Genomic DNA, 69703 nt, shown 5'->3' with positions numbered 1-69703 from the left:
CTCCCAAGGGTTCTCTGGCGTGCGTTTTTACACTGCTCCCAGAAATTTCTGGCGTGTTCTATAGTGCTGCTCCCAGACTTAGTCTGGCGCACTAAGTGACTGCTCCCAAGAAAAAACTTGGCGTCTATAGCACTGCTCCCTAGCGTCACTCTTTTGCTTATACTCACTCCGAGTTCGGTGTCCTCTTCAGTCACGGATCCCGTCAATCCACTGCTGGCAGGATGAGCATGAAGTAAATCACCGGCCTGTTGGACAATTCAGTCGTCAGGTCTTTCCTCTCAGCCGTCCTGATGATGGCTGCCCGCGCGGGTTTCGGTGTTCAGGCCTCCTCCTGTCAACGAATGGGTATGTTGGGATCCGGGTCATGGCACCAAAAATGATGGGTATTTTTCCATCATAGAATAAGACACAAAGAACTCAGAGTGAAGTCAGCTTCATCGCGATGGGGAGAGACTGTGGTTCAGCACTCAGAGAGTGTCTGGTGTCAACTCCGAAGTCTCAACCCCAGTGCACCCTTTTTATTGAGCAGCTATCACACTTCAGTAGAGCAAGCAAAGTTCTCGCAAACTTCAAACAGGGAAACACATCAGCATACAACACTTTATGACCCTTATCACACAGAGTTGTGACCACCACATCCTGTCCTCTGCAGGGTGGGTGAGACCGCAAATCATTACCCATCCTTAAGGGAGAAACTTTAAACTGTTAACTTTAAACTGTCAACTTCTTACTCTAACACCTCCTTCACCTGTCAACTTCACATGTAATCAAGTTGAGGAACAACTGAGAAGACTACACTCAGGCAAGGCAGCAGGACCAGATGGGGTGAGTTTCCCGTGTCCTTAAAGCCTGTGCCTCCCATCTCTGTGGAGTCTTACACTACATCTTCATGATGAGTCCGAGTCTACAGAGGGTCCCAGTGTGGGGGAAGATGTCATGCCTTGTTCTTGTACTGAAGACCCCATGTCCCAGTGGCCCCCAGGATTACAGACCCGTGGCACTGACTTTGCATGTCATGAAGACCCTTGAGAGACTCATACTGGATCAGCTCCCACCCATGGTTAGACCACATATGGACTCCCTTCAGGTCGCATACCAGCCTTGTCTCAGAGTTGAGGATGCCGTTGTCTACCTGCTCAATCGTGTTTACATCCACCTGGACCAGCCGGCGAGCACTGTGAGGGTTATGTTTTCTTTATTTTTCCAGTGCATTCAGTACCATCAGGCCGACCTTCCAGGGTGAGAAGCTGACAGCGATGCAGGTGGAGGATTCTCTTGTGTCCTGGATTGTGGGCTACCGGACCAGAAGGAACTGTCCTCTCCCCCTTTTTTTCACCCTCTACACATCTGACTGCAGCTACTGCAGAGACCTGCCACCTTCAGAAGGTTTCTGATGACTCTGCTGTAGCTGGATGTATCAGGGAGGAGATGAGGTGGAATATCAAGCTGCTGTGGACTCTTTTGTCACATGGTGTGAGCAGAATCACCTGCAGCTTAATGTGACAAAGAATAAGAAACTGATTGTGGATTTTAGGAGATCCAAAACACCAGCGACACCTATTTCAGTACAGGGCGTCAGTGTGGAAGTGGTGAAGGATTACAAATACCTTGGATTGCATATTGACAATAAACTGGACTGGGTTAAGAACACTACTACATTTTACAAGAAGGGCCAGAGTGTCTCTATATTTTTTGAGGCGGCTAAGGTGGTTTAACATCTGCCAAACACTGCTCAGGATGTTTTATGAGTCTGTGGTGGCCAGTGCTATCCTCTATGCTGCTGCATGCTGGGGCAGCAGGCTGAGGGTTGCAGACACAAACAAACTGAACAAACTGATCTGCAAAGCCAGTAACAAGGTGGGGATGGAACTGGACTCTCTGACGGTGGTGTTGGAGAGGAGAACGTTGTCCATAATAAAGACAATACTACACAATACGTCCCACCCACTTCACAACCTGCTGATCAGTCACAGGAGTACGTTCAGTGAGAGACTGATACCACCTCATTGCTCCACTAAACCAACCAGGAAATCGTTCCTACCTGTGGCCATCCAACTGTACAACTCCTCCATATGGCAACAACATCCACTGTTATACATTTACACTCTGCACTACATTTACATTTTACTCTCTATCACATTAATACTGTACATAGTACTCACTGGCAGGATTGATCCTGTATCTGATATAGATTATTGTAATTTTTCTTGTAATTTTGTGATTTCTACATTCTTCTAGGAGATGGTGGCTATTCGTGTTTGGATACACCAATCTGCTTAATCACACCTTTCAAGGAGCCAGTTAATGGACCAATACAAGGGCGTTTCAATGATCATCATTCCAAGCAGCATAATCTAAAGGGCTTTTGGAATGATGGAGACCAGGTGGAGGTGTACCCTTTTCAAAGCCTTGGAGGTAAAGCCAACATTTGCCCCTCAAGTTATTGCATCCTGTGCCTCTCTTCACAATGTGTGTCTGGACAATGGGGACACGCTGGAGCCAGATGAAGATGTTTAACAGGACATGCTAGATCTCCGACCTCCCCGGGAGCCCCTGGCAGATAATGAGAGGTCTGGGAACTTGACAAGGAACAGACTGGCTGCCCTGGTCTCAGGCAACATGGAGGCCCCATAAAGACGCTGATTGTTATCCAGAAGTGGACAGTGTGAATAGTTTGTTAGTAAAAGATGTTGAAAATGTTTGGAACATTCTTTTCGTTTGAAAAAACACAGATGATGCTTATAGCTTACCTCAGGGGTGTGTGAAGTTATTTTTTTTTTCTAATAAATCTTTCTTCACACTGAAATCTGTTTCAGATGTTATTCATGTTTAGCTGGTGTGATATTCATGCTCACAAACTTGTAAAAACCAATATTGCACTTTATTAGGTCGCTGGCTTAACAATTACAATTTAACATTCTTTTTGTCTTAAATGTTAAAGAATTATAAAAAAGAAACAGCTGTGCTACTAAGGTAAACATTTAAATAGTGCAAAAATATAGAGCTGATCCAAAAGTGGGAAAACAGACAAACAAGTTATTGCTCTCTTTCTCACCTCCCTCTTTCACACCATCTGCTTGTTGAGCAGTTATTTTTCCCTCCAGGCCAAGCTCTTTCACCAACGTCTTGTATCATAACAAATATTAGTAATGGAAACACAATTAAAAGCAAGATTTAAAATAATAAATAAATAAATCGATGCAGTCTATCTGAAAAAAAAATTTCTTACACCCATAGTTGTTTAGCAGCAGCTTTTTAAGAAACGCTTCTCATTCTCAGCTCGGAACCGAATGAGCGTCTAGTTTCCTCTGAAGTCCCTGAATAGATAGCACATAGGGATAACTGTTGAGAACTTAAATAAACCAGTGACATTGCTGCAACTACTTTAGTTACAATATCCATATAACAAATGTGTAGCGTTGATGCGCACAATTCATTCACAACTTCAATTTCATGCATCAACCATACTCAAGTAACAAACACACTGCTTCATTAACGTTACAGGTTAACGTTACATCCGGTTTGTTCATGACATTCCTGCATGTTGTTTCCCACGACGCCCTCAATGTAACTGAAGAGCAGCAGTAAGGTTGTTGAAGTTGTTGATAATATTATGAGGGTAGATTATCAGGGCTGCCTACAGAGCACTGCTCAGCCTGGTACGTTACTGAAGCATCAACATATAGCCATTTTCTTCCCGTTTGCATTTTATTAAGAAAAAGACCATTACATATGGAAACAACATTAAAACAACGTTTGACTATGTTACGGGTCCCCAAAAGGGCTGAACCACGGCAACAGTAGATTTTTGGTCCACCCTCTTCAATCTGGAAAACAGGTCAAATGTGCGCAGGAATAAAGACACGAACCAAGTATTTCTCGTCCCGAATTTCCTCTCAATTTATTACAGTGTAAAAAAACAGAATAAACATCCACTATTTCCCTTGCATGAGTGTCTCCATTTCAATGTCCATAACTAAATGAGAAGTCCTTGTTTTGCTTTGAAGCACATAGTTCAGATTTCTTTTCTCACAAACCTTCATCACAGTCTAATCCAAAATAAAACAATTATCTCTGTGCAGTTATCTTTCTCAGCAGCTTTGCTGGTTCCTCCACAATAGCAATGTGGTTCGAGCTACAAGTTACAATTTACTTACAACTTCATGGCTTTGCAAACCCAAATAATGCAATTCTTGAACAGATCTGCCAGTGACTGACACTAAGAGGTTGGACGGGAGATACCAGTTTAGAACCAAACTAATTAATTCAAAGAGTCAAAACAGATTCACACACCTCTCAAACTCATTAATGACATAAAGAACAATAATTCACAATACATTGTCAAGTATTCAAGGGCCAAGCAGTTAAATCATGCTTATTATTGTAAACAGTAATACTAATGCTGTTCACAGAGGTTCACAGGAGCGTGATGCTGGCCACGTGAAAACTGCTACCATTTACAGCGGCCGTGACACGTGACTCTTTTCGTCCATAGTTTAAACTCATCCTTTAACGCTGCAATTTGCTATTAACACTGTAAATAATATTAATACATAAGGTCTAACTTCAAGAGACCGTTTCCTGTAGTTTTAACACAGTACTGACCTGGAAAACAGGCCAAATGTGTGCAGGAATAAAGATACGAACCACGTATTTCTCGTCCCGAATTTCCTCTGAGGTAGAGATGTGACGTTCATGAACAAATCGATTCTTTTGAACAACTCTTTTAAATGACCGATGGGAACCGATTCACAGCTGTGAGCCGTTCATTCGTGAGCCATTCTTTTTATATACAAATTTTTGACACTGCCTTCATCAAATCAAACTTTATTTGTAAAGCACTTTTCATGCCATAGGCAACATAAAGTTCTTTATATAATTAAAAACATAAGCATAAAAACACTCAATGAAATCTTTCACAAAGTCACATGCACACACGTATACACCCACCTAATTGTCAGTTAAACAGAAATCAGCTGGTAGAGCTACAGATTTGGAAGTAATTGTTATAGCCTACATAGATAATACAAATAGATTAAAAGAGGAATATAAGAATGATGGGAAACATTTGGGAGAAGGAGGACAGGATGATACAAGTTTTTGAGGATTTGTTGAAAGAATTTTTGTAATATTTTCTGCTGATTTTCTCTGTCAGTCTCACGAAGCCATGATTATTTTTTCTTTAACTTCCTTTGAGAATCAGATATAAATAATCAGAAATAATTTCCTTTCTCATACATCCGGTCTGGGTTTTAGATCTGCAGGACAAAACATCAACAGACTAAAGGAGCTTTTCACGTGTGATTCTGCAGCATTAAAAGGTAAATATGACTTCATTTACACACGCAAAGATCATTTATTGGGTGAAAACATGTTTTGTCTAAAAATGCCCTCTGTGTCTGTATTTTTCTTTCAACTATAAAAATGAAAAAGCAGATAACAGACCTGCAGTCATGAACATGAACATGCAAACTGAGACAAACTGTGACTGGAGGTGCAGAACTCTGCAGTTTTATCAGTAATGTTACATTTTATTAGATTTTTGTTCTAGAAGTATTTTTCTGAAATAAAGAACCCCAGGCTGCAGTTGTTTTTCCTAATTTAATCCTATCCCAAATAGTTTAACTGTGCAGTGGGATTGTAAATAGTGTGTGAGCCAGTACATCAGTTTTGAGACTCACCCATGCATTCATCTCCAGTGGACTGGATTACTGTAATGGTCTTTTAACAGGACTTCTTAGAAAGATAAACAAGAAAGATAAACACTTTGGAGATTTGAGTCACATAAGGAAACTCTGAGGATTTTGTCAGAAGCCTGGCAGCAGCATTTTGAACCACTTGCAACCTTTCTAGAGAGGTTTAGCTAAGAAAGGTGTATAGTCTATTCCAATAATCCAATCATGATGAAACAAAGGCATGAATAATTATTTCCAGTTTAGGACGTGACACAATTAGTTAAGTCAACATCTGCTTCATTGTCAATTCTGCAGCATACAGAACAAACAGAGATCATCAGATTCCTGTGTGTGTGTGTGTGTGTGTGTGTGTGTGTGTGTGCGTGTGTGTGTGTGTGTGTGTGTGTGTGTGTGTGTGTGTGTGTGTGTGTGTGTGTGTGTGAGGGGGCAGAGCAGGGAGGGAGTTTAGCATCCTGACAGACGCGAGGACGAGGCTGTCTCTAAGTCTGCTGGTCCTGGCCTGCAGGCTCTGCAGTTTCCTTCCTGATGGCAGCAGACTGAAGAAGCTGAGTGACGGGTGGGTGGGGTCTCCAATGTGCTGGAGTGTCTTCCTGCAGGATGTAGAGCAGGCGCCATGCCACATGGTGATGCCATCGGTCAGGACACTGTCAGTGATGCCTCTGTAGAAGGTGCACATGATGGGGGCTGGGGCTCTAGCTTTCCTCTTATTGCAGAGTAAGTAGAGGCGCTGGTTGGCTTTCTTGGCCAGTGATGTGATGTTGATGGTCCTCCGTAATGTGCACACCCAGGAAATTGGTGCTACTCACTCTCTCCACGGTAACACCATTGATGGTCAGAGGTGCACGCTGTAGTGGAATTTTATTATCAAAGATCACACACTAAGTGAGAATCAAACAAAGTATTTTTATTAAGAGCTGATCAGCAATGAGAATCACACAAACAGCTTTGGCTGAGCGAGTCCGCAGAGATACACATGAGCTTGGTTAATATAGACTCGCATGCTGTGATCACATCAAGGTCGCTGGTGCAAGCCCTCAGTACACCGTCTTCAGACCCTGCTCAAACTGGTACAGTTTAAAAAAATAGACTGGATAAGGGGTAGATCTGTACTTTGAAGTAGCTGTCAGATACGTACAAAGAGAACCAGTACAAGGCAGATCCTAATAAACCAACCCAGCACCTCAGCCTATGGAGCAGAATGTAATAGTCAACTGTATCAAAAGCTGAGGTAAGGTCCAACATAAGCAGCACAGAACAATTACCCTTGTCACTCTGCATCAAAATTTCATTTGACACTCTCAGAAGAGCAGTTTCAGTTGTATGAGATCTGCGAAACCCTGACTGAAAGTGGCCAAGAATGCTGTGCTGATCAAGGGTGGGGTTGAGAGAACGAGACAGAGTTGAGGAAGTGAAAGAAATATAAGAAGGCTCACCAGGTGATTAGAGGTTTAGCTTATTAATTTCATTTAAGAAACTTGTGCAGAAGTTGACTTTTATGTTCTTGATCTATCGATCTGCATTTCACACAGCAGCTCTTGGTACTTTTCAATGCTACCACATAGCAGGTTAACTTTATTCACACTCTCTTGCTCTGACAACTGGACAGAACAATTTCTTTCTTGATTACTGTGGACCACCTAGTGGTCACCGATTCACCACATAAATGTCTATATACACTGAACAAAAACATAAACACAATCCATGTTTTTGCTCCTGATTTTTAATGAGCTAAACTCAAAGATCCAAGACTTTATCTATCGACATGAAAGGCTCATTTATCTCAAATATGGCTCTTAAGTCTGTCTAAACCTGTGTTAGTTAGCGCTTCTCCTTTGCAGACATAATCCATCCACCTCACAGGTGTGAAGATACTGATTAGAAAGCATGATTATTGCACAGGTGTGCCTCATGTTGCACACAATAAAAGGATAAATAAAATGTGAAGTTTTATCACACAGCACAATGTCACTGATGCTGCAAGTTTTGAGGGATCGTGCAGTTGGCATGCTGACCGCAAGGAATTCAACCAGAGCTGCTGCCCGTGAATTGCATGTTATTTTTTTACCATAAGCCGTCTTCAAAGGCGTTTCAGAGACTCTGGCTGTACACCCAACTGGCTTCACAACCGCAGACCACATGCAACCACACCAGCCCAGGACCTCCACATCCATCATCTTCACCTCCAACATCGTCTGAGACCAGCCACCCAAACAGCTGCTGAAACAATCGTGTTACGTAACCAAGAATTTCTGCATAAACTGTCAGAAACTGTTTTGGGGAAGCTCATCTGCATTTCGTCATCCTCATTGAGACATCAACCTGACTGCAGTTTGTTGTCGTAACCGACTTCAGCGACAAATACCCACATTCAATGACGTCTGGCACTTTAGAGAGGTGTTCTCTCCTTGATTTATTAATCCCGATTTTCACTGTACAGGGCAGACGTACAACATTTTCATCCTTCTTCTGTGTTGGTTACTCACATGATTTGGGCTGTTTTCATAGAGCTTAGCTAGCCATCACTTGATGCAGAAGATGGAGCAGAAAAGCTGACATGCAACCAGGGAGAGAAACAAACCAGAGAAGAAGAGGATCAGGAAGGAAGTAAGAAAGCAGAAGAACAACGAAGACGAGCACAACTGTAGAAATTGTGCAAGCTTTTAAAGAAAGACTATATAGGAATGTTTAGGATGTGTTGGGCAGTTGGAAACAACTTTATAGCGACGCATTACTGCTGCTAAACGGTGTCTGAAACTGACGTCGGCTTGCAGGAGTGAACTCTGAACTCAGCACTGCCCACTAGTGGAGGAAATGACTTAACAACCATGGCAACGTAAAACGGGAATGGAAATGTGAGGATGACGACATATGAAAATGTTTGAAATTGATGTCACTATTTATGTTTGTAAGGGAACATAAATTAATATGTATGGTTTAATTAAGTCGTATATTCTCTTTACTAAATATGATTATATTGACATTCAGGTTTATGGGCCCATATTGGACATTCTTGTACATCAAATGTTGAACCGAAATCTTTCATTGGGCCTCATTCACCAATATCTTCTTAAATTTCTTCTTAAGTTGTAGTTGAGAATTGTTTTACAAAAACCCTCTGTCTGATTCATGAGCATGTTCATAGACCGCAGAATTGTTAGTATCTTTACTCTTAGATTGGTGAATACCAACCTCTTGTAAATGGAGAGGATGGACCAGCTGGTCCTACTTTGCATTAGTTAGCGCCCAAAATGCCCATAAAAGGTCGTGACTTACAGGCTGTGTGCAAACAGAAGAGGAAGAGAGGAGAGAAAATAATAAGCAGGATGACAAACTGATAAATGCAAACAAAAAAAAAACAATTAAAAAGTTGTGCAATGAAGCCCGATTTTCATATTCATATATGGAGGACGTAAAGTGACACAATGAATTAATTGAATATATCATTCAATAATTACTTAAATGTGTCATTAAATAATTAAAATGATAATGAAATACATAAATGTGTTATTAAATGTATCATTAATTAATTAACATATAAATGAATATATGTAAAAACATATATAATTGTTTCACTATTTAATTAATTATTTATCTATTTAATTAATTGTTTCACTATTTAATTAATCATTTATCTATTTAATGAATTATTTCAATATTTAATTAATTATTTATCTATTTAATTAATCATTTCACTATTTAATTAATTATGTATCTATTTAATTTATTATTTCTCTATTTCATTATTTCACTATTTAATTAATTATTTTACTATTTAATTAATTCTTTCACTGTTTAATTAATTATTTCATGGTCCGCCACTGCCATAATCATTAATTTATTTTATCTGTCAGCCTAGCCCATCAAACTCAGTGGGCGGGGCTAACCAGCGCATGTAGCGAGGAAAGCAGAGAGTCCAACAACTTCAACATATTCTCTGCTTTCCTCGCTACATGCGCTGGTTAGCCCCGCTGGTTAGATAAATGATTAATTAAATAGTGAAATAATTAATTAAATAGTAAAATAATTAATTAAATAGAGAAATAATGAAATGGAGAAATAATGAATTAAATAGATAAATAATTAATTAAATAGTGAAATAATTAATTAAATAGTGAAATAATGAAATAGAGAAATAATTAATTAAATAGATAAATAATTAATTAAATAGTGAAATAATTAATTAAATAGTGAAATAATGAAATAGAGAAATAATTAATTAAATAGATAAATAATTAATTAAATAGTGAAATAATGACAGAGAGATAATTAATTAAATAGATAAATAATTAATTAAATAGTGAAATAATTAAATAGAGAAATAATTAATTAAATAGATAAATACTTAATTAAATAGTGAAATAATGAAAGAGAGATAATTAATTAAATAGATAAATAATTAATTAAATAGTGAAATAATGAAATAGAGAAATAATTAATTAAATAGATAAATAATTAATTAAATAGATAAATACTTAATTAAATAGTGAAATAATGAAATAGAGAAATAATTAATTAAATAGATAAATAATTAATTAAATAGTGAAATAATGAAATAGAGAAATAATTAATTAAATAGTGAAATAATTAATTAAATAGTGAAATAATTATATATGTTTTTACATATATTAATTTGTATGTTAATTAATTAATGATACATTTAATAACACATTTATGTATTTAATTATCATTTTAATTATTTAAGTACACACTTAAGTAATTATTGAATGATATATTTAATTAATTCATTGTGTCACTTTAAGTCCTCCATAATCATAAATGATCACATGATGAGCTTCAAATAATATAAAAAAAAGCTTTACATACAAACCGATCATTAATTACTCCTGAACTTGGACAGAAGCCTGCAGTCACTCCTCCACCCTGCCTCTTGCCGGCTAATTTTTGGGACCCTGAAATGGAATACAAATAAATATAAACAGTGTTGTGGGACTGGATTGCCTCACCCAGACATCCCAGTTGGGGTTAGTCAAGCCTTAAATTGTGTCCCATCAGCATTTTATACTGGTGTTAAAATGAACACGGTTACTGATGGTGTTATTTTTTCAGAAACAGGTAATTTATCTACTCACTGCATCCTGTCACTAACGCCGGAAACTTGTGTAGAGCTCCTTTAAACTTTGAGATGTGAGAAATATTGGAAGATGATTTCTTGAAAGAATTTCTTCACAAGTACTTTCTGCTTATTTCCTTTTTCATTGTGATGAAGATTGCAGAATCATGTTAAGAAATCTTTTTTTTTTTACTTCCTTAAAAAAGCAGATAGAAACGAGCAGAAACCAGCTGCTATCTACCATATCTGTGAAGAACTTAAGACAGCGAAGGACTTTTTCTTCAGGGATTTGCACCATTCAAAGGTAAAAGACTTAATTTATACAGATAAAGATGATTTTTTTTTAGTCACAGCTTTACATCTTTCTGTGTTGGTGAACCCCAGCTTGCTGCTTTTCTTTTTCTTTCCTCTGGTTTTATCCAAATATTTGTAACATAAAGTCCATCAAGAGTGTGTTTTTTTTTGTGACATTAGAGTTTTAAACATTTTACTGAATAATGTTAAAGTAATAAACAACTTGCCATCACGTCTGTCCTACAGCCGTTTGCAAACTGGAAAATGGATGATTTCCATATCAACACCACCTTAAGAGACAAAAGCTACAACTACAGCAACGTCAGTCTCAACAATGATGATTCTATCAACAACACCGATTATAACTATGATTACAGTAGCATCAAAACCGCCCAACAGATCCTAAATGTGGTGGACTGGATCGTCATCTGTTCTGGACTTCCTTTGACTCTAGTGGCCATCGCTGCAGTTTATTCTCTGGTGTGTATCAGATTTACTTTTCTTCAGTATAATAAATGTGCTGTTTCTGATGTTTTCTGTTGTAAAGGATGGACTTTGTCTCAGATCAGTTCTGAATCCAGCCATACGTTAGATTACTAGATAGATAAATAGCTCAGATGCAATTTGTGGGCAGAACAAGTAAATATATTTAGATTTAAAGTTCAGAAAATATTTCAAGCTTATTTAATTACATTTATCGATGTTTTCCTGCAGGTACAAAAAGACCACGTTGCTCCAGTTTACATCATCAACCTTCTGGTTTCTGATCTCGCTCAGCTCTGCTGTCAGGCTGCATGGAAGGCTGGAGAGTTTGATGACTTCATTGACAACTTCCACACTTTCGGTCTTTTGGCCAGTGTTGGATTCATGATGTGCATCTCTCTGGAAAGGTAAATAATTGTTTATTCATGTACCCCACTGTTTGTGTCTGACCCTTAAACTGATATGTTCAACAGCTGTGTATCTGTGTCCATGTTTCATTGCAGGTATTTGATGATCACTCAGCCGCTGTGGTACAGATTCAGACAAAACATCAAGACCTCTGTGGCTGTTTGTGTCGTGGTCTGGATCCTTTCTTTCATTATTTCCTTCCCTTTCTATTTCCATGCTCTGTATCAGTCAAAAGATACCATATATGCAGTCTTCTTCCTCCTCCCCTTCCCCCTGTTCATCTTCTGCCTGGTTGGGACCATTAAAGCCCTGTCTGCAGCTCGCAGTGTCTCTGCTGATGAAAAACGAAGAATTGTGGCCATTCTGGTTGTGATGCTGCTGATTTACACACTGCTGTACCTGCCCAACATCATTTTTCTTTTGGCAGAAGAAGCCAGATATAACCGAACCTTCCACATCATATGTTTCATGTTAGTTAAGATCAGTCCTCTTGCAGACTTGATTCTGTATATCTTCATCAGGAAAGGGACCACAGACAAGCTTTCAGCCTTACTGTGTTGTTGTAAAATGTCAACCAATCAGCAGACGAGCAACAGGAGTAATGACATGTCAGCTTCATGTAGTCAGACTATATAGATTTTAATTTCAGACTGTTAACAGACGTTATGCTGCAGGTGTAATAGAGTTAAAGTCTGACATCATGTTTTGCAGAATGTTTTTATGAAAATGTTCTTTATATAAAATCTGCTTCTTTTGTTAAGGAATTACAATCATTACCTGAAGCGTTACGACGGAGCTTCGGCAGATTTTCTCACTTGGTCCCGTAACGAAGGTTAATTCGTTTGCATCGTGTCTCTTCTTTCACCGTCTCGTTTTCTTCTCCTTGCTCCCTCTGATAATGACTTCTCCCGTTTCTTGCACATTCAAAACAGCCGGTGTGTTGATATCCAGTTGCTGGCATGTGACGTGGTACTATAAAGTAAAACCAGATTCCACGTGATGCCCCGGGCTGGGGGGGTGGAGGGAAGAACGTTGTGAAGTGTGAAGTGTTGCATCAAAATGAAGCAGAACTGCAGAGTTTTAATGTGGAAAGTTATGTAATGTTTCTTTAAGACCAATTCCTCTTTTTTCTTGTCTTTCCTTTGAGCTGAAGAAATGTATTTCCTCAGCACATTTTTCTTTTGTTTAATTTTTTTTTAGATCAGATCAGATTAAAATGTATTGATCCCTTTGGGCAGGATTTCTTAGGCTCCAGCAGCAGCGCAGCACCATAAGAGTTAAAGAAAAACATGATATAGCAAAAATCTACCCAAAGAATAAACTTTAAAATTCACCCCGGAGAAACTCTTGTACTCAAGTAGTCATGGATAAGTGCAGCCAGTCCAGTTTTCCACTACTATTAACTACTTAGTCTGTAATAATGTTAACTGTTCCTCCTTATTGTCGGCTGTTCCTCTGTGTGGAGTTCTACAGGGTGATGGCATGAGGAGAGAAAGAGTTTCTTAGTCTTCTTGTTCTGGTCCTGGGGAGTAACAGTCTGTTACTGAACAGGCTTCTCTGTGCACCGATGACCTCGTGCAAAGGCTGACTGGCATCCATGATGGCCATGAATGATTTATGTCCAGAGTCCAGCTTCATACTAACCACAGAACCAACCCGCCTGACCAGCTTATCCAGCCAGCAGGACTTTTTTTTTAAGTATTTAGATTTGTTGGTATTGCTTCAGGAACTCTGATCCAAACTGTCTAGTTTTACTCCTTTAGTGCATTTCAACAAACAGCAGAAGTCAGAGTATCACTAAGAAGTTTAAAATGCAATGCTCTGAATGTAGTTTAACAAGTCTGAAAAGTTTGCTGCGTTCATTGTAATAATTTAGCATGAATGAGCTTTCTAGTCGCCTCCAGAGCAGTTCTGGTTGTGTTGCAGCTTCTGTGGTATTGGTTGGACTCTCACACCTTCCCTTGTGCTGAAGGAGCTAAATTCTGTACCAGAGGTCACTAACAAGTGGACTGAGGTCCGGATCTGGACCCAGAAACTGTCCCACATGGACCCAGACCTAGAACATAAAATCTGACTGGGTGCTTTTATTTTAACTGGTGCAACATTTTTGTGGTCTTCGGGGTAGTGGTCAGGAAACACGCAGACCAAGTGCATGTGAGTAAATCCATCCCACGTGATACACTCAGCCAAACAGGTCTGTGAGGCTCCCTGCGGTTAACATTGCAGCACTACAGCGCAGACAGACCAGAGTTTAAGAGACAAGTAACATTAACATTACATCATCATTAACTACCCCTTTTTAAAGCTCCTTAGAAAAGCAGATGTAGATGATGAGAAACCACTGGGCAGAGGGCCAGCTGCTACCAGGACATGGGACACTCTTCAATACAAGCACATTTCCCCTGTTTTAGCCTCTTTTCTCTGGCTGCAGGTTCCTTTTAGAGCTTTTTCATTTTCTTCCTTTCTGCCTTGCTCCATCCTGCCTTTCTGAGCTTCTGCAGCCTTATTCACCTACTGGCTCCCTCAGCTCAGAGACGATGGCACTTTCTCTGTTGCAGCACCTAAACTGTGGAATAATCTCCCTCCACATCAGGCCTCTACGTTGTCAGATTTTACATCGCTCCGTAAAACCCATCTTTTCCATCTGGCTTTTAACACCATTAAGATGTTGATCTGATTTATTTATTATTGTTTTAGTAGTTTTAATTGTTTTTATGTTGTTTTATTTTGTGATATTATGTTTTAACATGTTTTATCTTTGTACTTATTTTATGTGTCCGCTCTCATAACTGTTATTTGTGGCTTTTAATTTAAATTTTCTGTACAGCACTTTTGTCCAGTTTGCTTGTTTTTGAGGTGCCTTATAAATAAAGCTGGACTGATTTGGACAGGTTGCCATTTCATTACAGGGACGTCCCTCCTGTCGGCTAAGAACAGGAAACATATATTTAATTGTTGAGAACTGAATACAACCATATACAAGTAGGAGTGAAGTATCGGCCTTTGTCAGACACGTAACCTAACTAGCCGACAAGTCCCCCCTGTGCCATATTGGAGCTCCGATGCTACATTCCTACCTCCAACCTCATTGCTGGACATAACAAGCTACCTCATTTATGGTATCAGTGCGTACAAGTATGAACAGTTCAGAAACCACAAATCTCTGGAAGCTCACGGACACTTCAGGAAAGGCTGGGTGCAGGATCTGTTCACATTTCCACCACAGGACTGCACAACACAGTCTTACTGCAAAGGCAAAGGTAAGCTAACCTTGTAATGATTTCCAGGGGGAGGATGAGTGCGGACCCACATGTAGACAGTTTAGGACAGGAGGCAAAAATGAAACAGATAATGAGTGATTTATTCCAACACCAAAAACAAGACTTGACATAACAGCGTTCAACTTGGAGATGAAACCAAAAGGATCTGACAAGGAATGACACAAACCCAGGAGTATATACACACACAAACAGGTGAAAGGAATCAGTAATCAGCCCAGGCGTCCTAATGAACCTGGAGCCTGAACAGAAAAAAAAGCTCCATCTGCTGGCTGTGGGCGTCTGATGCATCAGAAGGACAGCGTTGACGCCTCACATCTGATGACGCAATGCGCTGATGACGTAACGAGACCTTGTTTGGTCTGTCACGTGACTTTTGGCATGCTGAATCCTGCTCAGAGACAATGCTTGCAACACTCCATGTCACATGCTCGAGACGTGATCGAGCAGATCGGCTCGAGCAGAACATCCCTACCCATGACCTACATACTAAGTGAAAACATAGTAACCCAAGTAACACAAATTCTTTTTTTTTTTTTTTTTTTACCCTGTCCTGTCCAGCATCCTAACATATAGAACGGTGGTCTGTGTGCCATATTTTGCTTGACAGATTTGCTCTACCAAGGGAGACATGTTATATACATGGCTACCCTTGATATTTTTATTATTTTTATTGTAATCTTATTTTCTTTAGTCTTATATGTCAGTGCCGAACCTGACAGGGAGATAGAGGAAGAGAGAGAGAAAAAAAAGGGAGAAAAGGACAGGATTAAAATGTGGAAATAACAGTTGTCTATGCTGCCCAGAACATATCACAAAAAAAAAAAAAACAATATAAACTACCACAGTACTACATGATACCGAAAGAAAGATAGGATGATGATGATATAAAAAATTACAATAGTCATCAAACGTACCTGCAGATGAACGTAGCAACACACAAACATCAGCTACATCTAGTGAGAAGCGGATGGAGAGACGAGCACATTTGTGAGCATGCACGTGTTAACATGCATGTGTGGCCATGCAACAAGGAGGAAATGTGTACCCGCAAGGGGGCCGCGATCACGCCGCACCCCGAAGCATTAGCGGGGGACGGGGGGAGCCCGAGGCCCCAAAGGCCAAGCAGATCCACAGAGTACCAAGCCCGGGACAGCCAAAGCAGACAGAGCAGCGGCCCACCCGGACCAGAGCAGAGGGGCCCCCAGACCGGAACCCCCGGCGCGACGGGGCAGGGGCACCGGGCAGCTCAGGGTCCGCGAGCAGGCCCAGCGGGCGCTGGGTGCTGCGGTGCGGGCCGCACGGAGGGCAGGCACCCCACAGGCCCAAGGGCCACCCATTCCCCCAAGCAAAGCCGCACCCAGGAACCCGACGGGGCCCGACCGCCCTAGGCAAAACCACCGTAGGCCACGCCAACCCAACACCAAGGCTAGGCACCCCAGGGACAAGAACATGTCCGCAGGCTTCAGTGAAGATGGTGAACTACACCGACTATGCTGACGACGGCTTTTATGATTAGATGGACTATGTGGACCCTCGTACATTTCACCATCACATCTCCCAACAAGGCTGCTGTTTAGGCAACGTTTTATTCACCTTCTTCGTGGTGACGTTGATCATTTCTTGATCATTTCTTCCATCATCAGTTTCCAGGTATTTGGTCATGACCAGGCCACTGTGGTACAGATTCAGATGAAACCTCAGGACATGGGTGGTGGTTTGTGTTGTAGTGTGGATCTTTCCTTCTCTTTACCTCTCTATCTTTTTCTTTGTAAATGGTAGGACAGTGGAGACCTGCATAGCGTTTTCCTCCTCCTTCCATCCCCCTGCTCGTATTATTTCTGGTTGGGAGAGTCAGAACCCTGTTTGCAGATGACGGGGTCCCTTTGGATGAAGAACGATGAGTTTTTTGGTAATTCAGGTTCTGCTGCTGCTTATTTACACTCTGCTCTGTTGTTTTCTCTCTGCTAGAAAACATGAGACACCATCAAACCTTTGACGTTGTGACTATAATTCCTGTCCACTTCAGTCCTCTGGCAGACTTGTTTCTCTATGTTTTCATGTGGAAAGGGAGGGTAGACCAGCTACTGGCATCTCTGTGTGACTGCAGGAAGGGCCGTGATGTTACCAGCATTTCAGCAGTAAATGATGACAACGTTTGCATCATCAGCTCTGTGGCAGCAGAGAGTTAGGAAGTGGAAAACAGAAGAAGCACAGGCTAATAGAAAGGATAACGAAGGGACAGATACTTTAACCAACATCGTTTCCAAACGTCTGTTAAAGAGGAAGGACTGGACTGCTTACAACTGTGGGAAGCAAGTTCAACACTCAGATAATATAAATGCAGGACTTGACAAGACTTTACTAAAACACTTTTGCCTCTTCCTGATTGGTCAAAAATAAATACAAAATCACTTAGAGTTAGAAACAATCATGTTTAGTCTAAAAGAAAACTCCTTTCTAACGTCTTCCATAGTCATGTTAATAAATAAACACTTCACTTAATCAGGCTGAAGAACAAAGCCCTTAATTAATTAATGTGATTGTTTTACTTTACTAAAAAAAAAAAAAAAAAAAAAAAAAATTACTACTACTACAATATTGAATTTCCCTTTGGGATTAATAAAGTATTTTTCATTCACATGTAGTTCCTCTTATGACCACTAGAGGTCCACATTCTGTAAACGTGATCATTGGTTGTTGTCGTCTGTGCAGATAAACGGCCCACTGGATCATTTTTGTTTCATTTCTAAACTTGTTCTAGTTCCTTTCAACAAATGAATATTATGTTTGTCTGTTTGTTGTTATTGTTCTTTCCTTTAGGTTAATATATATGAAGTTCAGACCTATTTAATGACTAAAGCAAACCATTATTACCTTGATCACATTATAATCACCAGCTGCTTCATTTTCATGTGAACTTGCAGAGAGCTTCTCTTTCTGTTTCTGATAATATGAGATGTTTTTTATTTGGTTATACTACTTTTCCTTATTGTACTGTATGCTTATTCAAAGCTGTATATTCTGTATAAATAATCCTTTTTCAGTGCAGGTAAATTTTCATGTAGTTGTGGCTTTTTCTGTCTTTTCTGTGGAAATAAATAAAATTTGTTTCTTGACAAAGATGAGAAAGTCTTTTGTTTTTGTAATCTATGAAATTAAACGGTCTAGATTAGGATGACATTCCGTGTGCTCTGATTAAAGTTTCCCAGTTTTCTTCTTCAGTAAAAACATGGACTGTTTGCTCTTTTCAGAGGTTTCAGAATGTCATGCCATCAGATCCAGTCACATTTGTTGGCATCTTTTATTGTTTTTGTAATAAGTAATTAAATACTTCAACGTACTTTTTTTTCCTTTTATTTAAACATTATGTATTAAATTAATTATTTATTTCTATTTTTAAATACTATTAGGAATAAATAATAGGAATATTCATATTATATTATATATTAATCAGAAATTAATCAACACAGATGAAAAGATAATATATTTGATTTCAAAATCAAAAGATGAAAATAATAAATATTTAAGTAACATTTTTTGTGTGATGGTGTAGTTGCAGTGTGACACTAGACACTTTTCTCTTAGACATGTTTTTAATAAAGTTTACAAGTGAGGAAGCTGAATGTGTAGATGGAAACAGAAGCAGGCCTCCCCCACGATGGCAGTTAAAGCCCCGGTGACATCAAATGTGTATTTTCTATTAAAAATTCTTGAGATTTTAAACTGTATTATGTTGAATTACTGCAGAGAACTTAGTTAAAAGAGATTGATAATGATTGTGTAGGGTGGGTTGTCTGCCACTAGGGGGCACTGTTTGCATGTGGTTTTCTAACCTGATTCCTTCTGATTCTGTTTGACATCCACATGAAGATGCTGGAAAAAGCAAAGAGCACCTGTAAGATAACACACCACCCAGTTCACATTTTGCTCAGACATGAAAACACAACATTGACTAGATCCTATTAAAAAAGCTTCAATTGCCAACAAAAAAAATAGAACAATAAGAGGAAAAATGTGAGAAAAAAGTTTGACAGCAGTGCACAACAATGAAAAGTACAATGTCTGAAACAACTTCATGATCAGACTCTCAGCTAATGGCTAACATTGGAGCTCCTCCAGTGTTTGCAACAGAATATTTTATCACCTAGCCCTAGCCTCAGCAAAGACTTTAGTAAAGATGGGCGTCACAATTCCTCACAACCACCTCACTCAGGTCAAGGGTCTGGACTGACACTGGACCATCATGAAACACTGCTAGTTTGTGCTACCACAGCTTCATAAATCAGCCCATGACCATCTTATTCCTTCACTGCTTATCCTTTATATTTTGCACTCACACTCCCTGACGTGGATACTTATGCAGTCATTGTGTTACCCTGCAGGATTAAACACCGTTAGCTAGTTATTTTTTTCATAAATTTGTGGCTGGTGTTTTTATTCATGTTTTTCCCAATTTGTCTTCTTATAGGTACTCATGATGATTGTCTGCTATGTTTTCTTACAGAGGTCTTAGGAGGTTTTCTATTAAGTTTCTTTACAGATGTAACAGCTGGTTTTCCGGTTTCTCTGTTTCGGTTGCACATGTTGTTCCTGTTGCTTTCTCACACATCTTTTTCTTCTCATCACTCTGCTTCTCTCTTCTCTTCATACTCCCTCTTTCTTTGCTTCCTCTTGTCAGGTCCAACATTAACATGTAAATCCACAAAGCTTTATTCCCATTATATCCACTAAGACCATCTCGGCACAACACAGCTGCCAGTCCATCGTTCTGCTTCCTATGATACCGAACATGGAAAAAAAATCAATAGATAATAGAGTCATAAAAGGGAAACAGTAGCGTGTTAAACACACGTTGCTATGTTACACAACTGTTGACACAATGCCAGCTGTGGTTATATATGTAAGTTTTAAGGAAATTTGCTTAACTAGAAGAACATAGAATGATGATTAGTCTCAGCAGTAAAACCAAACTGTTATGAACATAAAGAGCTTAATCTTGACCTGTAACCTAACTTTTTTTCTCTAACTGTAGATGTGAAAGAAGTCAAATATATTTTATCAAAATGCCGTAAAACCATTGTTTAAAAATAAAGATAAATATTCAGAGTTGGAGGGTAGAGTACGATTTATATATTTAGACATAGTAATAAATCATCTGGTTTTCAGCAGGTCTTAAAATGAGGTAAATACAGATGAACATCTGAAAATAAAATATGTCATTATTTACGAAAACTAAGATAAAATGAAGATGATCTGTGGACAAATCTATTTCCCCCTCATGACTCAACGTCTTATAGAACCACCTTTAACAACGATAACTTGAAGTAATCATTTTCTGTAAGACGATCGGGTTAAGGTCTGGATTCGACTGGATCATTGCTACATCTCGATTCAGTTATTCTGTTGTAGATTTGCTGCGAATGAGGTCATTTCAGCCAAGCTGTGCTGTCAGACAGATGGTCTCACATCTGACTCTTTGGTATACAGAGGAGTTCATGGCCCACTTAATGGCTGCAAGGTGTCCAGGACCTGTCGCTGCAAAACAAGCCCAGGACATGCTGAATGGACTACATCTCACAGCTGGCCTGGGAACGCCCCGGATGAGCTGGTGAATGTGGTCGGGGAGAGGGAAGCCTGGGTTTCCCTGCTTAGGCAGCTGCCACTGCGACCCGACTCTGGATAAGCAGAAGAAAATGGATGGATGGATGGATGGATGGATGGATGATGCAGTGACTGGATCAGCAGGTTAGTAAATGTGGGGGCAAAATAAAAGGCATGAATAGAGATCAGTAACTGTGCAAATAACAGATCCCTGCAAAAATCAAAGGCATAACAGGGGGCCCCCAGGACCCAGGAGACCAGCCACCCACAGCATGAATCCCAGCCAACCACCCCCCTGAAAAGACGATCATGCATTTGCACAGAAAGCAGCTTAAGACGGCCTTAGCAAGACCGTTGGCCCCCTAGAGGTGGACAGAACCCAAGGAGTCTAAGAGGAAACATTTTGTTCCTGCAATACACCATTTACATAAACACTTAAACACAAACTTTGAGTTAGCATAACACAAGAAATAGCTTTAACTAGACCCAACTTAAATTTACAGTATGTTTACTTTCAGTTGAATTCTGCAACACATTACCAGAACATTTCAACACACTGCATCAACACCCATATAAAGCAACTTCAGACAGGATGTGGTCATTCAGTGGTTTGTGTCAGACCACGTGGTGTTTGGGGACATTTGGTCACAAATATCTGATCTTTCTCTTACTGGCTTTGGCTAAGAACATTACACAATCATGTATGACAACATTTATTTCCTAAGACTGACAGACATAGGCTATGAAAAGCTTCATTTACCATTTGGTCTCAGTTTAATGAGGACGCAGAAACTGATTCAGGTCTCATCTGTCAAAAGGTAAATATTGGAACTTAACCTTTTTTAATACGTATAGACTGTAGAGAAGTAGAAAGTACTGTTATAAGATAGAAAGTGTGGTCCAACACCACAAAAAAAGGGAAGTTTGTAACTATGTAACGGGGAGAAAGTATTCAGATTTAGTAAGTAATTTATATATATATATATATAAATATTTAATATATACTTAATTGTCATTGTAGGAAATTTGTTATTACTGCTTTGAGTTAAAAAAAAAAAAAAAAAAAAGTCCAAAAAGGGTTCATTATAAAGCTCTGATCAGATTGATTTTAGAAGCACAGCAAACAAAGCTACCATCAAAATAAGTCTTTAACTTATGAGCTGTATTAACATTAACAACAACACAGACAGTAAATTAGAAATGACAGAATGCCTCAAACATTTCCTCTAAGTTATAGATATTGCAGCCTTGTAGGTGCAAAGACACGTTTAGCACATAAAGTCTTCAATTACGAGCCCACAACGGTCAGTGTGGTTCAGACATATGCCATTTATTACACATAACTAAAACCTAAAATATACACTGAAAGGCAGATGACAGACTCGTGCTACGGATGAGAACACATGTAATCACAGTGACGGTACCAGGGTTATACTACACATTCAAATAAAACATGAATCAAATTAATTCCAAATAAAAAACACCATGCTACAAACTACATGCAACCACAAACCACATCACCGTCTAAGTGAACTCCCAGTATCCGGACGGCACCACTGAAAGGACAACATCCACAGCACAAGAAAACAAGAGAAGACAGAGTATTAAAAACTAAACAACATAAATACTAACCTATGCTAAAATAAAAAGTAAAACCAAACCATATAAAACCAAAATAAGCAGCAGCCAGTGCTGTCCCTAAAAACAAAGCACATAAAACAGTAAGCTTCTTATCATTACAACTTACGGCAGACCCACATTTAAAATCATCAAAAAAACAACGCAAAAAAACACACACAAAAAAAAGGTCCATCTCACCAGCAGGCCAGGGAATCAAAACTCATAGTAGAGCTTGTCCACACTGGGTTTAAATAGTCACAGCCTTCAGTCACACCTGCCACCAATCAGTTCCTCCTGATTGACCTCCAGCCCTGTGGATTAATCCCCAGCCACTGCAGCCCCCTAGAGGTCTACTGCTATAATCGCTTATGCTGGTGACATCGTAGGTGCATGAACTGAGCCTGCATGCTAGCTAGCTAGCTGTTAACTAGCATGTCAGCTAGTAAACAGCTAGCTGGGTGACTATTCTCCAGAAATCAGCAAAAGTGAGCTCACAAAATAGTGGAATTGTCATCAGTCTATTTGTGAAAGAAAAAAAGGACCAAACAGTCACTGAAAAGTCTGAAAAGTAGTTCAGTCTTCCAACAGGTCTGTGTTATTTTGACCAAAACATGTCACAGAGGTTTCACAATGCCAGAAAGTTGTGTCACTTTCTCTAAAATCAACAAAAACACATCTCATCTAAAACTGGTGAAAAGCTGTTGGATCAAGTTAAATTCAATTCAGCTTTATTTGCACAGTGTCCATTTACAAAAAACATATTTTAAAATCCATTTAAAAATACAGTCCATCTCAGTACAATTCACTCCAGTTTATTGTAATATAAAAAAGGCATCTGAAACAGATCCATTATACGATCCACATTACTCCAATTTATAACATTTGTGTTAATGTAAAACTTATTCATGTGCTAAATAAAAAATCTATAATGCTATTTGTACATTCTTTGCACAAAGATTAAATAAAGAAAAAAAAGGATACAATTTATTTGGTTATAAATCTTTATTTCAAATATAGAAACAAAGCAAAAGAGAAACAGAAAACAACCATTAAAATAAAAGAAAAACCATCACATCTTATATTTAAATTGCAATGTAAAATTATTCATGTTTGAAAAAGTATTGTACTTTTTAGGCGGCGTTTAACATCCACTCATCTAATTAAAACAGGTTTCAGGCTGAAGCATGGACAATGACAACGGTAACCGGACCTCACTGGGGAGCCTCATAAGCTCCCATAAAACCAGTCATGGCTGCTATGATGGCGAAACTGGACTCACCTTCTATGTGGTGACATTAACCATCGCTTGCATCGGCCTTCCTTTGACCATCATGGCCATCATTGCTCTTTATTCACTGGTATGCACATTATCATATATACAATAAATAAATACAATTTATTTATTGTATTTATTGTACCTATTGTGTGCAGACTTTTCTTGAGCTCTAAATGGTAATTAATAATGATAAGTTTTGATGTTATTTGTGACCCTCAGAGGAGCCACAGGTTTTCCTTAAATGACATTGTGGTTATTTATAAGATCATTTTAATTAAGTAAAAAGTGAACACAACAAGTTAGGTGTCATAATTGTTGCCCCTGAAGGTATAATTTGATAAAAAAAAACATATGTGGCAATATTGTGCAGTTTCTGGGAAGAAAAACATGCCTGGGAAGAGATGACAACATGATTAACTCTTCAATTCCAAATGAATCATATTTGATACAGTTTGAGACCTATTGCATCACTTTATGGTAAAAACTGGTCAAAATCTGTTCAACACATTCTGATGCTTGTTGTCTGTCCCCTGGTGGATATAATGATATGACAATAAAATTCAATACAATCATTTTGACAAGGTAATAAACCATAAACATACCAACATTTTCTTTTTTCTATTTTGCCACTGTGCAAAAAACCTTGACTTTTCCTCATTTTTTTTCTTGGGTCGAGCTTTAAAAGGTTAAGTCTGATTCATTTACTTATTGCTTTTTGCTGTGCTGCTGCAGGTACAAAACGATCACGTGGTTCCCGTATACGTCATCAACCTTCTGGTGACCAACCTCATTCATCTCTGCTGCTTAACTGTTCGGGTGGCAGTCAGTGACGGGAGGATTTGTGAGGTTTTCGTTTACATTCTTCAAATTAGTATGATGGTCAGCATCTGCTTCATGGTGGTAATCTCCCTGGAAAGGTAACATCTGTTTATGGATGTGGTATCTGTGGATGTGCTGCTCCTTGGTAACTGTGTGTGTCTTCTATTACAGGTATTTGGTCGTCGCCTGGCCACTGTGGTACAGATTCAGACGAAACATCAAGACATCAGTGATAGTCTGTGTAGTGATCTGGCTCCTTCCTCTTTCATACATTCCCATCATTTTCTTTGCTCCTAACTACATAGAAAAAGTTCTAGCTTCCTTCCTGCTCCTTCCATTCCCGCTGTTCTGTTTCTTCCTGGCTGGGACAGTTAAAGCCCTGTCTGCTGCCATCAGCATCTCTGCAGATGAAAAACGACGAGTTGTGGCAGTTCTGGTCCTGGTGTTGCTGATTTACACTCTGCTGTTTCTGCCTCGTATCATTTATTCCCTAGCAAAGAAATACAGACATGACCCAACTTTTGAAACTGTGACTATAATTCCAGTTTACTTCGGTCCTCTGGCAGATCTGTTTCTGTATGTTTTCATGAGGAAAGGTGTCTGTGATAGACTTTTAACTGTTCTGTGTTGCTGCAAAATGGACCAAGACGATATGAGCAAATCAAACAAGAAAGGTGTCACGTGGGGAACAGACAATCCTGCATATGAAAAGGAAGCAGAGATAAAAGATGAAGTGTAGTTGATCAGCTTGAACAAGGGGGAGACAAACTCTCATTTACTCAATTCCCAGTTTAGCTGAATGGCAGTAAAAAAAAAAACAATATACTAACAGATGCCTTCAACTCATAACATTAAAGAAATCTATTCAGTAGACAAAATAAAAAAAATACAATTCCACTTACTGAATAGAATATTCTGGATTATAAACTTCTTGTTCAGATTTGCTATATGTGCTGAATAATATGATACTGCAAATAAATATTTATTATAAGTGCAAAAAAGTAAAACAGTCATCTTTCAAGTTTGTTTGTGGGCCCCTTTTACGTCTCTACCAATATCTAGATCAAACCTACACGTTTGCATATACCTGAACTACCAATTTTATGTGCACTGTAACATGCACACACACTCATTACAGTATTGTGTTGAATTATTAGACAATAGGATTATTTGATTATTATCACATCTGCATCAGGCTCCACCACAGACACACCCACATCAACTGAGCGTCACCGCAGTCTCTCTCTGTAATACTGAATGATGAAGGACACCTGTGATCAATCAGCCGCCTGGTTTCTTAAACCTCAGCTTCTTCCCCAATTCTCGTCGTACCTCATTACTAGCTAACTGGACTTCCCTCCTTCCCTGAACCCGGTCTTGACTCCCTGGATCTCTGACAATCACGGACTCCGATTTCTCCTAACTCCAGGTTCTAAGTGTGTTTACTTGTGAATCCACATATTAAACTCTGTTTAACGTCCTTCCTGTCTCCGTGCGATCTCTTTTGTAACAATTATGAAGAAATAAATCATTTATGTGCCAACAGAGGACACTGTTTGTGTTATTTTCCTTCCTTTTTGCTTCTCATTTTGTCTGACATCCTCAGCAACAGGTTCTTTTTGAAACACTGAGCCCATCATCTGCAGATGCTACTGAAACGAGCTCAGAGCACCTAAACGGACACACAGCACCCAGGTCACGTCCTGCTCAGGCATGGAAACACCTGAGGCACAGCAGACCAGGTAGTATTAATGCACACAAAACTAGTTTATAACAGCTTCTTTCCAGCAACCATCAGACTAAAGACAAAAAATATATAAATATACCATTATAGTTTTTATATAGTATATTACATGGTATACTGATGTACCATGTAATATACCACTGTATATACTAATACACCTCAATAACTATTTATTGAATGGCTACAGTGTGTTTTAATACATTCACAGCTTATATTCTATTGCCATTCATTGTTGTTTAAAGGGGCAATGAGCTAAATTGTTTCAGCGCAAGGTTTGCTGTTGTGCACTGCGTGTAGACCAAAACAAAGTGTGTAATGAGCCACACCTCCCTCTACCTCATCCACCCACTCGCCTTGTTCGCAAACAAAACTGCAAACACACTGAGCAAAACAATATCATCCTTTTGTGAAACATGTCGAACTTATGACATTTATGTTGTTACTTACCATCCAGGAGAAGAGCTAGCTTCCAGTCAAATTGTAACTTCATTAACTCTCGCAGTACTTTTCTCTTTGAAAATACCAGGCTAATGTTATTCTGGGTTATGTCCCTTTCTCTATCTGCAACTTCTTCGCAAACAACCGTTTTTTTTTTTTTTTGTTTTGTTTTTTTTTTGAGGTTATGTCGGTTCCTGGTCGACTTCTGGTCAATGTTTCATTCCGCTCTCCACCATTTTGCTTCGAAAATATGCGCTGCCATTGCTCACTGGCTGAAGCCTTTTATAGGGAGGGAGGGCCAAGGGCTCTGAGAGAAGGAAGGAGGCGGAGGTTCACATGAACGTATATGAACACGCGGCCGGACCGGCTGGTAAACACAGGGCTGGAGATCAACACAGAGAGACGGTGTGTGACGTTATGCTGTACTCTAAATTACACCTATAGTTCTTTACATCGCCATTTTTTCATTCCTCTAGTCTAGAAATGATGAATTTCCACTTATTGCCTCTTCAACATGTGTTATTGTGTGTGCTCATGTATATTTAAAAAAGCAAACTGAATGTCTGTTTCATATACATATGTAGTGAAACATGTATTAAATAAAACCGTGTTTTGTAGTTGAACTTTTTTAAATCATGTTGTTTTAGCATAACACTCCAATATAATATTAACTTTTCAGGTAAACATAATGAGGTTATGGAAATAATTTCCATCTAAGTAAAATTGTTTAATTTACTAAGAAATAATTTTGATTACTGAACAAATTATTAATATTCTGGTTCAACTTGATGTATTGAGCCACTTTTAGTTACTATGATACACTCCAACTAGATGTGGGTAAAAATAATTATTCCTGCAGTGGATCCTGTAGGATCCAGATGGAAAGAGCTCACGGATGCATTGTGTCGCATGTTTCTATGTAAGATATGAAGTCCTTTATATGGTGGAAAAGCTATGACATTATATGCTTATTTTTGCTGGCATTTATCTATATAAACACATAAATGTTTTTAACAAGTTTATGTTTTGTAAAAGAAAAGAAAAAAAATCGATTAAAATCGGAAATCTGATTTGGTCATAAAAAATCAGAGATTTTATTTTTAGGCCATATCGCCCAGCCGTAGTTACCACATACACAAGGTCTTCCCCAGCAAAAGCTCAAAGGAAAATGATTTGACATGCATGTCTGTTACTGTGTTGCATGTAAATCCTAAGTGGTCTCAGTCTTGTATCTTTAAATGTTTCTAAACCATTTTCCTGCAATACTCCATTTGCATAACACTTCTTTAATGATTTTAACTCGACCTAAGTTGAACTTTCAGCTGAACTCTGCACCACACCATCATTTCAGCTCCATGTCGCTGCAACACCATGTGATGCAATATCGGACAGGATGTTCTCATTTACCGGTTTTTATCAGACCTAGCTGTGTTTGGGGATGTTTGGTGACAACTACCGACTCTGTCCCGCTGACTTTAACTAATAAACCGTATATACTCACGTCTGACATCATTTATTTCCGAAGTCTTACAGATGTAGATCATAAAAAACACATCACTCACTATGTAGCTTTGGGCTGCTTGATGAGGATGCAGCATTGGTAAAGGTAAAAGGAGCTATTTCAGGTGTCATCTGTCAGAGGTAAATATAGGAACATAATGTTTTTATATGTGTGAGGATTTTAGAATGATAGAAAGTATGATTATAAGGCAGAGAGTGTAAGAATTGGAGCTGTGGACTTATGGGTGAGGAACCCTGCAGAAAAATTAAATTTTCTGACTCTTTGCATGTGGACGTATTCAGTTTTTCAATCATAACTACTGAAACATTAATGTAAAAATATTTCGCTAATACTGCATTTAAAATGAAATCAAGGTTTAATGATGGAGTTGGGGGGGCGGGCCACCCTGGATGGCTGGTGCCTGGCGGGGTCAGTGGCTGCCGATCCTGACCCGCCTGGGCCTGTGCCCCATGACCACGGGGGGCTTTGGGTCCGGGGTCGTCTTCATGATGGATTGGCTTGGGTTCGTACTCCGGGATTGTTGCTGATGGCCCAGGTCTCTGGGCCACCCTAGCCTGCCTCTAGCCGCTGTAAAGGCGGGGTCACATTTGCCTGATCACACTCACCACTCCTCATCACTGATCACTCCTCATACTCTGCATGTCCGTGATATGTTTTTTTATCTGGTTATTATTTAGGAACTCTTGATTACTGTCTGCTCTGTTTTTCAGTAAAAGCCACTGGAAACTTTCTGGTGTGTTGCTTGTACAAGGACAACCACATGCTACTTTTTCCTACAAAAGCTGCCACACAGCAGTTAAATAGATCCTCTGTTCAGCCTCTCTTATTGATTAAGCAGCTAAAGTTGGCCTTATAAAAGTCACTGTAATTATTGTATTGTAAATAATAAAAAAAAAAAGGTTGTTAAACGGATCTGAGAAGCAGCTAAATCTGGCAATAAATCCATTAAGTTGGCAGCATCAGGTACAACAGATAGAAAAGAACAGAGGAAGTTCTTGAGTTAGAGAGGAGTGAAGGGGCTCTCTGTACCCCCACAATCATACACTTGAACTGAGCTGGATCTAAAAGAAGGAGGAAAGCTGCTGTAGCATCTCTGCGTTGTTTTGACCAAAGTACGTCACACATTTATTTAAGAGCTCAGGAAGTTGCATCAGCTTGTAGCTTCCTTGCTGCTCCTTCCATTCCCGCTGCTCTGTTTCTTCCTGGTGGGGACAGTTAAAGCCTTGTCTGCTGCCATCAGTGTCCCTGCAGATGAAAAACCATGAGTTCTGGCAATTCTGGTCCTGGTGTTGCTGTTTTACACCCTGCTTTTTCTGCCTGGTATCATTTATTCCCTAGCAAAGAAATACAGATGTTAAAGAAGCTAAGCCTATTGCAGAGCACTGAGAAGCTTTGACTCGGGTGGTGGTTGACGCGCCTTGTCGCTGTCATTTAAAACAATAATAAATGTCCACTTCTAGTTGATGTGCAGACCTTTTCCATTTATTCTGCAGTCATCCATTTAAGACAAACAATATAGTTTTGTTAACTCGCGCACTGCGCCACTGCGCCACTGCGCCTCGCGCCACTGCGGTCAAAAACCTTTTTGCCCTTCCGGGTCAAAACACCTGGTGACATAATGACGTCTTCCTCTTATATACCCTTGTCTATTACATTTCAGGTAACAATACAGTGCCCCCTACTGGGTACATACAACATCTTCAATAATTGGCTCCTATACACCGGCCCCAAATTGTTAATGGCAGACTGACATAACAATTTAAACACATATCAATGAAAAGAAAGGAGCCAAAAAAAAAAAAAAAAAAATTATTGTTATCCATAAAGTACGTCATAGACCAGGTTACACTTCATGAACCAAACAAAGTTTTGTCACTGGCCTTTCAATAACATTGGCCTTAGTCTGCAACTTTACAGAACGTACAAGTCCTTGTTTGTCTGGAAAAACCTCCAGAACCTTTCCAAGTGGCCATGAACCACGTGGAGCTGAAGAATCCATGATCACTACAATATCTCCAGGTTTCAAACTCCTCTTCCTCTTGTTCCACTTTTGTCTTTCTTGGAGCAAAGGTAAGTACTCCTGGATCCATCTCCTCCAAAAAAGATCTGAGATATATTGGACTTGTCTCCAGCGCCTTTTCACATACAGGTCATGCTGTTCAAACACTCCAGGTGGCAAAGCTGGTTTTCCCTTTAAGAGAAGAATATGGTTTGGTGTGAGAGGTTCCAGGTCATTAGTGTCATCAGCAAGCTTGGTGATAGGACGATCATTCAAAATGGCCTCCACTTCACAAAACACAGTATGAAGCCCATCGTCATCCAGCTTCTGTTGATGTAAGATAGAACTGAGAACTCTTCTCACCAGGCGGATCATTCTTTCCCACACACCACCATGGTGTGAGCCTGCTGGGGGATTAAAGCTCCAATGAATTCCAACCTGTGCCATAGTTTCTTGAATCTTGTCTTGATTCAAAGCATTGAGAGCTTCCTTCAATTCTCTGTCTGCTCCAATGAAGTTGGTGCCATTGTCTGAAGTCAGATGTTTCACCTGTCCCCTCCTGCTGATAAAACGCCGTAATGCATTAATGCATGCGTCTGTATCCAGGGAAACCGCTACTTCCAGATGGACGGCCCTGCTTGCCATACAGGTGAAGATGACTCCATACCGCTTGCAGATTGATCGTGCTCTCCTTACTTCAACTGGTCCAAAGTAATCTACTCCTGTGTTGGTAAATGGTGGTAAATCAGGAAGGATTCTCACCTTTGGCAAATCAGCCATTTTTTGTTCCACAGCTCTTCCATGGTAACGCCTACAAAAGCTGCAATCACCAATAATTCTCCTGACGGCTGAATTGCCATTTGTGATCCAAAACTTCCTTCTCAGCTTGGACAGTGTGTGGGTTCGACCACTGTGACCTAGGTTCTGATGAATGTGTCTAAGAATGAGTGTTGAGATGTGCTGGTCTTTGGAAAGAATGAGTGGATGCTTGATTTCTTCTGGCATTGCTCCTTTGCTCAGTCTTCCTCCAACTCGCAGAAGCCCATCTTCCAGAATTGGATCCAGCCTATATATGGGACTCTGTCTACTCACTGTTCCTCCTTTCGACAGAGCAGAAAGTTCCTCGCCAAATTTCTGTCGCTGACAGTAGCAGATTATGGCATTCTCTGCAGCCGATAACTCATCTAGAGTCAGAATGCCACTCCTAGTTGTTGATGTAACTCCTTTTCCATCAACTAGCCTTGAAACAACCTGATGTCCATGCTTATTCAAGCTGCTTTGATCCAACAAAATAGCCTTTAATCTGAGGATCCAGGCAACTGCGAATTTGAGTTTCCTCCAGTCTGAAAAGTAGGTTATAAGCTGGTCAGTTGGGCTGGAGATGTCACATACCTTGATGGCATTTACTGTCGTCTCCCTTCTGAGCTCTTGATCATCAGAGTCCATTGAGACATCCAACACAGTCTTAGGCCATTCCTTCTTATGCCTCCAAAGAAATGTGGGACCTTCCAACCATCTGCTACAGTTCAGAAACTCAGAGATCTTCATTCCCCTTGATGCGTCATCCGCTGGATTATCCTTTGAGCCAACGTGTCTCCATTGTGAGGGTTCAGATATTTCTCTGATGGTTGAAATTCTGTTGGCCACAAATGTATGAAACCGTCTGTCCTTGTTGTTCAGATATTTCAACACAGATGTGCTGTCCGTCCAAAAGACTGACTCCTCCACCAGAACGTCCAACTCTGTCTTTAGCAATAAATCCACTCTGGCAGCAAGGACGGCTGCTGTTAACTCCAGTCTGGGAATTGTTACAGTCTTCAGTGGTGTCACTCTGGCTTTACCGAGCAGGAAAGCAACATGGATGTCATTTTTCTGATTCAACATCCGGATGTATGTCACAGTTCCATATCCCTTTTCACTGGCATCTGCAAAGTGATGTAGTTGAGTGTGCTTTATCTTTCCAAAACTAACTGGCTTGATGCATCGTTCCACGCTGAATACAGTTAGTCGATCCAAGCCCTCCAACCACCTTTTCCACTGAGGCAAGATGTCATTTGGTAAATCTTCATCCCATCCACATCCTCTCCTACAAAGCTCTTGTTGCATCATTTTGGCATGTAAAGTTATTGGTGCTAGAAACCCTACCGGGTCATACACAGAGCTGATAACTGACAGCATGCCACGTCGGGTCAGAGACTGTTGTTTCATATCCATTTTGAATCTGAATGAGTCCGTCTCCACACACCATTGTAGACCCAAAACTCTTTCCACTGGCAGTTTATCTCGGTCCAGATTTAACTTCTTTAGATCCTTGGCTCTTTGATCTTCTGCGATGGCCTGCAACACATCACGACTGTTGCTGATCCATTTTTCCAAGTGGAATCCTCCTTTCTGACACAAAGCAGTAAGATCCTTAATCATTTGGATGGCTTCTCCTTCTGTGGCTGTACTCTTCAAACAATCATCCACATAGAAATTTTGTTTGATGGACTGAACCACCTCATCCAAAAATATAGACTGGTTATCATCAGCTGTTTTCCTCAGAGCATAACTTGCACAACTAGGAGATGACGCAGCTCCGAACAGATGTACAGTCATTCGATACTCTATGAAGTCCTGAGTGATGTCCCCATCTGGCCACCACAGAAAGCGAAGAAAATCTCTGTCTTCTTCAACAACTCTCACACGATGGAACATAGCTTGAATATCACCAACAAAGGCCACAGGTTCCTTTCTGAAACGAAGCAGAACTCCAAGCAACGAGCTGGTAAGATTAGGGCCTGGCAACAGTTCACTGTTTAATGATACACTTTGAAATGTGGCTCCACAATCAAACACCACACGCAAAGATTTTTTCCTTGGATGGTAAACGCCATGGTGGGGAATGTACCACACTTTCCCGTTCTTACAGTGGAGTTGTTCCTGGGGCACTTGTTCTGCGTAGTTTTTACTAATGAGCATGTTCATGTACTCCGTGTACTCATGATGTAGTTGTTTATTATTCAGGAATCTTTTCCTCAGACCTTGGATCCTTTGCTTAGCCACTACAATGTTGTTAGGCAGATGCACTTCCTCATTCTTAAAGGGCAATTTCAAACAATATCTTCCCTCTTGAAGTACTGCTGAATGTTCCATGATTTTTAAAAATTTGAGGTCTTCTCTGGACATCTCATTCTCCTTTGGTTGTTTTTCATTAAACTCATGGTTGTACTGTTTGACCAGCATTTCTTCGAGCTTACAAACAGAGATCCTATTTACAGTAGCCAAGGGCAGCTCCACCTCTGACGCACCACTGTTACCAGTCAGTGGGCCATTGACCACCCACCCCAGCACCGTCTGAATAGCATACGGACCATTTCCGCAACTATTAATGACCTCCCATGGTTCTAATATTTTGGGGGCGTTGGTACCAATCAACAGGTCGACGGTTGCCTTTATCTTTGGGATGTTAATCTTGGACAAATATGACCATTTTGCAAGCTCTTCAGGTGTAACCATGTTGTCAACATTGACTGGCATTTTTGTCTGTGTGAGAACTTCTGGAAGAACATGATAGTTGTTACTGTTCAGACCAGAAACCTCCAAACCAGTCAGCGAGTAGGCTTGAACCACTGCTTGTTGTCCCATTGTGCTCAACAAAACGTTTGTTCTTCTCCCTGTGACTTTCAGTTGCTGCATTAGATGTTCCGAGCAAAATGTTGCTGAACTTCCGGAATCCAAAAAGGCATAAGTTTGTATGAAATGATTTCCCTTTGCACTTCTGACCTTTACAGGGAGGATGGGCAATACACACCGATCCGGACCGGCCCCTGTATGTCCACATATTTGGGATGAAGTTGGTTGGTTAAATGTTTCCTGGTGTTCCAATGTTGATTGTCTTTTAATGTGAAGCACAGTGGGATGGGTTTGGCCACAAACTTTACATGTCATGCGCCTGGCACATTCACGGCTCATGTGTCCTACACGTAGACAGGCAAAGCAAACCCCTTTGTCCCTTAAAAAGTGAATCTTTTCCTTGTGCTTCTTCTCCTTGAACTGGTTGCATTCCTCCAAAGAATGATTTTGACCACAACCAAGACATCCAGCCCTTTTAATCCTTTCTTGCTGGGATGTTGACTCTTTGTCTCCCTCTAGTGTTTCCATAGATGTTACAGTGGTGGCCACAATGTTTCCCTTTATTCTGGTTCTAGGTTGTGTTTTAAGCCCAGAAAAGATCTTCCCGCCAGCAGCATTAGGTGAATCCTTTATTTCTCCAAACAGGGGATCAGAAAGAATACTGACACGACGCTCAATAAACATGACCAGGTCATTAAAGCAAGCTGGCTGATTTGTGGTCTCCATTATGTCATGAGCTATTGTCCTCCATTGCTCTCTCCATTTAAAGGGCAACTTGGATATAATAACTCTCATGTTTATTGGCATATCCAGCTCCTGCATGTACTGAAGCTCCTCCATCACATTGCAGCATCCTCTCAAGAACAATGCATAAGTTTGTAGTGCTTTAACATCCTCAGATTTTATTATTTGCCAAGTCAGCGTTTTTTCCATATAAGCAGATGCAATTTTGTACTGGTTTCCAAAATGCTTGTGAAGAAGATCCTTTGCCACTGCGTAGCCGCGCTCTGGAGTCATGTGCTGACAGCTACGCACCAACTCACGTGGCTGCCCTCTGGTGAACTGCTCCAAATAATATAGACAGTCTGCCTTCCCAGCCTTTTTCTCCACTCCTTGCTCAAAGGCTTTAATGAATGTTTTGTATCTGTTTTCCTGATTTGGTATTTTGTAGTTGCACTGTTGTCTTGATGCTGCTGTAGCCCTGATGCTGCTGTAGCCCATTGCTGCATTTCTTTTGGTCGCACATCCTTTGATAGAGTTTTATCAGGTTGTAATGAACATTGTGTTGAATCCCTTTGTTGCGCTGGTTTACTTGCTTCAGGTTTATATTCTGTTGCCAAAGGATTTAACATCTTGATGGATTCGGTTTTCCTTTTTCCTTTTTCCAAGTATGAGTTCATACCATTGGTGTGACCTTGAGAAGAACTTCCTTCGTCTGGAGCTTGTAATACAGCCAACTTAGCTGTTGATGCAGCTATCTCAGCTTCCAAATCAAGTTGCTCTCTTTTCCTCCTCAGCTGCTGTTCCTGCTCCTCCAAAGCATGCTTGGCTGCTAATGCTGCAGCACGAGCAACAAGTGCAGCCTTTTCTGCTGCGGCCTTTCTGACAGCAGAAGATGTGGTGCTTGACCTGCCACTGTGATGGCTCCTATGACTTGAGCGTTTGCTGATGTTAGAAACGCTATCCTCAGGATTAATGTCATCCTCAACAACATAATTTTCCTTAGCATTTCCTTCATCACATGAGATCCATCCTTTTGTATTAGCAATACACTCATTAACAGATAACATTTTTGCTTTAAACCACACATCATGTTTTTCCTTTTCATCTCGAGGCAGTAAACCCAACAAAGAGTTATGCATTTTTATCACATCACCACACACTTCAATCAATTGTTCAAGAGCATTTTGCACCTGTGTTTTATCCTGTTTTAACATCAACTCTTGAATTGTTTTCCTTATGTTCGCTGCTTTATTTAATTTTGCCTTTCTACCAGATTGCAATCTTTCCAATTCATTGGCAAGCGCCTTTGACGTAAGCTTAACCACGCGTTTTTCAGTTTGTGCTTCGTCATAGTCAAACGCACTACTAAGTGCTTTGTCAGTTTGCACATCAGCTCCTTTTAAGTTAATGTCAGACACCGCATCGCGCGTCTCCATTATGAAATGTCAATCCGGTTACGATTCGCGGCGAAAGAACGCGCACAGTTTATTGCTACTCCACTTCGGGAACCAATGCATTGGATTTATACCTAATTTTGTGTGCACACATTTAACAGGCCATATTGTGTAGCGCTACAAATACCTCGATGCGTTGGGCGCCTTGCTGTCGTCCGGTAAACAGGTAATCCAGTGATCCGGTTGTCAGATGCTCCATATCCAGCTCAGCCGTCGCACCGTTGCTCCAACTTTCCCCTTCACCTTTACCGCAGACGTTTTCCAATCCGATCCAGCAGCTAACCTTGTCCTCCGTACTCCGATCCGTGCCAAAGTGCCGAAGTAATCCACAAAGTTCCAACAGCGTAGGTTTTTGACTAATGTTAAAGAAGCTAAGCCTATTGCAGAGCACTGAGAAGCTTTGACTCGGGTGGTGGTTGACGCGCCTTGTCGCTGTCATTTAAAACAATAATAAATGTCCACTTCTAGTTGATGTGCAGACCTTTTCCATTTATTCTGCAGTCATCCATTTAAGACAAACAATATAGTTTTGTTAACTCGCGCACTGCGCCACTGCGCCTCGCGCCACTGCGGTCAAAAACCTTTTTGCCCTTCCGGGTCAAAACACCTGGTGACATAATGACGTCTTCCTCTTATATACCCTTGTCTATTACATTTCAGGTAACAATACAGTGCCCCCTACTGGGTACATACAACATCTTCAATAATTGGCTCCTATAACAGACATGACCCAACTTTTGAAATTGTGACTATAATTGCAGTTTACTTCGGTCCTCTGGCAGATCTGTTTCTGTATGTTTTCATGAAGAAAGTCTGTGATAGACTTTTAGCGGCTCTGTGTTGCTGCAACATGGACCAAAATGTGAGGAAATCAAACAAGAATGGTGACACGTGGGGAACAGACAATCTTGCAGGGGAAGCAGAGAAGAAAGATGACATTAAAGCTTGAACAAGGAAGAGACAAACTCTCATTTACTCAATTCCCAGTAAGTTATTACAGAAAAGAGGCTGCGCTGTAGCTGATCGTGACTGCCTAAATATTATATTATAAAACCACCTTAATGCTAATGCTAATGCTAATGCTAATTAAGCACTTTTCAGTCCATACGGTGCTTTTTCTCTATCATGCTCTCATTAATGAATCTGCTGGAGGCCTAAAATAAATGATCTGTACTGTTCCAGAGTCATGTTAAATAATAATCATAAAACATGATTCTTTGCATGAAGAAGCACGTCATGGGGTTGTTTTTGGAGGGATAAAAAGGTCTTTTTTATTACTGTTTTGTAGATGTGTATGTTCAAAGTTGTAGGGTTTTGTACAGTTTGGATACTAAACAAACTTTCTAAACATTCAAATGTGTCGGCTATTTATTTTGAGGAAATAATTTTATGGCATTTTTACATCCATTGTGAGTTTGTAAAAACAGGAAACATTTTCCATCTTTCTGTATTCATTTCTTTGCAATTTGGATCCTTCCCACTGCTAGTTTAGTTATACAAACGCTAATTTTGACACTTGCTTTTACATGAAAGACATCATCATAAAGGGGGAGCACACTTGAGGTCACCATGGAAACAGAGGACAATATCAGCCCTGTTACTACCCCGTCTCAGACACAAATTTTCCTTTTAAATTCATTAATCAAGTTTAAGCCTGATTACTTTTCAAGGCTGTAAAAGCTAATCAGTCAGCTTATTTTCCATTTTTTTGTTTGGTAACTTTGTTTTGGCTTTTTGGCCTTTGTGTTTATGGTGTTTCAATTTTGCCAGAAACATGTATGTTGTACATTTAGTATAATTCTACTGGAAAACGTATTATTACAGCCAGGCTGACAGGTGTGTCCCTTAGCGGTTGGTTGATGACCTCAGTGAATAACAACCTTTGGCTTTGAAAACGTTTTAAATCGTGTCGTTTGTTTTTTAACATTAATTACAGAAGCGAGACACAACAGAAAGGTTAGAAACACAATGCTTTAGGTCTTTAATTTGCTTTAAGTTACTGTTACGTGACACTAGTAGTAAAAAGGAATGTCATTCATGCAAAAGTCTGGCTGCAGGCTCTCGAAGGTGCAGTCGGTTGTGGCCATGTTGCAGCCGCCACAGTGGCAGCTCAAAGCCACGGGGTAGGTGACGGTTGGGTCCACGCCAGGCAGACAGTCAGGAAGCTCAACTGTCTTATAGTAAAAGTCCTGGTACGTGCACACATCCTGGCGCATGTTCCTGTACCGGATCTTCATGACGGGGTCCTGGAGGGGGACAAATACCAGCAGAAAGTGTCCTTTCTCACTAAACTGTGCAGTTATATCAGATATAATGTGACTTTAAGAGCACAAAGGTGACTGAATCAGCGGTTACTTGTTTAAATGCTTTAAATCTCTTTAAATGGGACTGTAAAAGTTTCTACTTGGAAAAAAAAAGATGGTTGCAATTAATTTCCAGTCCAGTTTTGAGGTAAATGTGTAGGCATACTCCCATGAGTCACTGGGATGTTTTTTAAAGTCTTTTTGTTACACCATCAGAGAAAGTGTGGGATCAAAATGTCTCAGAATTAAAAAAAGGAGCAAGCTAAAGGGATTCAGATTAGTTGTTCTCTTTATTTAGAGGGGAAGGATCCGAGCTGTTGTAGGCACCTACGTTCCTCTTCCAGTCAGACACAAACATCCAGACTCAAAAAATGTGCACCAACTTTCCCAGGACGGTCCCAGAAAAATCACTATATTTCTATACTAGTCATACTTTGACTTTACATAGCAGGTACTGTCTTACTGAACCCTGAGCTCACATAATGTACAATATTTGATCTCAGATCCACATATGTTCGTTTAACAGAAGTGCACCTTGGAGAACCACTTTTCCATTATCTTTGCTAAAAAAACAGCTTAAAGTCTTTTTTATCTATTAATAATTGTTTTAACCTAATAAAGAAAAAATGCAGTATATGTATGCATACATATAAGCATACATATGTATATAAACATACTGTAAATGTATGCATGAAATGAAATAAAAAAAACTAAAACACATTAATTTTTGAGGTTTTTTCCATTTATCCTTTTGGTCCAGAAAAGGGGCTAAAGTAGAAACAACTTATCCCCATTTTACTAAACAAACTAGTTGACTCATTTAATGTCAAAGAAAGTAATACTTGCCCCCATACCTTCACAACGTTTAGTCACTCCCTGACAACGCAGGAAACACGCCCGCTAAGGGCTTATTTTTCAAGATTTAAATCTTCTATAAAAAAAATAAAGAGCATGTTTGCAGCAGATGAAATCAGCAGAGCGACATCTAACCCGTCATTAACCCGAGTCTCTGCAGCAACTATTAGTCCAGCTGGTTGAGCTTCAGCTGATGGGGAGTTTGACTTGTGAAAGATAGAAGACTTTTCCCTTCATTAGAAAAAGAAAGACAATAAATAGCAACAGGAAACTACAGCTGCAGTCAGAATAAACAGAAAAACCTCATTAAAAAAACTGTTTTATGATCTCATTTCTGTATAAACAGGAAAACAGATAAAACTCGTCCATCCAGCCACTGGAACTTCCTGCACTTTTAACCAATAAAAGTAGTTTAAAAAAAACTGCATAAACTTTGTGTGTAAACTTTCTGCATATTTAGATTGAAGTCTTGTAATAAATAGTTTTCTGCTGCTTTCAGACTTACACAACCCAAAATGCTGAAAGAAGATTAGTCCTGTTAAAATACTCTCCATCTACACGTAAAGCATCGGTTGCCTGGTTTCACGTTTACTTTGTAAAAGTAAAGTTGAATGAAAATATTTCAAGCTGTAAATAATCCACAAAGAAAAACTGACATTGTGCTCAGACTGAACAAGAAGATGCATTTATGTTCAGCTTTGTCTTTATATCATGACTACGCTTTGTTTAGTTTGTATTTCCAGACTGAAATCATAAAAAAGACAAATTCTAGATGCTATGAAAAATTCTTCAGCTGGCTCGTTAACGATGAGTGTGGCTGCTTCAGCTGATTTAGCTTTATTCATTCATGCAGTTTCATAAGTTTTTCTTTATCTATTTTGTCCAATTTATTTATTCAGTTTATTTAAAAAAAATATATTAATAAATTTAAAATAAATAAATCTTTAAAAAGATTTTATCTTTATTGTATTTTAACCTTTATTTAACCAGGCAAGGTATATTAAGAACAAATTCTTATTTACAACTGTGGCCTGGCAAAAGGTTTTTTAAGGAAAATAATCATTTTTAATAAATATTTTTTCCACTTTGTAAAAAATCTATTTCGTCCCCCACCTTGGTCAAGCAGTGGCCGCTGCAGATGGTAGTTTCCACTCGGTGACACGTGGGACAGCCGTCCTTCTCCAGGGACACCGTCTGGTTGACGAGCTGGCAGAACGGCAGGTTAAAGCCCGCTGAGGATGCAGAGGGTTCAGATATGATGCAGTTCATTGCTCCTCGTGTCTTTACCAAACCTTATAAAATCAGAACTCAGACTTTCATTTGAGTTCATATTTCAGAAATATAAATCTCATTATCTGCGTGAAATGTCTGTAAAGGGATTACAAATAGCTGTAAATGTGGGAATGTTTGATTTTAGTTGGTTTAATGTCAAATTATTATGGAAATGAATGAATATACAGAAGAATCTGAATTACATGTGGAGCTGTTTAATATGAATTAAGCTGAGTCATGATTATTCAATTACATGTAGAAGCAAACTTTCTACATTTACTTCATTATCCCTCACAGCAAAATATATTGTCAACTTGAGACGTTAATCTTCTTCTAAGTTACTCATACCTGCTGGAGCCAGGGACCAGAATAAAGAAGAGACTCCCAAAAGTAGCATCATGGGAACCGTCATGGTGCTGACCTGTGCCACCATCCTGCTGGGAACAAAGTGGATTGTATTACTTTGTTTATCAATAACTCAATAACTCGCAGGTTCCTCATCTGCCAAACATACCGCACTACCCAATCTGTTAGTGATTAACAAGTCTGAATAACTAATTATAACCATAACCATAACCATTTATTAAACTGTATTTATTAAATAAACATGAGCTGTTCCCTCGTCCAGCACAAAAATGCATTTATCAAAATCTTTAAAAAAAAAAATCTGGATGTGAATAATTTACTATCTGACTGTCGCTCAGACAGTGACTCACCTCTCAGGTGTCTGCTGGCAGTATGAGGTCAGCTGTGCTGTTCAGGCTTTATACAGCACACAGGGCTCTGCTGGAGTCTGATGCTCAGGACCAAACATGGACCAAACGTGGTGAAGGTCATGCAGCTTCAACCTGTTTTTGTTAAAGAGATTGAACATTGCAGTGTTTTGAATCTTGATATTGATCCAAGGATTAGCCTTCCAGTGAATTATCTTTTGCATCCTGTTGGGCTCAAAAGTCAGGATTATAAACAGTGCCTTGCTCAAGCACACTGTGATGGAAGCTAAATTAAGCTTACATATGTCCCATATGGTCTAGCGGTTAGGATTCCTGGTTTTCACCCAGGCGGCCCGGGTTCAACTCCCGGTATGGGAACGTGTATTTTAAGCAGACCTTGAAAGTAAATCCGCTACCTGCAGGTCAGCCACCAGATGCAGATAAAACACAGCAGGATGTAAAAGGATGAAGTATTGTTCTAGGTTAAGACCTGTCTTGTCAAAGCGACATGCTGGCTTCCTGTTTGGTGTTATTCACTTAAGACCTTGATCCTGTTGTATGAAGAAACAGCTCCTGTTAGGATTAATCTTTGATTAGGGTAAGATGACACAGTATCATTTAATTTATTTGGATTTCATCCTCTGGGGTCATTTGGGTTGTATTTCATTTATAACAATCATGTCACTTGTTCCACGTCAAGAACACGATGTAAAAATGGACACGTTCAGCTGTAGAGCTGGAAGTAGCGCATAAACCTGAGCTCTTGAAGCCTATTTTTAGACCTAACTTAAACTATATAGATTAAAAGTAAAATAAATAAAATGAACATAATTACATTGACTGAGAAAGCAAAGAAAAATCGCGTTATTATCTCTTAATATGATCAGATAAACCTAATTTTAAAGGCACCACCACGTCAGGTAAAATAATAATAATAATAATAATAATAATAATAATAATAATAATAATAATAATAATAATAATAATAATAATAATAAAAGTGTTTTCTTTACACATGGTTTACAGCAGGAGTCCACTCCATGTCAGTGACGCTGTTACGCAACCGAGCGCTGTGAACGCAGAAGCGTGCGGAACTTAACATACACACTCGTTTGGAATCGGCTTTTAAAAACTGGTGGACCAAGTTGAGCAATAGCGCATGCGCAGAAGCGACACGGTTATGAAAATTGAAAAGGAGACTTTTTTCCAGCATAGCTGCAACTAAACTTTACCGAAGGAGACTGACCCGAGGCGGACATGGCGGGCGAAGAGGAGGCGAGACAAAACAAGGTCAGAGGTGTTTGTTACAGGTCGTTGCCAGATGGAAAACCAGGGAAATGTTATGAAGTAATCTAGGTTTCAGAAGGTCAACAAATGCCTGGGATGATTTTTTGAGTTTTAAAATCATATTTTATAGTAGTTATGTTACATCGTATACACCACAGCTAAAGAAGTTCTTACGATAAAAGAAAAAGGTCACCAGGTCGAGCATTTGGATTATATCTTCGGTGAGATAACCTTCACCAAATATCATAGCTTCCGGTCAAAGCCCTCTTTATCCACCTAAACACAAATAAGAAGAAAAAAGAACTAAACGCGACCACAATTAAACTAAAAGGGGTTTTGTTAATTCAGTTCACAAAATACCCAAAGTTACAGTAAAGAACAAAAATTGCTATTCATCTGGTAGAACTGGGTGCTTTGATTCTTGTGAAAGGGTTTCATGTGCAGCTTTTATTTGCAACTGAAACAAAGGACAGTGTTAAATTTTAACAGCATTAACGTCAATCATTCGGCTATAAAGTGGTCACAGATCCAGCTGGGCAAGAGACAGTGGCATGTCATGATCTGGTGAACACGGAGGTCACACATAGAATTTACATAATTTTCATACATGTTTACTTGTTTTTTGGTCCCTTCTTGCCTTCGTAACCTAACATGTTAGATAAATGTGATTCTGTGATGCCTCAGTACAACTTTAGATTCTCCGTCAAGCTTCATTCTAGACAGGACAATTAGATGCCCCGCAGTGTAAATGACCCCACAGGCTGAGGTGTTTACTGTTATTTGTAAAGATCTTAAGATAAGACGGTGGAGGGGGGGTTGTAAGTCTGACCGGAAAGGTATGAAATTGAATTTAACCTAAACCAGATTTACTCACCCAGGTAATGTGGGTGCATGTATAAACTCAAAATTTGAGTCTTTATGAGGCTTTGAAGACTGTCTCTAATTCCTGACTGTATGTCCTGCAGGGGTTTAAACTGTTGGGGATCCTGGATGTTCAGAAGACACCATGTGCCAGAGACTCCATCCTACATGGAGCCGGAGGCTCCCTAGCTGCTGGCATGCTCTATTTTCTGGCCACCAGTGAGTATGCTTGAGGCTGGGGTTATGTTGGCATCTGTTCATGAGCCAGTTAATGCTTGTTTTATGCTAGCTATTAACCTCTTCACCACAAGAGCATCCTGTGCAGGGGCAGCATGAAATACATGAAGATCAGAAGGTCAGTGCACATGTTAGGAAGCAGCAATCCTAACATGTATCATACCAAAAATACCCAGGGAGAAACTCAGCTAAAAGACTCTACCAGCCAGAATCAGAAATTATGTCTTACTTTTGCTGTTTAGTGGTGAAAAGTTTGATTCCAGCTCTAAAAACTCTGCTAATGTGTTCTCCTATGACATGGCCTTCGTTTGAAATGAATCATAAAGATCCTGCAGGTTTCCATGGAGATGAAGGAGGTTTTATAGTGAAGTGTTCAATCTCCCCATCATAGTCTAGCTTGGTCTTCACTTCTTTCTGGATCCTCATGGTGTTTTTAAGGTGAATGTGGGGGCTGTCCCTGGATTCTACTGACTCTGATAGAGATGTCCATCATCAACAGCTTCCTGAGATATTTAATTAAAACACCTTCTCAGGTTCACTTTTTACCTTGTACTGTAGCACAGTTCCTATCAGACATTACTTTACTCATTCCTTAATGAGCTGGGCTGCTGTCCTCTGGTTTTCACTAAACATGTTTTCTTTTATAACGTTTACTTTTTCTACTGTGTTCCAGGTGAATTTACTGACTCGGTAACACAAACTGATTCTGAGGCAGAAAAAACAGGCCTTATAAATAAGATGTTAATGAGTGTTACACTGGTGCTGCTTTCCTCTTCACATGTCAGACACTTGTTTATCGTTTATATTTTATTTATCTTGTCTTTTCATTCTTGATGTTTTTGTAACTCATGAGCTGTAACAGATTTCTACTCAGTCATGTCAGATTTTGTGATGCAGACAAACTAGAAGTAAAGCTATGAATTAAATACACAGGTTTCTGCTGTCCACAGGTCGAGTAAAGAGGTCTTTTGACGTAGGATTTGCTGGCTTCATGGTCACCACTCTTGGGTCCTGGTAGGTCTTAAAGTTGCTTCCTTTTTCCCGCCCAACATGGGTCATTCCATCAGCTGTGACAGAAACATCCTTGTGTCTCTTCTCTAGGTTTTACTGCAGGATGAACAATGCTAACCTACGTGCACAGCAGAGATTAATACAGGACAGCATCAAGAACAAGGTTGTGTATGAAGGAACAGTTCTGGACCCAACAAATAAACCCAAAACAGAAGCTCCTTCAGGCCCGTCGTGACGACCTGGACTCAAACTTCCCTCTCTTCATGAGAAGCGGACAAGAGAGTGTCGACCTCTGTCAGGAGAAACAGACTCAAATGGATTTGATTGTATAAATGAAGAAGAGCTTGACAACCAGTGTTTTGTTGATGTTCTTTGTGTTTTGGTTTATCTGAATGTCTTGTCCCGGAGGGTTGTGGCTCTGATGGTGAGGTTATGGGCCGCCAAAGAAAATCTGAAAATCTGCATCTTTTGCAGGTTTTTAAATTCACCATCCATCCCTGCGATGCCTGGAAGCTTCCTGTCTACAACCTTATCCAATGTTTTTAAAAAAAAGGTTTTGTTTAGAATCATAAGTGTAAGAGTGGAGCATGAATTTAAAGATCAGGATTAGATGTAAAGAGTGGGTTATTGTAGTAAACTTGTCTGACGGCTTCCTTTGCCCACGTTGAGGGGAAACGCATCCTGGATCCACAAACTCTGGATCAACAGTTAATCTAATCATCCATAACTGCAACTAATCCAGTTAACAGACTAATATTGCCGTGGTTGAGGTTATGTAAACACCTGGATGCTTCCAGCTGTTTGCTCTCATTTCCAGCGTGTCGAACGGTTTCACCACTCAAAGAGCAGAGCAGCAAGATTTATTTCAGTGTTAAATCAGAACTTAAATTTACTTGTAACTGTGATTTTAATATTTTTGTAATGTGTGGAAAGATACATTCTGTACAGTGATTTCAATGACTGCAAAATCTGGCTTGTGTGATTCGATGAGTGATAAAGATAAAGGAGTCGAGGGAAAGGATTCACTAAATGAAGTACACGTTTTGATCCAGCTCTCATTTCTTTTTAATTTGCTTCCAGTCATTTAGATGTTATTATGATGTCTTTAAGTGGTCTTGAGCAATAGTTCTCCAGGCTTTCATTTTTTATTGGTCATTTTTAGTCTAGCTGCAGCTAAAAAACACCAACAACAAGCAGTCTGACAGACTGAAAACATGATTGTTTGCAGCAACAAGGTGATTCCCACCGAGCTGTTAGGTGTAAATTCTGCATATCTCAGCATTGTGCTTGAGGAAACTGGACACGTGGAAATAAAAAGTATGAATAAAAAACGACTCCGCATATGAATAGTTTCTGGAAGAGAAACTAAACAAAAGGCGGAAACATCCAAAGAAGAGCTTCAGAAAGACCCCTGTCTTTCTGGAGAACTATTCCTGAAGACCACCTAGAGAAACCACAGGAAGCTTCTAGAAGAGGGTTCAGACCGTGATGAGGAATAAAGCTGCTCAGACCAAATATTCACTTTAAGCTCGTTGGATTGTATAAAGTGATTCAGGCTCCATACTGTATCTCATTGCATGTTGGTGTGTGTTGTTCAACCAGCTGGCCAGCAGATGGCAGTGTATTCCCGCATTTTGTGAGACCTCCTGATTAAAGAAGAAAGCAATTCACCTAGAACAAAAACAAACACTGTCTTTCATTTAGTCACACACAGTGGTAAGATTTCCTGATGTAAGAAGATCCAGCTGATGAAACCTCTTTATTAGATTAATAGTGATTCACGTCCACGCCTCCCCTTCCTGAAACAAAAGCCTGATAACTCCTCCTTCTTCTAGCTATGAAACACTCCATTATTTCCTTATTTTGCAACATTTCCTTCCTCTCCCTCCCTTTAGATCTACAAGTTTGGACATATCTGTAACCACCCTGAGCTGACAGGCTACATTCGCTGCAGAACGAGACTTGTTCGTGAGCTCAAACTACTTTTAGGTGTAAGGAAGTGAAACTAACAACGCCGCCATATCGAGGGGAGAAATGGCGCAAACTGGAACAGACTTAAGTCAAGAAACCATCTCTTGTTCCATCTGTCAGGATCTACTGCAGGACCCTACCACCATTCCCTGTGGACACAACTACTGCATGAACTGTATTAAAAGCTACTGGGATCAGGAAGGAAAAAGCAGCTGCCCTGAGTGTAGAGAGAAGTTCAAACCGAGGCCTAACCTGGTGAAAAACACCATGTTAGCAGCTTTAGTGGAGCAGCTGAAGAAGACTGGAATCCAACCTGCTCCAGCTGATCACTGCTATGCTGGACCAGGAGACGTGGCCTGCGATGTCTGCACTGGGAAGAAGCTGAAAGCCACCAAGTCCTGCCTGGTCTGTCAGATCTATTACTGTAAGAAACACCTCCAGCCTCACTATGAAAATCCTTCTTTTAAAAATCATAAACTTGTGGAATCTTCCATTAAGCTCCAGCAGCTCATCTGCTCTCGTCATAATGAGGAGATGAAGATCTTCTGTCGCACGGATCAGCAGAGTATCTGTTACCTCTACTTGATGGATGAACATAGAGGTCACCAGACGGTTTCAGCTGCAGCAGAAAGAGCTGAGCGGCAGAAAGAGCTGGAGGTGAGTCGACAGCAGATCCAGCAGGGAATCCTGGACCGAGAGAAAGATGTGAAGCTGCTTCAGCAGGAGGTGGAGGCCATCAACGCCTCTGCTGATAAAACAGTGCAGGACAGTGAGAAGATCTTCTCAGAGCTGATCCGTTTGATCCACAAAAGAAGCTCTGATGTGAAGCAGCAGATCAGATCCCAGCAGGAAACTGAAGGGTGTCGAGTCAAAGGGCTTCAGGAGAAGCTGCAGCAGGAGATCACTGAGCTGAAGAGGAAAGATGCTGAGCTGGAGAAGCTCTCACGTACAGAGGACCACAACCAGTTCCTACACAGCTACCCCTCACTGCCTGCACTCAGTGAGTCTACACACTCCTCCAGCTTCACTATCCGTCCTCTCGGATACTTTGCGGATGTGACAGCAGCTGTGTCAGAGCTCAGAGATCAGCTACAGGACATCCTGACAGACAGATGGACAAACATCTCACTGACGGTCACCGATGTGGATGTTTTACTGTCTGACGTTTTACCAGAACCAAAGAGCAGAGCTGGATTCTTAAGACATGCAAAAGAAATCACACTGGATCCAAACACAGCACATCCACAGCTGTTAATCTCAACGGGGAGGAGAAAAGCAACATACATGAAACAACCACAGCTTTATTCTGAGCATCCAGACAGATTCACCCACTGGTGTCAGGTCCTGAGCAGAGAGGGTCTGACTGGGCGCTGTTACTGGGAGGTGGATTGGAGCGGAGTGGTGGAAATAACAGTCTCATACAGGAACATCACCAGAGCAGGAATCTCAGATGAATGTAGGTTTGGAAGCAATAATAAATCTTGGTCGTTGCATTGTGAGACAAGTGGTTTTGAATTTTGGTTCGATAATCTCAAAACTTCAGTGTCAGGACCTCGTTCCTCCAGAGTAGGAGTGTATCTGGATCACAAAGCAGGAATCCTGTCCTTCTACAGCGTCTCTGAAAGCATGGCCCTCCTCCACAGAGTCCAGACCACATTCACCCAGCCGCTCCATGCTGGACTTTGGTTCTTGACGCCGTCTGATGAATCCACTGCTGAGATCATGAAACTGAAATAGATGCGAGTCAGTCGGTCGGTTGAAATGTGACTTTTAGTTTCCAGTTTATTTCATCTCCATCACCAGCTGTCAGTCACACTTAATAGATGGGACTCTGGCATCTCATTGTTCCACTCTGTCATCCATCCATCCATCCATCCATCCATCCATCCATCCATCCATCCATCCATCTTCATTTCTCCCAGCCTCTTCTTCCAGCTCCTCCAGGGGAATCCTGAGGTGTTCCCCGGCCAGCTGAGAGACTCTTGTGTGCAATCCAGATATGAGTCTTTATTTTATTAACCTCAGTTTGTATGGATAACAGACGTGTTGTGGGCCAAATATTTTACTAAACTGTCGCTGATGTAACAGGAGTGTTTTTGTTGCGGCTTCATCTGCTGCTGGAGTGAAACTGGACAGAAATAAGCGTTTAGTGAATCTACAGTTATAAATGTAGCCTGGAATGATTTATCCTTCTTATCTGAGCTTTCTACTGGTGTCTGACATGTAGGTATAGACGGGAGACTGAATAAAACACATTTATCACGAGCCGCCCACGTAGGTTAAACAGCTGATGTCCTGAGTCTGTGTGGATGAAATGATCAATAAAGATGAATACTGTGAATAATCCTTGTCTTATTACTACTACAAATATTTTGTCATTATCAGTCAGAAACCAGCAGGACCAAGGACGTCTTTGGCCTCTAATCTCCTCTGTAGCCTCAGTCAAGCTGCAAAAAGGCCAAAACTGCATTTCACATGATGCTTGGTTGTGTTACTGGTTTTATAATTCCTCCTCAATCAAATGGGCTCATCCTGTTAATGTAACAGTGATTTCATCACAGGATGTTCATGCCTGTTTCACAGGGTAAGTGGTGCTTTGCTAAGAGGAAAGAAGGTAGGTAAACAGAGGTCAAACATGCGGGCTGCACCTTTAAATTACAGGTAACTGTCTGCAGAGCCACACAAACATACAGAAATAAAGTTAAGATAAAGGCAGCAGCTACATGTTGACATCAGTTTTTCATGCAAATCCTCTCTCTCTGCATTACCAGCCACACAAACTGAGCCCATCCAGGCTTCATTCAAAGCAGCCGACTGGACTCTGGAGATAAAGAGGCTTGCAGCAATAACTGGCTTCCTGGGAAAGACAGACATGCTGTCCGATCGATTTTAAATAAATTAAAGTTGTTTTTTTTTCCATTTGTTAGAAAGAAGCTGGAACATTTACTGAGGTATAGTTGGTGCTTGGAAGCTGACTCAGCATTTATCAGAGGTAAGAGTTCAAGTTGATTTAGCTGTTGCAGTTAAAGGGTAAGATGAGTAAATTAAAGACAACACAACCAAAATTTTATAATTTCAGGAATGTATTTTGGTTTATTTCAGTTATAAGAAACAAATATTTGGTAAATTGCTCCGGCTGATGATCGTTAATCTGTCTTTTAAATAGATGACCATGAAAATAGATTCTTATTAATAAACAATGTCCTGCTTACTAATCTGCTTTCAGGTTTAAGATAAATAATGAGTAAAGATTCATAAAACACTACCTAGAACACTGAAGAAATTTACATTTACCATAAAATATGAATAAAATCCTTCAGAACTTTTTTATTATTATGTGACTTCATATCCCATCTATGAAATATTTTAGTTTAAATGAATATTTAGTTGTTTCACTACCAGGTTAATCTGAAAAAGCCACATGATCAACAGGAAGTTGGATCTTCTTAAAGGCCATGGGAAAAAGAAAATTTCCTTTTTATTTTTCTGTTTTATTCACTTTTAGCTGTTGTTTGTTTGAAAAAGTACAGATTTTGTGCGCTTTCATAGTGTTAGCATGGACACCGTGTGGCTGTGTTTAATTTATTTGCTAATATGTCTGAAAAACTAAGTCCTGTTACTTTCAGACATGTCTCTGGTATAAAGACTAACATGACTGAGTACTGGTACAAGCAATGAGTAGAATCATCTGGTTAGCTGATTTATTAGTGTGAATATTAGTTGATATCATTGATCTTTAATAGTAATAATAATACATTTTATTTGTTGGCGCCTTTCTAGACACTCAAGGTCACCTTACAGGATAAAACACAAGAGTAAAACAAATCAATAAATACCTAAATACTTTAACCTTTATAACTGAATTTTAATGCCAATATAATACAATGTGAATACAATACTTCCACATGGCACATGTTTGTGTTCCCCAGTGTTCATTCCTGTTACTTTGACAGTGTTTTCTTCTTAGAAAATAGAAATAAACCACTTTTTTATTATTACGTTTGCTCAATCACTTATTCAGTTGTTTCATAAATTATTTGCAAGAAGTTTATTAAACTTCAGGTTTGAGTTTCCTTAAAAGTGGCTTATATAAAATATATTATCTGTGTGTAGGGACTATTTTGTCCCAAATATCAGTTATTTGAATATATAACCAAACATTTATTTAAAATAAAAACTTTTTGAGGGAAAAACAAAGGGTTGACATACTTTGATTTTTTAATGTCATGAGTTTGGTAACATGAGCGTGATTCTAATAATTATAATAAACCATGTGAAAAATGTAAGAACGTTGTCTGAGACTGACTAATGCACATTCTGGATAGTTACTAGAGTCAGTTTAGAGAAAACCTAAGGAACTACGTTTAATTTGGACGAGTTATAACTAGCAAATGGCACCAATGACCCAGAATGCTCTCTGTCTGTCAGATCAAACTCTGCTCAGTTTTTTTCTTCCAGAAAAACGCCCCTCTGAGGACTAAATCTGAACAGCTGAGGACATAAATAGCTTGGCCTCTTATGGCTGACAGCTCTTCACTGACAACAGCATCCACCGTCTCCAATGGCAACCTCACAGGCAACATCAGCACACCTGCTGCAGTTCAGGTGGCCACGGTGGTCAACTGGTTAACTTTCTGCATCGGGCTGCCCGCCATCGGACTGGCTATTTATACCCTGAAAAATCTGTCCAAAGGTTTGACTTTACTCTCTTTTTAAAGTTCCACAACTATACCAGCCCAAGAAAAAATGGGAATAAATTTAAAACATTTTTTATAAAGTTGTCTTTGGCCCTTGAACAAAATGTTAAAAAAAAGAGCGAGAGAGAGCGAGAGAGAGCGAGAGAGAGAGAGAGTGAGAATTGTTTGTATATTTACCATTTATTACCATGGTATATGTCAAAATTATTGTAGTGCAAACGGTGTCCACCAGGGGGCAGAAGACAGGCATCAGATTGTGTATAACAGGGTTTTGAGCCAAGTTTTTACCATAAAGTGATGCAAAAGGACTCAGAAACTGTAGTTTTAAATATGATGCATACAGCATTAAAGGGTGAAACATGTTGAGTGGAAGCATGAATTTTGCTTTGAAATCTGCAGATTGGAGCTCGTTTAGTTTAAAGATGGCTGACATGAGAAAGTTCCACAGGTTGGACCTCCAAAAGATGTCTTGTTTGTGAGAGCTGTGCAAGAATTGTGCTTCTACTTATTCCTAGTGTATAGCTTATGTTAATGGCCTAAATTCCAGGTTATCCATAGAAGTAATAGTGTCAGTATTATTATCCCTCATAGATCATGTCTAAGGGAAATGTTGCAGGCGGAGGACCTCTGTATTACAACAACAAACACATTATTTTAAGCTGTAGCATGAATTGGATGCTTCTATATAAAAATGGTGATACATTTCATTAGAAGTAATTTCTCCTTTATTTATTTTATTTATTTTTTGCTCAGGTGAGAATAAAATTCCCATGCCCGTCATGTTCCTCCTGGTGTCTGACATCATCAGTTTCTTTGGCCGTCCCAGTGTGGGTCAGAATATGGAAAACAACACCATCCTTTCCTCTAATGCCACCGACTTCATCTTCTATTTTGGTGTCATCACCAACATCACTCTCATGCTGTTCATAGCCCAGGAGCGCCACCTCCTGGTTTCCTACCCGCAGTGCCTGGGCTGCTGCAGCAGCATCAAGCGGTCTCCTGTAGTCACCCTGCTGGCGTGGGCCGCTCCGTTCGCCATCCTCGCCCTCGCTGTGCTGCATTACAACCTCTGGTTTGCAGTGGCTCTGCTCTCTCCTTTCCCATTCATTCTTTTCTTTGCTGTGGATGCTTGGAGGGCCTTTTACTGCTCACGATCAATGCCTCCAAGTCCAGATAGGAGGAAAACGGTGTGGGGGATCACTGCAATCTGGGCCAATTACACCTTCCTCTACTCCCCCTTTATCCTCAGTGTCCTCCTTGAGGCTTTGTCCTTTAAGGAGCAGGTGCGCTACCTGGGACTGGTGTCGCACTTGCTGCTCTACCTCAGCCCTATGGTGGATCCCTTCCTCTACATATTGATGACCAAAGGGATAAAAGAGGTGCTGCAGGCCCTACCCTGCTGTCAAAAGTCAAAGGAGAAACAGAACAGGACCCCCACTGTGGATACTGTGGCTGAAACTCTAGAGACAAGACTCTGAAGGCACGTTATGCATGAAGCACATCCAACACTTTTAACCCCTGCTGGATAATTCAGAGCACAAAGTAAAAACTTAGTACATAAGGACAGTTTGCTGCACATCCGCTGTGACATAATGTTGGGCTTAAATAAACTATGCACCATCTAAAAACACCTGACCTTGGGGTTTGGAATTGGACAATAAATTCCCCTCATGAGACGTGTCTCTCACAGCTGAGGACAATCAGGACAATAGAGACAGTAAAGCTCATACACACCAGCCAACTCTTGCAAGGCCAACTGTGATACTAAGGGGTTCACTACTGAAGCGTCTGGTCATACCTTGAATGCTATTGGCTGTTACGGGTCAGGTGGGTGTGAGCCAGCTGATGGATTTAACTTTACTGTGAATTTAAACTGAGGTTTTGAATAAGGTGTTAAATTATTGTCATAACATGAAAATAAAACCCACAAAAGGGAGTGAAAGAAAATGAGAAATTATTCTGCTGTTATGATATTTGTTTGCACTGTCTCTTCACAGCAAGAAGGTTCCAGGTTAAACTTTCTGTGTCTTGTTTGCATGTGTAGGTTCTCACCAGCTTCCCCCCAACATGCACTTAGGCTAACTGGTGACTATAAATTAACCTTAGTAGCGAATGTGGATCATTGTTAGTCTCATTTGTCACTATGACGTACTGGCCCTGTCCAGAGTGCTTCTCACCTGACAGCAGCTGGAAAAGGCTCCACCCCCCATGACTCCATAGAAAACAGATGGAATCTTTTATGCCAGGGCTACTCAATTCGGTCCTACGAGGGCCGCAATCCAGCAGGTTTTCCATGTATTCCTGCACCAACACACCTGAGTCAAATTAATGAGTTATTGTGTAGAACCTGATTGGCTGTTAGAGCCACCTAATTTGACTCAGGTGTGTTGGTGCAGGGATACATGGCAAACCTGCTGGATTGCGGCCCTCGTAGGACCGAATTGAGTAGCCCTGTTTTATGCATTCTAAGTACGAAAAGGTTCTGGGAGTAAAACATGACTAAATGCAGTCCCACCTAGACTGCAGTAGTGCAAAATCTAGCAGGTTCTCTGTGGCTTAACCTTTAAAACTGCAACACTTTGGGGGTTTTTAAACCATCACAAGGTGAAGTCTGTCTTTCCGAACCATAGCATGCCAATCTTCAAGCGTTTGCACTAGCCTATGTGGGGCTGTCACAAACATGTTGCACAACTACAGCATTAATGGAAGGCGGTGTCACACAAAGTAAGGACATAAAAAAACCAACCACTTCACAATTTCTGCACTTTTGTCTTGATGCTGACATGTTTATAATATGTGCAACAACAGAGTTTTCCAAGTTTTCCTCAGACCAAACTAGTATATGGTTATTTTTATTTTCCTTTTTTATTCAGTTTCATAAACTTTGATATTTGACGTGATGAAATCCTCGATTGTGCTTTTATGTTTTTGTCTTTGTGATGTTTTGTTTGTGATCCTCCTGATGTGTTCAATAATTGTTTTTGTCTATTTATTTCCCCTGTGGCTCTACATAATATAATATCTAAGATACTGGTTGATTTAGTCTCTAATTATAATTACTAAGGCACTGACATGTTATCTATGTTATTGTTTCTAACTTGAGAGAAATGTTTAATACCGATACGACTACCAGAAATGCATACAGACCATTTCATACAGTTTTTTAATGGTTGTCTCATTATTTTATTAAACTACAGCTTTGACTGAAAAGACACAAAAATATAAATGACCTATTTGATATATTTACTTGCATATTATAAAGAAATGGCCTGTGATGTTTGAAAGTGTGTGATGTTCACTAAAACAGATTCTAACCTGCTGGTTTTCTGTAAAATCTGAACAGCTGGAATAAAGTCAACCAGATTTCTGTTTCTTGGTGTTTGAAGCTGTTTCCCCTCTCATCATCTCAAAGCTTTCCTCACTTTTAACCATCTGTCTTTGTCCAACATGTGGACATTACAGTCCTAAAAAAAAGCCTGAGACACAGATGGACCATCAGGTCTTGACCTGTAGAGCTGCTCTCCGGTGTTCAGGTGTTTGCTCTCCTTTATAAAATACACTGTATACACGACACCACTCAGCTTGTGTTTGGGTGTTTTGTACTTTGGGTGAAGCAGCTTCTGTCTGAGGGTGTTATTTGGTCTGAATTACACCGGGATGTTTGTATGGTGATGCATCTGAGTTTCTCAGACCCTGGCTACATGATGATGATGGATGAGAGGTGAACTGGGTAATAGAAATCCAGTTGCCTTTATTAAATCTGAGGATTAGCACGAACTGCATGACTGAGAATCTACACCAACATAACGTTTTATACAAAAAGAATAACATAAGTGTTGATGTGACAACAGTGTTCTGACTTTTACAGTTTATTTAAGCAACTGCAAAATACACAAAGTGAACAAACATCCACGTTTCAGCCGTCTCTTCGCTGTTAAATGCTTGTTGAGCTTTTTGATTGTAAGAAAACATCCAAAGATTCTTCAGCCGGAGAGATGTTGGGATTTTTTCTAAAGTGAAACAAAATAATACAGCAGGGATGTGAAACGTTACCGTATAGCCCAGCAAAAAAAATCAATGTTTTCTAGTTTCTATGACACATTAAAGCTTCTGAAAGATTTAATTAATTGCTTGGTTTGATTTTAATTGAACCTTTTTTCCAAATTAGTCAAATATCTGTTTAGTCATTTTCTTAAATACCTGAAGCAAAAAGACAAAGAAAATACTGAGATATATGTGTAAGAGACTGTCTTCAGTTTGAAAATATACACATTTTATTCTGCTTCTCGGAGTTGTTCTTAAATCTACCACTAGATGTCGCCAGAGTGTTTCTAACCTTGTGTTTTATATTGTGGGCCTCTCATAGATGAATTTACTAACCCTGACTTTTCCACATCATCGATTGTTTCTGGCAGCGCCGCATTCAGTGTTTCTGGGAGCAGCAGGGAGACCAGGCCAGAAACGATGGCCACGGAGCAGATGATGATCTGAGGAAGAAGGGTCCAAACGTCCTCCAGCAGTAGGATGAGCGGAGCCACCGATACGCCCAGACGGCTCATGAAGCTAGTGTAGCCCAAAGCGTTCTGCCTGGGGAGACGCAAGTAATGTGTGATGGAAGAGGTAAAAGGTTCAAGAGTTCACAGGTTTTCTTCTTCACTCATGATCGGCCCAGAGTGGAAGAAGTATTCATATCATTCGCCTTAAAGTAAAAAACACTGACCTGATGACTGTGGGGTAAAGTTCAGTCGTGTAGAGGAACACGGTTGTAAAAGAAGCTTCTGAAAGGCCTTTTCCAAGAATAGCAATAACAGCACGAACATGCCACAGATCTGCAAAGGTGAAGAGTGCACGAGATGTGCAGATAACAGGTAACAAGGGGATTAACTGAAAACAACCAACCAAACTTTGGCTTAATACTACAATCGAAGTCAAGTTTGGGGAAACACAAATGGAAAATACACGAAACTGCAATCACCAGTATGAGTATTCTCTCACTCAGGTATTAAGTCGGACATTAGTTAAAGAAAATCTGCCCAACCTTGTGGAATGAAGATGTTGACGGCGATGCAGCTTCCGGTCAGGATCAGCGTACCTGCCTGACACACCCTTCGCCCAAAGATGTTGAGAAAACAGTAAATCATCAGCTTGGCTGGAACTTCTATGGCTGCGTAGATGAAGTGTGTGAGGTACATGTTCAAACCAAACCCACTGATCTTCAGACTGATTCCATAATATGTCGAGGCAACTCCATACCTGCAGAGCACAATGAGCGACTCCTCTGTATGATGGAACCAGATTCGGTAATCAATGGGATCTGATTGTCTCTGATTTCTATAATCACTGTAAGTATATTTTATAAGAAACACCCACCAAACGATCCCGGACAGTAATGCTAACTGTCTCATCTTTGGGGTTCTGAACAGGTGAAGGTAAGTGTAGTTTTTTCCCTGCTTTTCCAGGATTTCTATGTTGGAAAGAGTCTGTACAATAACAGAGGAGTGATGTTAACTGATATGTAGAGACAGATCACACTGTTGTTCATCATTATTCTGTTTTCCAGCAGCTCTTTTTAAATCTTGTAAATTCTCTTTGATTACCCTAAAAAGCAAACAAGGAACCTTTGAAGGGTTTACACAGGCCGGACTCTGTCGTCCTCTAGTGGCAAATTAAATGATCACATCCATTTAAAACGTCATCCATTAATGATCAGGTTGGAATAAAAACGTGGTGCTCAGACTTACCTCGACTTTTAGCCTGGATAATTTATGTCTTTTGTTGAAAGTTGCACATTTGTCAAGGTAAATCTGGGCCTTTTCTGCATTACCGTTGGCTAGAAGCCATCGAGCAGATTCAGGAATCCACCTACAATCACAGCCATTAAAGATTCATAAGAAACCATGAAAGAGTCCTTATTATGCTCATTTATAGGTTCATTGTTTTATTTAGGGGGGCTACCAGAGTAGATTTAAGTGTTTTAATGTTTTAAAAAAACATTTCTTTCTCATTCAATCATGCACATTGCGGCAGCACATGTAACCTTGAAGTTCAAGTTTAAGAACCTTTATTGTCCACAAGGGGCAATTTGTTTCACAGTCAGTAAAAGACAACAAACACAACACATCACATCTGACTGGCTTTTTTTCACCGACCTCACCTTGTGCAGATCTGGGAGGTCATTTAGGTCTGTGTCAGCAATTTTACGGCACAACTTTACACCTTCTGTCAGAAATGCTCTGCTGCTGCTTCTTTCTTTTTCAGATGCCTCACATGTAACGTCTGTTCTGCTTAAATCGGTCAGCTGACACAACGCAAATGTAAGGCATGTTTTTATTAAAGCTTAATCCAGCTGATCTTTTACATGAGTGAATGGAAATTAAAATATCACACTGAAAGAGAAGGAAGTAAAGTAATGGGATAAGCTGGTGCATGAATTTCATTTTCACACAATGAAAGACAGTTCTTTTTTTTTTTTTAGCCAGAATGCAATAATGTATTTAATTACCAGTAAGAATAAAGAACATTTAAAAAGTCTTTGGGTTTAGTAAACACATCGAGGTGAAATGCATATTTTTTTTGCTCATATTTTAACAGTGGCCTGTTTCACTTACCACCAGGTCAAAACTGCAAATCCTAACGGGGCTGTGACAGTCACGATCAGCTTCCTCCAGTCAGTCACCAGAAAGGCAAAACCAGCCAGTAGCATGTTCCCTACAGACCAGGCCAGGCTGCCAATCACACCTATAAATGATCTGTGACCCGTGTCCACCCACTCGATGCCTGCAAGGAAAAGAAAATCAGAAAAGAAACAGAACAGAAAGTCTTTTTACAGTATGTGAATTAGATTTTTTGGGTCATCTAGAAGCTGGAAACTGAGAAAATCTATAAGCACAACACAAACAGAACTTACTGAGAACGACTGAGTTGATGCTGATTCCCGCCAGACCAAATCCTGTAAAAAATCTCAGTATAGCAAACAGTATGTAGGAGTCTGCAAAAGCGCTGGAGAAACCAAACACGATCACCATGATGTATGAGGCCAGAAGAGTGTTCCTCCTCCCATACCTGGAAAAAAAAAACACCAGGAAGATTCCTGCAGGCAGGCACTTCAAAGCTGCATCCTGAACATGTGTAAAAGACTAAAGATCTGTCAAGTGCAGGTCCAGGTATTTCTTTAAATGATTGTGTTACTATTTAATCTATTAAATCTAATTTAAATCACAGGGGTGAACAAGAGATAACAAAGGCCTCTAAAATTCACATGAACTTTTAGATTTCCATACTTATCACAGAGATATCCGAACGCGATGGCCCCAAACATCACTCCAAAAAAGAATATTGTGCTTGTGGTTTTTGTCAGGCTCTTTCTGTCACAGACAAGGTCCCACTGAAAACACAAACAGAAAGTAATGAAGATTTATTAATGCAGCTGTTTTAGGAGAAACTCTCTTCTGGATGGTTTCTGGTTTTGTTTTAGCCACCTAAAAATTTAATTTCCTGCTGCTTTTGCAAAACAAGTGAAAATGTCTCTGCAGAAGTTTGCTGCTCTCCAAGATCTGCACTCAGTTTTAAAATAAAACCAGTGCTTTTACCTCTGTTGCAAGGGTGGAAGTGAAGGTCGAATTATCATAAACCCATCCACTCTGGCACTGGAGTGTGAGTGGGTCGGTGCTGCTGGAACTGTTGGATAAAAGCAGAAACTGTGGCTCTGCAAACATCTCACAGGATTTCAGGACCCCATCTCCTCCTGCAGGAATGCTGACGGCCAGCCGCTGCTCCTCAGTTAAATTGCTGAAGACTTCTCCATCATCCAAGGTGCTGAGGTCACAATGATGAGGCGGCACTGCAGCTATGAAGTTGTTCAGTAAGAAATGACAGGGAATAACAATTCGGGGGGAGACCAGCAGGGTGATGATGATGATTTGGAATGGCCCAAAGCCATTTATTTCCTCTAGGAGAGTCTCAAACGTCATCTTAGGCTTTTTGCTTCTAAAAACTGGCTTTTAACTGTCAGATTTTTAATCCCCAGATAGGACGGCATAGGAAGGACACACTCTTAGTTAGGGTTTCTGATTATCATTGTGTCTTCTGGCGAGTGCAGCTGGATTTAAGCTCTGCAGCCTTTTTTACCAAACCGACCTGATCATTAACTTCTGCATCACCTTTGGACACTGTAAAGATGTTAAATATTACAGGATGGATAAGGTTGCATGGATTAGACATTGGACATGTTGGTGCATGTTCAACATGCATCCAGAGGGAGTCCAACTACATAAATACACAACGTTTAGTCACCTTTATTATCTGTTCAGTGGCAGCTACAAATTGCTCCATAAAAACTATCAGATTTCTCTAGAAAATAATGATTTCCTTGTGCTTCATATTAAATTATGGAAATAACTGACAGTGTGAGTCTGCTTTTTAAGGTTTCCCCAACTCTTGATTTCTTCATCCACTGTATCATTAACAGTAGTTCGACCCCAGTGTGGTGTTAAGCAATTTTTAACGTGCTGTGGTGTCTGTGTCCTAGTTAGGCCAATCTAAAAGCACATTAAACAACTGAGATAAACAAACAGCAGGTTTACTTGTGGTTTCTAGAGTTCCTAAAAGTCAAATGGGAGGCAGAGCCTTCAGTTATCTGACCCCTCTCTGTGGAACCAGCTTCGGAAAGCAGACTACCTTTTAGATCAGGCTTCATTTGGACTTTCCTTCTGGATGAAACTTGTAGTTAGGGTTGGCTTGGTGACCCTTATCCAGCTGGGGAATGTCCCATGATGCACTGAACACTTCCCTCCACTTTTCACTCTCCATGTACAAATAGAAATGCATCTGTATTTATATAGTACCCAAAACTACTTTACATTATACATCACACTCACATACTGATGGCAGAAGCTGCCATGCAAGACAGCTAACCACAACTCATCAGCAGCAAATTGTTGTGTTGCACAGGGACACCTCAACATGAGCTCAACAGACCAAGGATTGAACTGGCAACCCTCAGGTTACAAGCTGACCACTCTACACACTGAGCCACGCCATTAACAATGACATTGTTGTAATTATTGTTGACCCCTCTGTCCTGTCCTCTCTGCCCCCAAGATGGCCGTCCTTCTTGGTTCTGGTCCTACTGGAGGTTCTTCCTTCCTGTTCAAAGGGAGTTTTTTTTTCCTCTCCACTGTTGCCTGCTGCCTCGTGCATACTGTGGGAATGAACTAAAGAGACAATTCCAAGCAATTTGTTGGTTTTCTTTGCTAAGCAATAGTTTTATGAACTTGTTGTATGAACACAGTTGTTATAAATTGGACTGATGTGGATAAATAATGGATTTGTTGCAAATTGTACTGAACTGGATTGTGTCTGTAAAAGTGCCTTGAGATGACTTTGTTGTGATTTGGCACAATGTCCATCCATCCATTATTTGCATCCATTATCTGGAGTCGGGTAGCAGGGGCAGCTGCCGAAGCAGGGAAACCCAGACTTCCCTCTCCCCAGCCACATTCACCAGCTCATCCATGGGGATCCCAAGGGGTTCCCAGGGTAGCCAAGAGATGTAGTCTGTCCAGCGTGTCCTGAGTCTTCCCCGGGGCCTCTTTCCGGTGGGATGTGCCCAGAACACCTCACCAGGGAGGTGTCCAGGAGGCATCCTGAGCAGATGCCTGGGCCACCTGCAGAGTAGAGCAGTGACTCTATTCTAAGCCCCTCCCGCATCACAAAGTTTCTCACCCAATCTCTTAGGGAGAGCCCAGCCACCCTGTGGAGAAAACTCATTGCAATCTTCTTTCGGTCTCTACCCACAGCTCGTGGGACACAGTCTAATGCCTTCTCCAAATCCACAAAGCACATGTAGATTGGTTGAGCGAACTCCCATGCCCCCTCCAAGACCCTGAAGAGAGTATAGAGCTGGTTCACTGTTCCACGACTGGGACAAAAACCACAATGCTCCTCCTCAATCCGAGGTTCGACTATCCGACGGACCCTCCTCTCTAGCACCCCTGAATAGACCTTACTAGGGAGGCTGAGGAGTGTGTAGTTGGAGCACACCCTCTGGTCCCCCTTTTTGAAGAGGGGGACCACCACCACAGTCTGCCAGTCCAAGGGAACTGTCCCTGATGTCCACACAATGCTGCAGAGGCGTGTCAGCCAAGACAGCCCTACAGCATCCAGAGCCTTAAGGAATCCTTGGGGCCCTGCCACTGAAGAGCTTTTGAATTACCTCAGCGACCTCAGCCGCAGCGATGGAAGAGCCAACACCAGGGTCCCCAGACTCTGCTTCCTTATCAGTAGACTTGTTGGTGGGATTGAGATGGTCTTCGGAGTATTCCTTCCACTGCCTCACAACATCCCGAGTCGAGGTCAGCAGCCCCCCATCCCCAATGTACACAGTGTTGATGGAGCACTTTCCCCTTCTGAGCTGATGGATGGTGGACCAGAATCTCCTTGAAGCTGTCTGGAAATCTTTTTCCATGGCCTCTCCAAGCTCCTCCCATGCCCGAGTTTTTGCCTTAGCAACCGCCGAAGCTGCGTTCCGCTTAGCCCGCCGATACCCATCAGCTGCCTCTGGAGTCCCGCAGGTCAAAAAGGCCCAGTAGGACTCCTTCTTCAGCTTGACGCCATCCCTTACTGCTGGTGTCCACCAACGAGTTCGGGGGTTACCGCCACGACAGGCACCGACAACCTTGCGGACACAGCTGCAGGTGGCCGCCTCAACAATAGAGGCACGGAACACACTAGGGCTCAATGTCCCCCGCCTCACCCGGGACATGGTTGAAGCTCTGCCGAAGATGGGACTTGAAACTCTTTCTGACAGGGGACTCTGCCACGCGTTCCCACCAGACCCTCACAACACGCTTGGGCCTGCCAGGCCTGACCAGCATCCTCCCCCACCATCTAAGCCAACTCACCACCAGGTGGTGATCAGTTGACAGCTCCACCCCTCTCTTCACCCGAGTGTCCAAGACATGCGGCTGCAAGTCCAATGATATGACAACAAAGTCCATCATCGAATTGCGGCCTAGAGTGTCCTGGTGCCAAGTGCACATGTGGACACTCTTATGTCTGAATAAGGTGTTCGTTATGGACAATCCATGACGAGCACAGAAGTGGAGTGGAGTGGAGTGGAGAAGTCCTCCAGCAGAACGAGGGCGTCCCTGGAAGGAGTGCTCTCCGAAACCGCCTCCAAGGACTCCAAAAAGTATGGGTACTATGTACTGCTGTTTGGTGCATAAGCACAAACAACAGTCAGGACCCGTCCCCCCACCTGAAGGCAGAGGGAGGCTACCCTTTCATCCACAAACCCCAATGTACAGGCGCCAAGTTGGGGGGCAATGCCCACACCTGCTCGGCGCCTCTCACCAGGAGCAACTCCAGAATGGAAGAGGGTCCAGCCCCTCTCAAGGACAGTGGTTCCAGAGCCCAAGCTGTATGTTGAGGTGAGTCCAACTATATCTAGCTGGAACCGCTCAACCTTGCACACCAGCTCAGGCTTCTTCCCTGTCAGAAAGGTGACATTCCACATCCCTGGAGCTAGCTTCTGCAGCCGAGGATCAGACCGCCAGGGTCCCCGCCTCTGGCAGTCGCCCATCTCACCCTGCACCAGACCCCCTATGGTCCTGAGCCCATGGGAGATTTATGATTACATGAATTAAGAACTGAACATTTATCTTAACTAAATTAAAAAGAAACAATAAAACAGTAAAAATGCACAATAATAATCTTTGTAGATCCTGAATTAAAAAGAAGGGAGAAATCGACCTCTGCTTTGTGTAATTACACCAGAAATCAGTGGGGCTGCCATGTTCCAGTAGCAGGGTGCAGCTTGCAGAGGAGCAGTGTTGTCCATCTGGATAACTAGAAGTTAATGAGCCAATAAATTAAACCTTCATCTGAGATTATATTCAACAAAAGGTGCTGTGAATTGTAATCATGTATAATTACGAATCCACTCTTACAAGCTCATGAGGCTGATACCTAAAAGGCACTGGTGATTAAATGTGAACTTGCTGCGCCTTTTTAGGCAACACTCATTAAGAAGATTTTACTTCTGCTCTGTCTGTTTTATAAACAACGAAACCTTTAGAAAAAAAGATTTGTTCCTAAAGCTCGTAAAAATGTATTTCAGAAGTTTTACGATGATTCAGTTTGGACTAATGATGACGTCACTGATGCGACACCTGGGTGACGTAGGTGGCGCGGATGGAGACGCTTTTAGGAGCAACCCTGAAACGGTGCAGATGTTTTATTATTCGCTTTCTTTTTGTGCCTCTCACTGTCTTTTACTTGAGATAAAGCTGGAACATTTCTATCGAGATGAAGGTGGGTTTGAAGCGAGCCAAGGCTGGAGGAGACTTCCTGGCGGGAGGCATCAGCTCGTGCAGCAGACAGGTGAGTTAAACGCTTCAGTCTTTATTAAATCAATACTTTTCTTGCTCAGTCTTTTCATTTCGTCTTATTTTTCTTCTCTGACGCATATACCAACAACACGGCGCGTTCGAGGGAAATCCGTCTGCTTCCATATTTCACGGAGCCAAAATTAAATTCCAAACGTGTAGGGAGGGTCAGCTTGTCAGGGTGGAAATGAGAAAATCCAATTATATTTAAATAGTAGTGTAGCGTGGTTAAACTAGTCAGTATTTATTTATGCAGTCAGTTAGAAAGCAGTAAATATCTGGCTGTTATTGAAACAACAGTGTGGTTGTGTTGGCTCACCTGAACTATTTTACTTTATTACAACTAAGCAGAAAGGTGGAGAGTTAAATCTATTTCTACTATTTACAACAAAAAGGGTTTATAGTCTTTTCAAACCCCTCATTTATTCAAGAGGAAAACAAGTTAATAAATTATTCTTTTTGTTTTGTTTCTTTCTTTCTATGACGTCCTCATCTAAATATTTTTGAGTTTAATCAAATCAAATTTTGCTGGAACTGAATCAACATAAATCATACAAGGAGAGAGCTGTTAATTCCCACAAAACTTCTTCTCTCAGCATCAGATGAGACAAAAAAGTCTCTTTAAATTTTAGCTAAAATCAGCATCAAAATTATTACTCATGCTTTAAATTCTGCATCAATACTTTTATCTGGTGTAAGGAAATCATGTTTTTTTTAATAATAAAACCATTGTTTGCAAACCATAAAATAAAGATACTGATAATAAAATCTCCAGAAGATTGGAAATTAATGGAAAAGCTTTGATCAGCTGCTACATTTAAGTTGATAAATCATATGATATCATGTTTACAGTTATGCTGATCACAGAGTCAGTAAGTAGCTATTTCTAGTGATTTAAGTGCATAAATGTAGAGCGATTAGATTAGACTTTATTAATCTCACAGTGGAGAAATTCACTCGTTACAGCAGCTCTTGTTACAGAGTAAAGTGCAGAAAGCAGACAGAATAAGGTGAACATGCATCACAACAAGAAGGTGCAATATAAATTATTTACAAGAAAAGAAGTCTAAGAAAAGCAAAACATATGTAACATTATAAATATTATATATATATATATATATACACATATATATACACATATATGTATACACAGTTTATTCTTTTGCCATTATTTGGCTTCTTTTTTTGCCTTTCATTTGCTCATTTTACTCAATAACAGCAGCCGGGGAGGTTTAATAGAGCTGGGAATTTCCTAAAAATCTGTCCATATAAGAGATAATATAAATATTTGCATTTAAATGTAAACATGATTTATTAATTGTTGGGGAACTAACGATTGCAAACATATAACTTAATTAACTACAAAAAGAAACAAAGATTTGTTAAGAAGCTGTTGCCATTAAGTCATATTTTTGGATGAGGTGTATAGAAACTTGCAGCCAGTTAGATAGCAGAGTTCATGTGTTTCTACAAAGTTTTATGATCTTTCCGCCTTCACTCCTTGGAGTCCAGAAAGTGTTTCTAGGCTGTGCACAGTTCATCAGTTCCCTTTCCTTCTGAAGATCAAGAGAAGAAACTGTTTAAACTTTCTCCTCTCTAAAAAAGCTCAAACAGCTGTTTACACATCTTTCCTGTTGGACACGGTCTGCAGTACACAAATCTGCCCACAAGAGGGAGCTAAAACCTCATCTTAAAGCTGAAGTCCATTTGCAGCTGGTAAAGAGTGTTTACCCTCCAGCTACTGAAGAGAGAAACAACAGGAGAAGTTTCCATTTTTAAAACTAGTTTTTCATTATCGCATAATGTCTTATTTTTAAGTGTAGTGGTCACTACTGATAAGAATGAAGTGAAATAGAAGGAATTTATCAACTTAAGATTAAATGGAAAAAAGTGCACTTGTCGTCTTAACTGACAATTACTTGTGTCAAGCGAGACTTTTACAACAAAAAACCTGATTCAACTATTTAAATCATCCATATTGTGGCAAGCAACTCAGTAATAAGAATCTATGATTATTTTAAGCTCATTCAGTTTGAAAGATTTCAACAGCTTGCAGGTTTTATCTGGTGCGATCTCAACAACAGGAAAGAAAGGCTGAGAATTTCCTCCGCTGCGGAGGAAAACTTCATCACAGTTGCCGGTTTCAGAAGGTGGAATAAAAAGCTTGTCAGATTACAGCCCACATTAGAGAGAGTTCAAACAGCAGCCAGATCGCCACATCATCTGTTAGAGAAGACCACGCGCGTCAAGTCTCAGCCACCAAACTGATGAGAACTAGTTTCTCTGCATGAAACGGAAGAAAGAACTACTGGTAGATGGAAACAAACTCTGTGTTTCCACATGGCAACAGGCAGTTAGAATTTTGTTTTTATGGAACATTTCTTTACATGTAAACCCCATTTACTGAACACAAAAACGAAGTATAGGAAAACATGGCAGACAAGTAGAAGCATGCACCTACTGTATATACATGCATACTCACGTATACAAACATGCAAACAAAAGCAGTTAAAATGACTTGCAGAAAGGCAGGTATAACAAAAGTAAGCAGGAAAATACTTTACAAGCTCTATTCCAGAGTTATGGACCACAGTAAGTGAAGGCACCATCACCCGTTCACCACTTCACCGTTAGAGTTCCCTGGTAAGTTAATTAGGATGTATGAGATTGGTCGTCCTGCTTTCATCCTCTAAATGTGAGACTGGAAAGTCAGAATCTTCATAAATAAGGAGGATGAAGTGATTTTTGGTGGTTTCGGTTCACTGCTGTGACTAAACTCAGACATTCCCAGAATCAGCATCTCTCAGCGAGACAATGCTAAATTCAGATTTTTATTCTTTTAATGCATGAATAATAACTTTGTTATTTTTCTGATCCTATCAGCTGCATACAGTAGTAGCAGAATGTTTTTGGCAGTAACCGTGCACTAATATATACGGGAAGTTGTGGTAAATGCCCATCAAAAAGGCTCCCCCGAAAGCCCCAAAACACCCAGTGTAATCCGAGCAGTGACGTGCGGTCAGGTGAGGCAGCTCACCTGTCATGATAAAGGAAAAAAGAAACATACAATAAATATTAATATTTTCCACTGATCTGTGTTAAAAATATATTTTCAGTATGACTCTAACACATTTTTGACAGTTTATTAAGTAAAAATTGTCAAATTTGAGTATTTCCCAATCAAATCCAGTGCAGAAACCCTGGTGGAGCCACGGGCGAGCTGTGCTTCAGCTCTGACTGTACCATCCAGTACAAACTGGGTTGCAAGACACGTTTTCTGTTTTCAGCATATCACCAATATGAACTTTACAGAAATATTTGTTATACACCATGACTCTCTACAGTCTGTTTAATGTATTTAATGTATTTGTGAGAGAAATATTCCCGTTTATCGACCAATCAAGTGCAGAGAAAAGTCAGCAGGTGAGGCAAATAGTACTCTGCCTCACCTCAAGGGGGCGCACTCACACATTAACACGGTGTGTGAGTGTTGCCAACTTAGTGAACTTTTTTTATTTGTTTTTTTAAAGCGACTAGCGACAAATCTAGCGACTTTTTCATATTGGAGACTCCTGTAGACTGACGTATATGAACGTAGTTTATTCTTCTCAATGAGGAGTGGGTGCTGCTGTGCAGGCCCCTCCCCTGTCCAAAACTAATCAGAAGAGGCTTCTGGCAGCAGCAGCAGCTGCATTCAGAGCAGGAGATGATCACCTGTTTCATGACCAGGCTGAAAATGAAAAGTTCAAAGCTGCTGCAGGATGATCTCACGCTGGCTTACCGTCAGATATTAATGTCTGTTAATGAAGAGTGTGGAGGAAAACAAGTGTTGTGAAATGTTGCAGCCTCCTAGTTAAAAAAACGACCTACACTTAATAAAATTAAATGATAATAAAAGAAAATATTAACCAAATAATTTGTTTTATTTTTATTAGTTTTGCCTTTTTAAACATTTTTAGCTTGTCTTTTCGTCCACGTTTTGCCTTTCCCATGACATTCCTCTCCACAGCAGCCTCCATGTACCAGGCTATTATGCACATTAGATGATGTCATTTATCGATTTCTAGCGACTTTTAGGACGCCAGTAGCTACTTTTCTCACTGAAGAGTTAGTAACAGTGGGTGTGTGAGTGTAATTGAAAGAGGAATGCTGATAGGATATGAAGCATTACCAGTTGCATGCTGTTGAATGAATATTGAAATAAGATGCTCTTTTCAGTTCTTACAATTGTAAATCAGTGCCTCACCAACCATAAACTTCACTACAAGTCACTGAATCCGAGCCCTGCTAGCACAGCAAGTATCAAAACTGAGATCAGGGTCTGAAATAATGCTGAGGGTTGGACTTAGTTCTGCATGACTTTGGTCTGCAGAAGAGCACTGCACATTTTCCAGGTGAGTGTTTACATTAAGCTATGCTATAAGTCTTCAGCTTGTCGACACCATCATCAGTTTCTCCATTCTGATGCTGATTGTTTAGTTTGGTATGGACTTTAATCTCATGCTCAACTATTTCCACCAAAGTCTGAAAAACTTTTTTTTAACAAAACTGATGGGAGCATGTCTTTAGCTAACATCTTTGTGATGAGGTTCATTATTTGTCCATCACATCAAACATCAAACTTCCTCCGTGTGGTGGCAAAGCTAACTGCTAATTAGTGGATGGACCTTCTGCTGGATGCTTTGCTCTCAAAGGACTGTGCATAGTCATGTAGACTCATGATATGTTAGCTTTACCTGGAAGAGATTGAAATGGAGAGTTCCTCTGTTGTTTTTTTTCCTGGCAAGAGCTTCTTGGTAAATTGGCACCTCGTTGTGGTGGTAACACATTACTGCTTGTTACTGGTTAAAACAAGACACATTAAGACAATAGCTGCATAAACTCTTCAGTTTCTTACAATGAAATAACTTCATCCCTACTTTAAATACCCTGCTCGGGTCCAGCAGCGTACACGCCTCCCTGATCGTTTGGTTAAAACAAACATGGATGCCAAACATCAAGTTTACATTAACTAGCAAATGACATGCAGGCCAGGCTTTAACTCATCCTGTCCAGCATCGTGCAGCAGATGGTCCTGCTGTTCTGTGGTCCAGTCCAGATCAATTAGTTTTTTGCTGAATAAACGTTGGACCTGATGGAGGAGATGAAAGAGAGGAGAGTAAACTGATATGAAAAAACAAAAAAACACCACTATATTAAAATATAAGTGGTGTTTATGTGACTTGACTCAACCTGCTATCATGGTCTTAAGCTGGTTCTGCAGAAGAAGGAGCCAATAAGTGTTTTTACACCAGGAAGCAGAGCGATGAAGTCCTGCATCACATGACCTGCGTCACATGACCTGACCTCAGCAAACTCTGATAGGAGTATGTAGTCAGTTGAAGCTTTAAGAAAAAGCCCCCAATGAGTTCTAGTTAAAGAATTTAATGTTTGCAAAGCTCTTATTAAGGCAAAAATTGCTTAAATATAAAGTCATAAAGATTTTGCAGCTGTAAATCAATGTTTGCAAATAATTTAAGTTTGTCTCTGTAAATCAAGTTTTGTCGCCTTGTAAAAGAAAATCTGCCTGAGAAAATCAAGTTTTTGAATGTGTAGAAAAGGATCCACATGGCTGTAAAAAGGCTCGGTATTGTAAAGAAAAATAGAAGTTCTTTGCAAAGTGAAAAAAATGCATGCAAGATCTTTGAAGTGAAATTATTTCCGAACATTAATTTAAAGTTGCAAAATCTTTGACTTTATATTGAGCCCAAACTCAAAAGGCTACTAAAACACACACAAGCTGGTGCCCTGCAGACGACCTTTTACACAGAATTCTGAGTCGACAACCACACAGATAGATAGAAAGGATCTGAGCAGTTTAGAAAGATTCTCATGAGAAAGCTGCGGAAGCTATACAGCCTGCACTGTCTGTGGCTTTTACTTAAATACACACCATCACACACACACACTGGAGGATGAAACACCACTCTGCCGTACGTTTGTGTGCTTCCTTTACACACAGGAAGTGCCCTCAGGGTTGCAGAGAGGTTAGAGGAGGCAGACAGACGCAGGGTCAAAAGATTGCTG

At 40.3% G+C, this 69703-nt stretch overlaps 7 protein-coding genes and 1 non-coding gene across 11 annotated transcripts; 6 read left to right on the top strand and 2 right to left on the bottom strand.

The window, feature by feature from the left end:
* Positions 1-11036: 11036 nt before the first annotated feature.
* Positions 11037-12996, top strand: LOC121655953 (G-protein coupled receptor 4-like). The gene is made up of 4 exons (XM_042010903.1): positions 11037-11071; positions 11308-11541; positions 11776-11951; positions 12048-12996. The coding sequence occupies exons 2-4, from the start codon at positions 11326-11328 to the stop codon at positions 12586-12588; spliced, it is 933 nt and encodes a 310-aa protein (XP_041866837.1). The 5' UTR covers positions 11037-11071; positions 11308-11325; the 3' UTR covers positions 12589-12996.
* An 8568-nt stretch (positions 12997-21564) lies between these two features.
* Positions 21565-26090, top strand: LOC121655956 (mas-related G-protein coupled receptor member A4-like). Its single transcript, XM_042010906.1, has 4 exons — positions 21565-21652; positions 23624-23812; positions 24463-24647; positions 24721-26090. The coding sequence occupies exons 2-4, from the start codon at positions 23639-23641 to the stop codon at positions 25286-25288; spliced, it is 927 nt and encodes a 308-aa protein (XP_041866840.1). The 5' UTR covers positions 21565-21652; positions 23624-23638; the 3' UTR covers positions 25289-26090.
* Positions 26091-38010: 11920 nt separating this feature from the next.
* Positions 38011-42236, bottom strand: lhb (luteinizing hormone subunit beta). 2 transcript variants are annotated; one of them, XM_042010925.1, is made up of 5 exons: positions 42201-42236; positions 41191-41322; positions 40823-40911; positions 40316-40434; positions 38011-38290 (listed from the first exon to the last, which is right to left on the bottom strand). In XM_042010925.1, the coding sequence occupies exons 3-5, from the start codon at positions 40905-40907 to the stop codon at positions 38057-38059; spliced, it is 438 nt and encodes a 145-aa protein (XP_041866859.1). In that variant the 5' UTR covers positions 40908-40911; positions 41191-41322; positions 42201-42236; the 3' UTR covers positions 38011-38056. The 2 variants fall into 2 exon arrangements, with proteins under 2 accessions (XP_041866859.1, XP_041866860.1); XM_042010926.1 differs by lacking the exon at positions 42201-42236 and having other exon boundaries at positions 40823-40908; positions 41191-41314.
* On the top strand, positions 41494-41565 carry trnae-uuc. Its single transcript has one exon. It is a non-coding gene; the product is annotated as a tRNA-Glu (tRNA).
* Positions 42237-42332: 96 nt separating the features above from the next.
* LOC121655977 (cytochrome c oxidase assembly protein COX20, mitochondrial) lies at positions 42333-45635 on the top strand. The gene is made up of 4 exons (XM_042010929.1): positions 42333-42477; positions 43440-43554; positions 44523-44586; positions 44674-45635. Exons 1-4 carry the CDS (start codon positions 42445-42447, stop codon positions 44816-44818), a joined length of 357 nt encoding a protein of 118 aa, XP_041866863.1. The 5' UTR covers positions 42333-42444; the 3' UTR covers positions 44819-45635.
* A 619-nt stretch (positions 45636-46254) lies between these two features.
* LOC121655941 (tripartite motif-containing protein 16-like) lies at positions 46255-48788 on the top strand. Its single transcript, XM_042010883.1, has 2 exons — positions 46255-47995; positions 48098-48788. The coding sequence occupies exons 1-2, from the start codon at positions 46618-46620 to the stop codon at positions 48289-48291; spliced, it is 1572 nt and encodes a 523-aa protein (XP_041866817.1). The 5' UTR covers positions 46255-46617; the 3' UTR covers positions 48292-48788.
* A 1869-nt stretch (positions 48789-50657) lies between these two features.
* On the top strand, positions 50658-54636 carry LOC121655091. Its single transcript, XM_042009504.1, has 2 exons — positions 50658-51247; positions 52005-54636. The coding sequence occupies exons 1-2, from the start codon at positions 51073-51075 to the stop codon at positions 52727-52729; spliced, it is 900 nt and encodes a 299-aa protein (XP_041865438.1). The 5' UTR covers positions 50658-51072; the 3' UTR covers positions 52730-54636.
* A 144-nt stretch (positions 54637-54780) lies between these two features.
* LOC121655090 (solute carrier family 22 member 7-like) lies at positions 54781-68914 on the bottom strand. 3 transcript variants are annotated; one of them, XM_042009502.1, is made up of 11 exons: positions 68870-68914; positions 68374-68768; positions 58532-58635; positions 58159-58313; positions 57860-58028; positions 56993-57113; positions 56622-56731; positions 56290-56504; positions 55972-56080; positions 55632-55838; positions 54781-55261 (listed from the first exon to the last, which is right to left on the bottom strand). In XM_042009502.1, exons 2-11 carry the CDS (start codon positions 68464-68466, stop codon positions 55186-55188), a joined length of 1359 nt encoding a protein of 452 aa, XP_041865436.1. In that variant the 5' UTR covers positions 68467-68768; positions 68870-68914; the 3' UTR covers positions 54781-55185. The 3 variants fall into 3 exon arrangements, with proteins under 3 accessions (XP_041865436.1, XP_041865437.1, XP_041865435.1); XM_042009503.1 differs by lacking the exon at positions 68870-68914 and having other exon boundaries at positions 68374-68478; positions 68566-68588; XM_042009501.1 differs by lacking the exons at positions 68374-68768; positions 68870-68914 and adding an exon at positions 58841-60173 and having other exon boundaries at positions 54786-55261.
* Positions 68915-69703: the final 789 nt, after the last annotated feature.

The sequence above is a fragment of the Melanotaenia boesemani genome, chromosome 16, assembly GCF_017639745.1.
Source record: "Melanotaenia boesemani isolate fMelBoe1 chromosome 16, fMelBoe1.pri, whole genome shotgun sequence".
NCBI lineage: Eukaryota > Metazoa > Chordata > Actinopteri > Atheriniformes > Melanotaeniidae > Melanotaenia > Melanotaenia boesemani.
The sequence above is the reverse complement of the archived record's forward strand: the minus strand, read 5'-3'. Positions and strand labels throughout refer to the sequence as shown.

Excerpts from the sequence above, each read along its gene's own strand:
- LOC121655941 (XM_042010883.1), top strand. The coding sequence starts at position 46,618 with ATGGCGCAAACTGGAACAGACTTAAGTCAAGAAACCATCTCTTGTTCC. Across the intron at positions 47,996-48,097 it reads CAGGAACATCACCAGAGCAG|TGTCAGGACCTCGTTCCTCC; the intron begins GAATCTCAGATG and ends TCAAAACTTCAG.
- lhb (XM_042010925.1), bottom strand. The coding sequence starts at position 40,907 with ATGGTGGCACAGGTCAGCACCATGACGGTTCCCATGATGCTACTTTTG. Across the intron at positions 40,435-40,822 it reads CTGGTCCCTGGCTCCAGCAG|CGGGCTTTAACCTGCCGTTC; the intron begins GTATGAGTAACT and ends CTGCATCCTCAG. Across the intron at positions 38,291-40,315 it reads GCGGCCACTGCTTGACCAAG|GACCCCGTCATGAAGATCCG; the intron begins GTGGGGGACGAA and ends GTCCCCCTCCAG.
- LOC121655091 (XM_042009504.1), top strand. The coding sequence starts at position 51,073 with ATGGCTGACAGCTCTTCACTGACAACAGCATCCACCGTCTCCAATGGC. Across the intron at positions 51,248-52,004 it reads CCTGAAAAATCTGTCCAAAG|GTGAGAATAAAATTCCCATG; the intron begins GTTTGACTTTAC and ends TTTTTTGCTCAG.
- LOC121655953 (XM_042010903.1), top strand. The coding sequence starts at position 11,326 with ATGGATGATTTCCATATCAACACCACCTTAAGAGACAAAAGCTACAAC. Across the intron at positions 11,542-11,775 it reads TCGCTGCAGTTTATTCTCTG|GTACAAAAAGACCACGTTGC; the intron begins GTGTGTATCAGA and ends GTTTTCCTGCAG. Across the intron at positions 11,952-12,047 it reads ATGTGCATCTCTCTGGAAAG|GTATTTGATGATCACTCAGC; the intron begins GTAAATAATTGT and ends GTTTCATTGCAG.
- LOC121655090 (XM_042009501.1), bottom strand. The coding sequence starts at position 59,221 with ATGACGTTTGAGACTCTCCTAGAGGAAATAAATGGCTTTGGGCCATTC. Across the intron at positions 56,505-56,621 it reads TTACTGTCCGGGATCGTTTG|GTATGGAGTTGCCTCGACAT; the intron begins GTGGGTGTTTCT and ends TGTGCTCTGCAG. Across the intron at positions 56,081-56,289 it reads CAACATCTTCATTCCACAAG|ATCTGTGGCATGTTCGTGCT; the intron begins GTTGGGCAGATT and ends TCACCTTTGCAG.
- LOC121655956 (XM_042010906.1), top strand. The coding sequence starts at position 23,639 with ATGGACAATGACAACGGTAACCGGACCTCACTGGGGAGCCTCATAAGC. Across the intron at positions 23,813-24,462 it reads TCATTGCTCTTTATTCACTG|GTACAAAACGATCACGTGGT; the intron begins GTATGCACATTA and ends GTGCTGCTGCAG. Across the intron at positions 24,648-24,720 it reads GTGGTAATCTCCCTGGAAAG|GTATTTGGTCGTCGCCTGGC; the intron begins GTAACATCTGTT and ends CTTCTATTACAG.
- LOC121655977 (XM_042010929.1), top strand. The coding sequence starts at position 42,445 with ATGGCGGGCGAAGAGGAGGCGAGACAAAACAAG. Across the intron at positions 42,478-43,439 it reads AGGAGGCGAGACAAAACAAG|GGGTTTAAACTGTTGGGGAT; the intron begins GTCAGAGGTGTT and ends TATGTCCTGCAG. Across the intron at positions 43,555-44,522 it reads GCTCTATTTTCTGGCCACCA|GTCGAGTAAAGAGGTCTTTT; the intron begins GTGAGTATGCTT and ends TGCTGTCCACAG.